Source organism: Etheostoma spectabile, unplaced genomic scaffold, assembly GCF_008692095.1.
Source record: "Etheostoma spectabile isolate EspeVRDwgs_2016 unplaced genomic scaffold, UIUC_Espe_1.0 scaffold00018250, whole genome shotgun sequence".
NCBI lineage: Eukaryota > Metazoa > Chordata > Actinopteri > Perciformes > Percidae > Etheostoma > Etheostoma spectabile.
Window position 1 is genome coordinate 609,699 of NW_022604179.1, and position 51,954 is coordinate 661,652.

The 51,954-nt window shown below is 38.7% G+C and overlaps 2 protein-coding genes and 1 long non-coding RNA gene across 5 annotated transcripts; 1 reads left to right on the forward strand and 2 right to left on the reverse strand.

The window, feature by feature from the left end:
* Nucleotides 1–12,942: 12,942 nt before the first annotated feature.
* On the reverse strand, nucleotides 12,943–39,605 carry LOC116679820 (growth/differentiation factor 11). Of its 2 annotated transcripts, none has more exons than XM_032509282.1 (3): nucleotides 38,566–39,605; nucleotides 23,063–23,436; nucleotides 12,943–16,407 (listed from the first exon to the last, which is right to left on the reverse strand). In XM_032509282.1, the coding sequence occupies exons 1-3, from the start codon at nucleotides 38,978–38,980 to the stop codon at nucleotides 16,027–16,029; spliced, it is 1,170 nt and encodes a 389-aa protein (XP_032365173.1). In that variant the 5' UTR covers nucleotides 38,981–39,605; the 3' UTR covers nucleotides 12,943–16,026. The 2 variants fall into 2 exon arrangements, with proteins under 2 accessions (XP_032365173.1, XP_032365174.1); XM_032509283.1 differs by having other exon boundaries at nucleotides 12,943–16,404; nucleotides 38,566–39,601.
* A 702-nt stretch (nucleotides 39,606–40,307) lies between these two features.
* Nucleotides 40,308–50,377, reverse strand: LOC116679822 (uncharacterized). Its single transcript, XR_004329515.1, has 3 exons — nucleotides 50,295–50,377; nucleotides 42,094–42,099; nucleotides 40,308–40,319 (listed from the first exon to the last, which is right to left on the reverse strand). It is a non-coding gene; the product is annotated as an uncharacterized LOC116679822 (long non-coding RNA).
* Nucleotides 42,182–47,972, forward strand: LOC116679821 (leucine-rich repeat flightless-interacting protein 1). Of its 2 annotated transcripts, none has more exons than XM_032509284.1 (6): nucleotides 42,182–42,434; nucleotides 42,767–42,841; nucleotides 45,426–45,464; nucleotides 45,708–45,869; nucleotides 46,477–46,560; nucleotides 47,431–47,972. In XM_032509284.1, exons 1-6 carry the CDS (start codon nucleotides 42,336–42,338, stop codon nucleotides 47,950–47,952), a joined length of 981 nt encoding a protein of 326 aa, XP_032365175.1. In that variant the 5' UTR covers nucleotides 42,182–42,335; the 3' UTR covers nucleotides 47,953–47,972. The 2 variants fall into 2 exon arrangements, with proteins under 2 accessions (XP_032365175.1, XP_032365176.1); XM_032509285.1 differs by having other exon boundaries at nucleotides 45,429–45,464.
* Nucleotides 50,378–51,954: the final 1,577 nt, after the last annotated feature.

The window sequence follows — 51,954 nt, forward strand, 5'->3', positions numbered from 1 at the left end:
CAAACCAAATGTTGCAATACATTTGAGTAAAACCTTAATGCTCATACCACATGATAAGAGATATACAGGAATACAGGAAGTTGAGAATAAAGATGAATTGTAATTCCTCTAACCCTTTGCACAACCACAAATACTAGCTGTCATGGGCATGAAGCCACACTTATTTTTTAAAAGTGTTTAGGCCACCTTTACCACTGTTAGCAAGCCATATGAAACAATTGATCAATCAGAGAACACTACCTTTTCAGAAAATTATTACTATTGGACAAAACTCAACAGCTTTAAATTTGACCACTGCAAGGTGGTTGAATACATTTTCAAGATGGTATCCTGCCATTGCTACATGGTTATCAAGATGTTGCTAGGTGGTAGCTGCCATGTTACTAAGTTGTTGCCAGGACTTGAGTAGAGGCTGTTACGGTAAATAGTTTCTAGGGTGCTTGTTTTTGGATGATTACTTTCATACGTTCTGGGTGGTTGCTAAGGAGTGTTTTGCGGTTGCTTGGGTGTACCATGTGTTGGCAGTGGTCACAGTACAGTGAGCAGTACCCTGGACACAACCTGTTTCAACTTGTCACCTCGGGCAGGTGCCACAGAACAATGTACGCCATAACAACCAGACACAGGAACAGTGTCTTCCCACAGGCCGTCACTCTGATGAACGGGTAACATCAGTTAAATGATACTATATATTCTATACTTTATTGTTTAGATACACAGTTTTTTCAGTAACATTTCAATATCACTGTTCAATATAAATAAACTGCTGTATATACTGAATATACAATAACCTGACATGTGTAGCCAACATGCATACATTTCCACCTACTCCTGTATATGAAGCAACCTATTACATTAATTATTCAATATTTATTCCAACATATATTCCCTCTACACTTAGCACTCCTGCTTTTTGTTTGCCATCTACTGAAACACTTTGACTTACAAATATTGTATTGTTTATGTAAGCTTTGTATGTATATTTATTTTCTTTCATCTACTTTGTTTACTTTTCATTCAGCTTGGTTGTCATTGTTTCTTGTCTCTTTCAGGTGTAGCCTATACCATTTCTGCACAAGTAAATTGATAGCAAGAAAAAAACGGAGTCAAATTCCTTGCATGTGGCATTATTAGTCTTAGTCAGGTTGCCACTGAGAGAGAGAATTGTGTGAGTATTCGGTGATTCAGCTGTTTGTGTGTATGTGTTATTGAAGTTATTGAATCAGAGTTTAAAAGCAGCTACAACCACTTTAGTCATGAATGCGAGAGTGATAGGTTTAGCTTTAAACAAAATTGTTGGCTCAAAAAGTACAAACTATATTTCATTTGATTTTACACAGCAGAAGCAACAGCAGCAATATACGATGATATAAAAATTACATTTACAATGGTCATATCAAAAAAATATAGTGTACGACCTTTTTGTGAATTAACAGTGAACATTTTAAAAACTTCAACCTACATGCTTCCCTGCATATGCACATTAACATTCCCACATGTTTTCACTTGATGTTTCTATTGTGTTTTCCCTCTTAACATTTTGCCTGCTCTACTGAGGTCCTTTTACAAATAGGCATCAAATGTTGGCAGGACACCTCTTTTTTGCTTGTGCATACCACAGCTTTCTTAGTATAGGTGTTATTTTTTTCATGCTGAATATCACATTTAGGAATAAATTTCATTGTTAAATGTTGCATAATTTAAAAAACCAAAATGCCAAAACAGGATGCCACATTTTCTCAACTTTGAACATAACAAGATCATCATTACAAAACTGAAAGCTTGCATGAAATGCTTGAAGTGTGTTTGATGAGTTTGCTTTTAGGACATCAGAAGATTACGGCACAAAAGTCAGTGGAGCTCAAGGTTTGACTGTCAGTCAGCATCCTACTTTAAACATATTATTCTTTAATTTTTCTATAAATCAAGATGCCTTTATCTTGTGTGTTTTCCTATTTATATCACTTTTTTCATTATGTTTCTGTTTGAATCTGATGCATTCTTTGCCCACGAAAAATGAACCGACATAAACCAGAAGCTTTGAGTCGAGCGGTGTGCCCTGTGTGTCAGAGCATTTAGTAAACACATGGCTTAACTGCTCAGAGAGTGGTCATGTTTCATCTGCTGTTTAGAACTTAATGAGCAGCTTTGAGAGAAGACAGGAGAAGCCTGTTGCCCCTGCGGCTGGATCAGGTTTGTGTTTAGGGAGACTATAATGGCTAAATCATTAGGTAAGAAAATCATTATTGCTGAAGCACTGCTGGCAGCTGGTGGCAGGAGTGTAAAAGACTAGAAAACATAGGCTTATACACGGAAGAATTTAATGAGCTAAAGATGCATCCTAATGAATTATATGTACATAAAACAGCATATATTAAATATACCAAAAAAAGAAATGTTAAAATTGTTATATGGCTTGAAGGATTATGTAGCACCAATAATGTCCTAAGAGATTTCTTTCAAATCTTGTCATGCATTCTGCAGCCCTTATTGAACAGGAACTTGTTGCAGGCCTCTTAAAGGGCGGATACACTGTAACACTACAGTTACTACTGTCAATACAGGTTTTAACAAAGGATGTATTTTGGCCTCCAGTCAACTAATCAAATGTATAGATTCAGTTGTTAAAAACATCAGACATTGTTGGATACTGTGTTTTCATGCATGCTTTTTGCCATTAAATTAATTAGCAACAGTCACCATCATTTGCTCACATAAAACACACATGAACAAAACATACCTCATTGAGGTTTAACCATTCAACTCCAAGTCAACTCTTATTGCATGCAATGTCACTTTCTGTGTTACAAACACCATAACATGAAATAGTGTAATAAATGCTAGATTGGCTTAATTATGATGTCATTACAATTACCTACTTAAATCTAGACACAAATGAGGCACAAAAGACCTTTGCTTTGCTACATTAACATGATGGGTGTTGGGTTGTAACATCTTACAGTTTTATTACTTTCATTAACACTTTGCATGAACTCCATTTTATTACGGTTTGATAAGGTAGGAGATGATCTTATCCTGGGATGATCCCAGGAAGGTGAAAGTCTCAGCTGTGTTCACAATGATGGAGCTAATCTCCAGGGGAAGAAGAGCGGGCAGGTTCTCTCTGAAGTCAGTCCTCATCCTAATACTTTCTGAAATGAAACGAAGGAAAAACTGAGATGGTTGTTTTTGGAGCAAAAGAAGAACAATTAAAAATAAAAATAAAATCTTGGTATAGTCATGGACTCTGACCTGAATTTTAACAGCCACATTAAGACAATTGCAAAGTCAGCCTTTTGTCACCATAAGAATATATCAAGGGTTAAAGGACTTATGTGTCAACAGGATTTGGAAAAACTGGTCCATGCTTTCATCTTCAGTACACTTGACTACTGTAACGGTGTCTTTACAGGTAAAAAAAAAGAAAAGAGACTGAATCACATCACTCCAGTTCTGAAGTCCCTACACTGGCTTCCTGTGCCTCAAAGAATTGATTTCAAAGTACTTTTGCTAGTTTATAAATCACTCAATGGTTTAAGGCCAAAATACATTTCTGATCTGCTACTACACTATGAACCACCCAGACCTCTCAGGTCATCTGGGACAGGTCTACTTTCTGTCCCCAGAGTCAGAACTAAACAGGGTGAAGCAGCTTTCAGTTTCTATGCTCCTCATATCTGGAATAAACTCCCAGAAACCTGCAGATCCGCTGCTACTCTCAGTTCTTTTAAATCAAGGCTGAAGACCTTTCTTTTCGTTGTTGGTTTTCTCTAACGTTTAATTTCTTATACTGCACTGTAACTGTTTATTCTTGTGTTTTATCTGTTTTTTATTTTTTTTAACTGTTTTTTAACTGATTTTGTGTTAAGCACTTTGAATTGCCCTGTTGCTGAAATGTGCTATTCAAATAAAGCTGCCTTGCCTTGCCCTAATAGTTGTATTTGTTTTGAAAAGCAGGATGTGTTTTTCTTGGTTTTTCATGTGGGACTACAGTCCGTCACATTGTAACTTGGGCACGATGAGCTGATGGAACCAACTGCACTTCTAAATGTGAAAATAATGTGTCTCATCTACTGTTATGGGTAAGCATTTTGCCCCTCTCACTCCGTTTTGACTCAGTGAGGCAATTAACAGATTTCATTTTCAGGTTTGTTATTAGCTGTGAGGAATTGTTCACATTAGGAGGGTTTTGGGTCACTAGGTCAGAGGACAGGCTTACCAACACCTGGGGGATACAGAGTTCATCGTTCAGAGACCCATTAGAAGCAGAAGGCTGGACCCCCGACCAATGACAGACAGGCATATCACATAGCTGCAATAGAAGGTCATCAGTGAGAACATGCAATTGTGTGTATGGTGTTTAGGGGTATGATTGTGTGCAAATGTGTACATGCTTTTCGGGAGTCAGAGGAAGGGTTACATGCAAAGCACAAGCAAGGATGTATTGGTGATTTTTGGAGAGGGATTGTTTCTTTTTTGAAAAGAAAGAAAATAGGCAGATTCAGAGTTTGGGTTGATGAATGTGTTGATGGTGGCATTTTGATAGGGGTAATTTTGACCTGACAGGGCCCAGGCTCTTTCATGAATCAAAATGTGTCAGCCAGGCGCAGGAGATGGAGGGCTGCTGCATTGTGGCTCTGACACCCATGTGAGGTGCTGAGGCTGCTGGGGGTCAAGTGTGACACCTCATTAGGACGATGTTAATTTAGTGTGGCTGCAGCGCAACAGACCTCCTCCCATGGGGTATGGAGAGGCGTTTGAGTGAGGGGGTGGGGAGCACTGAGCACCGGACAGAGAATGGGAGCCTGGTGCTCTTGATCCACAAGGCCGTCATCTGACAGCTTGCAAATCATGCACCTACGCCGAACACACCACCCATCCCTTCCCCCTCTTTAAATTTGATCCTGTCTCTAATTTTTAAACGTAAATTTCTTTAACCACAAAGTAGCCACGCTTATTTGTTTTTGGGAGATAAAAATTTACATCTAAATCAGTTGGTTTTTTTTAACCTGGGGGCACTGGTTTGGTCAGTTTTCACCCTCAGTGAACCCGACACCCCTGACAGAATAATTTTGACCCTTCACCTTTGATCTTTCGATTTGAAATAGTTTTCTGTAATGTCAAGATTACTTCTGACAAGCTGCAGTTGTGCTTCACAGCCCAAGTGCAAACTGTCATTTGCTGATTTTAGGAGAGTTTCATGATTTAAAAGCACAACGTTTTATTTTCAAATTGTTGATGGGTGGATAATATATTTACAAATATTAAACTTTAAACTTTATATATTTGTGTAAGCTAAAAAAGAAACTAATTTCGCCCCAAACAATGGCAATAAGTGTATTCCTGCACACAAACGCCAACAGCAATCAATGCTTACATTTAAAAAAAAGTTATTTTTTTCTTCTTTTTTAAAAGTTTAAGCTTTAGAAATTAATGGCAGAGGGATTATGGATGAATCATGTTGAGGGATGGCAGGATAACGCAAAGGAGTTTAGGACTAAATTACACTTTGACCTTTAGTTGGAGTGCCCCCATCTGGCCAACTTGTTATACTGCAGTTAGAGATGTGCAGGCACAATTTCTGCAAGTTCCAAAGTTTAATCTCTGCTTATTTTGTGCAACATTTCAGGAAAAATAGCAATTACCAATGTTTACTTAAAGTGTCATCAATGTTTAATGGATAACCAATATGGAAATTATTTAAATTTCTACATTTAAATAATGGCATGCAAATGGTAACAAATCACTGTGTTATACTGATAATCTCCATTATACTTTGATGCATGCTTTTCATTCAGGTATTGCTTGACTGATCCATTCATGTCAACTGATCTTCTGTCCCCTAATTTCTTCTCTGTTATTACATCTCAGTTTCAATTACAGCACAAAGCCACACACTGCTGGACTGTCACTGTTTCTCATTGGCCTGGAACTCATTGAGAAAATTAATGCCTGTCTTAATGTCTGCGACTGCTTGAATTTGATTACATTGACTCAGAGGCCTCCACCAAATGTCACAGTTTGTCATTGTGCAGTTTCCCCCTCTATCTGCACCACACAAAAGACATTAAGTAACCCTTTATTGCATTACCTCATCATGCATACTTAAATCTAAAATGATGGAAAGCATTGAACTAAATCATGCATCAAAACATCATGCATCAAAATATGCATGAATAATGAATGAATCTTAAGTCACAGAAAGGGTCAGAACTGTATCATTCAAGAAGAAAAAAAAAAAATTTGGGGGTTGGGAAAAATATTCAGGATTGTGTTATATATGTATTTGTAACTTAGGCAAAAAGTAGCATTCAGATGTAAAATATTATTGTCAATAAACCTGACCTTCTTCACTTGGTCACTGAGATGTGCGCGCGCGCACACACACACACACACACACACACACACACACACACACACACACACACACACACACACACACACACACACACACACACACACACACACACACACACACACACACACACACACACAAACAAAGGTGCAGAGGGCCATCTGTCTTTTCTGATGTTACAGATCTGGGAAAACAATTCATTCTTCTTGACATTTCCCAGATTTTCCTCCAAATATTTAACACTTCACACATACAGATATGTGCTGTTTTTGTCGACGCTGTTATGTTTGATGAATTAAAATCTTATAATTTGCAGAAATGATATTTGTCAGCCACGTATTAATACATCCCTCTTTCCAAGAATGAATGATTTATGAATGCTGTTATAGCCAATGTCACAGTCCACTTTTGTTGCCTTTGAGATTTTACTCATTAGTCTGAATAATAACTGTCAATTCAAGCTGTTCTCGAATGGCTTTCTGAATAGAAAGAGAGGGAGAGAGTGCGAGTGAGAGAGAGGCAGCAATAGAGAGGAGAGAGGCCTGAGAGATTAACTCCAGTGAGCTCACTCTGAGAGGCCCAGGAACGGCTGAATATTGTTCTAGTGGTGGGGAGATGGGGAGATTGAGGGGGCTGAGGGGGTGGAGGGCGAAAAGAAAAAAAATCCCTATGCAGCCAGAGAAATGAACTTGATGATCTCAGGGGGGTGGGGGGAGGATCACCATTCCTTGCTCCTGACAATCAAAATTAGATTGGCCAGCACTGTGTCAACACTAGCCCCCCCCCCACCCCCCTGTGGGTGTTTGAAAGTTTGCCATGTGAACTATGGAGACCCCACAGTGCCTTTCACTGACTGCTCAGGCCTCAAAGAAAATCTACAAACCCTTTTTTTCAGCACTGCAACCAACAGCATCTCTGCCCCCAAGTTCTATATTTTGGCAACTCGTTATTGCTGTTTTTGCTGCCATATTGAATTAAACCCAAAATCTGCAATGGTGGGATTCCAACCTGTGAGGCTTGTGGCACAGAACAAAATATAAACTTTATTTGTGAGCAATGGAGCATTGTTTCTTCATCTTTCATTTCTTTGTTTTTTGTTTTTTCTTTTTTTAGTTTTTCCCTCACCCTAACTTCATCCTCAAAACGTCAACATTTAGGGTTTAAAAAAAATTAAAAGGGCAAATTTATTCATACAGCACAATTCATATTCTCATGTTCTCAAAGGCTCATGTTGTAAAAAGTGACATTCACATGTTTTTTTTTTAAATTATAAAGCATCAATATAAATACTGTAAAAGGTTTTTAGCCAGATTCAGAAACTGTGCCTTTAAACAAGCCGTCAGGACTTACGTATTGTTATGATGTCACAACTATACTATATATATATATATATATATATATATATATATATATATATATATATATATATATATATATATATATGCTGTATAGTATTTGTTTTGCTGTTCTTAATTCATGAATTCCCTGTGCGGCATCCTTGACTGCCAAGAAAGGCGTCTTTAAACAAAATGTATTATTATTATCATTATATAAATATATATATATAAATATATATATATATATGTATATATATATATATATATTCATATATATAGTAAGTGCTGCTACAGTGCCGTTACAGTCACTCCCCGGCTGCAATTTCGGTGCCAAGATGCTGAGAGCGCAGATGCAGAAGACCTGGAAAAGCCGACCAATCAGAGCAGATTGGGCTTTTTCGTAAGAGGGCTTGAAGAGACAGATGCTAAAACTGAGCGTTTCAGACAAAGGGTGAATACAGGTATATTCAGACAGACAGTATGAGAAAAATATAGTGATTTGTGAACATTAAAGCAAGTTAACATGTCTAGTAGCAACCCAAAATACAACTATGAACCTGAAAATAAGCATAACATATGAAAATTTCAAAGTGCTGTAGATGTATTTAAACTGTTGTATCTTTAACCAAATAAAAAATTGTAAATATTGGTCTCAATTATGCAAAATAAATGCCTCCTTAAATTTGACAAGCTAGCAACAAAGAGCTTATTTAGTCATATACATGTATATTTGGGAAAAACACGAATAATATGTAAGATCTTCATGGCTAAATTTCTCAAGGTGTGTGTGAGACATGCATTACAAGTGTATTAATCACAAAACACAGAACATTGTTCGTATTTGTGTGTTTTGTCATTTTGTGCACATGGAACACAGATGTGTGTGTGTGTGTGTGTGTGTGTGTGTGTGTGTGTGTGTGTGTGTGTGTGTGTGTGTGTGTGTGTGGAGGGGGGGTCCAGTCCAACCACATTAGAGAGGGAGTGCAGCTGTGTCCTTGTATAACCTTGCCTGTTTTAATTAAATTAACCCAAGGAATTTTATCTGAGACAACTCTAGAGAAGAACTAACACCTTTGTCAATACTTCAAATTATAGCAAAATAAGCATTTTGATTTTTTAATTTTTTTAGTATTGTGTCTTTTCTTTTGTTTTCACCCTCCTTGTAACATCTTTAATGATAATATATAGCACTGCATGTGCTATTCTGTGTTTTAATATGCAGTTACAGTCGTGCTAAAGATCGAAGGTGTTGTTCCAGGACTGCAGGACAAGGTTTTCTGCTTCCAGGCTGATTCCTGTTGTTGCCAAAGAGAGATGTTCAACTGACTTTCAAGTAATCACACACTGCTGTGAGGAGCATTCAAAATAAGTGGATGGAATGTGCAGATTGCTGTGTATTGGCAGAGGAGAAGCACGTTTTCAGTCATCATTAGGATGTTGTACCTTTGTGAACAAAAGTAATGATATTTTTCCACATTTTACACTGCTTCATGAAAGATTTATGTTTTTGTCATTGATGTATCTTCCTCTAAATATAACATGTTTTGATTTCAACTTGATGTCCTTTGACTTCTGTGGGTTATACATCAAATACATAACTGGTAATGTTTTAATTTAATTCAGAATATCTACTTTACATATGGATATAAATAAGGTTATTGTATGCCACTTTTAAATACATTCCTTTCTCTTGAGGCAAAGAAACAGAAATATAAAAGATTGTCAGAAATCCCTGACTTCTTTGTTGCTTTTTAAAACTACTGCAACACTTTTTTTCATTTGCATGTTTGAATTGTGAAATTATTTTTGTCACAGATGTTGATAGAGTCAATATCAAGAGCTTGTTTTTTTTATTTATTTTAAACGTTGTATTGTCATATTAAAACATAACTTAATGTTTTTTGCCAGGTGGAAATATCCAATTAATTTTTTTTTTTATTTTCAGATTCAATTTCAGTCAATCCTTTAATAAATGTGTCTCACCATTACTGTCAGCTCTATTGTCCATCTATCATGATGACTGACACAGAGGTTCAAATACTGTTGAATTTTTAATGTTGTTGCATTCATGAGAATGAAAAGGCCCCACGCCAAAAAAATGGTGAAACACCAAAGGATGTAGAGATGTGAGTACAATTACAACCTTTGCTGCTTCTTTTTTGAGGTGAAACTAATTGAAAATGTATCAACATGAATGCGAATTCTTCAAAGTAGTCGGTTGTCTCAAAGTAAGATTTCCAATTTCTTTTTGAGTTCTCAGGTGTTATATCAATTTTAGAGGAAGACATGTGGCACATTTATTTCTTTACACTATGCTACTGATGTGCTACGTTAATACCAATAGTATGAGCATTTATCACAATACAACTAGCATTTAGTGCTACTACAATTAACAAAAGCCTATATTTTGATGCTAAAGATGCTGTGATGTGACAAGGATATTTTCTGTCAATGCTTTCTGTGACACAAGACAAAAACGCAAAAAGCATACCAACATAACAAATGATCCAAAATGTTTCATGATTCATCATTCATGTTTACACAAATGAGTCAGATTTTCAAAATGTAAGGTTTATGCTGTACTTATAACCCTCAAATATGATTTTATATCTACCTTGAGAAGGTGAAATTAACATGTTATTTGAAGTACAACAGAGCTGTGCATGTATTCAATGAACAGTCCATTATTATTCCCTGTTGATGATTTTGACTCATCAAGGCGCAAATTTTGTTTCCCCATTGTTTATTTTATTGTCATGTGAGATTCTTTCATCCCATAAGAGTGTGTGTGATCGTCTCTGAACAGTTTCCCTCACTAAACAACAGCCAGTCAGTGAGCCAGACAAAAAGGTGTTACTGATGACTGTGTCCAGCAATTTAAGCTATTGAGAGCTGCCCCCAATTCACCTTCTTTCTTAACTTTATGGCTATAATTGCCATAAAGCTCTTCCCAAATCCTCCCAACCCCCATCTGCTTTTCTTGATGGCTTGTAACATGTTCAATATTCCCATTGTTCTGTACTTTTCTTCCACAAGTGCCTCCATGGCATTGTTTAGTCTTCATTTAATGAAGCTGGGTCAGAGTTTGTCATGTTAGTGTTAAAGCTTTGGGCGCAGCATTCAGCCTATAACACTTCACGTCCAACTTGTACAACTACTCCTTATGTGCCAAAACAATAAAACATCCATCAATGTCCTCCCTTGTCTATGTAGGGCGGGTATGAATGATGATGTGTACGGCACATTGATGCACTTGAGGGGCAGGGGACTGTGTGAATGTTTGTTTATGTCAAGTGAGGATTTGTCAAAAGGTTTATGTCATTGCTGGCATCAGTCTCCTCGAGCTTGTACTGGGTGGTCTTTGTCTGTTTGCATCCGTAAAGAGCTTCGTTCTCACTCTCATTTGTCCCCTATTGATTCTCTAAATTAGGTTGATGAGAGGCCCTCCTATCAGGTGGCATATTAATTGGGTCAGGCTGGATCTTATATGACATCCAAATAATGGCAACCCGAACCCCAAGACTAAACCTTTGTCCTCTGAACGCTCTCTTTCACCAATTAGCCTCGTGGTGAATCTGCTTCCTGCCACCTCTGCTGCCCGTTACTGTTTTCCAAGAATCAGGATGCCATCGTTGGCTTAAACAAGTGTGTGTATGCATGTTTTCTTGTGTGCACTTGTCGAGGTGTGAAAGCAACCTGGAGGGAGTTTCCATTTTCCAATTAAAAACTTGATGTGTATTTGATAATTTTGATTGATTCTGATTCCAATGACTCAATCTGTTTAAATTTGACAACTTTAAGGGCAACAAAACAAAATAAATAAAAAAGGTCTCTGCATTTTTTCTGTTAAAAGACACATCATGTTGACAGAATATTATTCACAGCTTGAGGTCACAGATGTAATTGACATAACATTGGAAAATCCTATGGTTTCTGATCAAAATATTTGAGTGGTGGGAGGTGTGTTGGTTGCACTTGTGAGTATTTCTTGAATCCTGGCTGCGACCGCAGAGCTGGTTGCACCAGCTGTTTAAGAGCTAGTAGTAACCGTAGTTCAAACCTACGTGTTTAGATGTATGCATCGCTAAATTAAAATGTATTGTACAACACAAAATATTACTTAAAGAAAAGGTTGTTAACAAAACATTTCCACTTAGTAACTGCCAGATGTATCTCGACTGGGTTGCACTCATACATCTGTTAATTTAAAATATTAGTAACTACTTACTAGTCGCAAACTAATGAATTGTTTAATCAGGTTGAACCATCAAAATGTAAAGCTATGGTGCGTAATTTCTGTCTCCCCTATGAGGAATTCATGATACAATCCTTCCTTGATTGCGCACAGCCCCCACCCCTCCTCTCCGCAGTTGCTTGTAACCAAGGAGGACAGGATTCAAAAACCATGATGGACTCTTCAGAAGATTTGATTGCCTTCACTCAATTTTCTGAAGTTGCCGGACAACACCAGTTGCTGAACATAACCATGCTGAGAAATACAGAAAGAGTTGTGTGGAGCAGATAGTCTTAATTAGCTTTGTACAAAACTCATTTGGCAGAGACTTGAATGTAACAGATGTTCAGCACAACAGCATGTTAGTTATGCGGCACGTACACCTGGTAGTTAGTGGGAACAGATAACTATCAATAAAATTACATTAGAAGTTTGTATGGCTTAATTTAATACTGTAAAATATTCACTCAATCCAAACATATTTATGCACAAGAAGTCATCTAGCGTTACAAAAGATTGTCTGCAAAGTTTAATAAGCTGTATAGTCTCCCCCCATTATTTTTGGTATTTACTGCTTTCATGGTTGATTGTTTCTGACTAGAGAGAACTACAAATGTTTCCTTGCAACCGACGTACACATTACTCAAGTCTTTACCAACTACAAGACATTTCTTAAACCTTCAAAGTGACAGCAAAACAAGCTGTGAACACAACACTGACATCTTCACCTTTTTTATAATGTGTACTTGTTAGCAAACAGTAGCCTGTTTACACATGCAGCAGACACAAAGAAACTCTAGCATACTTTTGGAGTTTTTTTTCCCTTCTGGGCACCTGATGAATGTAAGTAATATTCACTTGCATTCACTCTATATATTCACTCTCTTTCAGCTCTGGTTTTGGTCTCTACCAACTCCAACTCTCTACCAACATGGTCTCTGCCAACATTGTCTGCTGTTTGGTGCTAATCAGGTAGTGAACAGATCAGAGATTTTAGAAATAAATAACAAATCGCATAAGCTAAATAAATGATTTATTGTACAAAAGAAAATGACAGTAAATAAACAACAAACGGCAAAAATAACAATTGAACAGTTATTTATATGCACAAGCATTAAACTACAAAGTTGGGGTGATTCTTTTTAAAAACTACACAAAGAATGGAGGAATGAAGGGGAAAGTGAGAAAAACATTAGAAGCGGTGAACCTGTCCAAAACATCATAAATGTCAACATTTGGGTAGGTATTTACATAGAGATTTCTTACTCTCATATATTTATATGAAAACACTCACACACATACCAGTATACAAACACTTAAATTCAAAATGCAACTTCTCAACAAGCCATAGATGTGGGCACAGCTAATTATTTCTTTTGACCACACATTACCAGAGCCGCTACCATCAGTCACTCTGTCAATAACTCAATCTGAACCTGAGAGCAAGGAGACCCTGTGGTTTTCATCTGCATTTTCTGGGGGGTGGGGCTTCTTATAGGTTAAATGTTTGCAAAAGATTTATCAATGACAAATAAAAAAAAAAGGTATTAGGAGGCTAAAGTGAGGTAGACAGACGTAGAAATGCATTGTAATTAATATTAATAAATATAAAATTGACCAGTTGAATTATTTCCAACCACTGCCCCTAAACCAGCTTTTTCCTCCCTTTGTAATGTTCTAGCATATTCCTGCAATCACAAAAGTTACAGCACACAACATGCCATCCTCTACTTTGGCTAACAATCCCTGGATACTCCTCCCATTCTTACATGGGTGCTTTCACTTAAAATACACACAAAGGCAAACAGATGTCTATGCAAGACAGTCAACACATTTTTTAAGTCAAAAGGACGTAGTCTCTCTAACATGGTAACAGATTAAAGTTGTTGGGTGGGCCATTTCCAGTTAAAGCATTCTATTTCAATGATCCAGACACTTATTATACACATGACTTATCACCCAAAGTGAGCAAGGAGGCCTTTCAGGCCGCTGGTACAGTACGTCCAGGTTCCAGATTGGATAAAAGTGTGTGAGTGTATGGACAGGCCCCCGCTTCAGACAAAAGTCAGGAAAGCGTGATGGTATCAAAAAGAAGTGAAAACCTCTCTATTTCATGGTTTATCACCAGAAGCTTGAATAGTTTTTTTTTTTTTAAATCCTATACTGTACAAGCTCTCTTGTGCATGGTAAAACACAAACAACACTTTACCTCCTTACGCCATGAACGTCCCATAGTGCAAAATTTATTGTTGGTAAGGTAGAGTGCCCCAAAAAAGGTTTTTTACCCCTTTTTTAATATATACATATATCATTTATATATAATGTCAGAAGGCTCTTCCTTTATCCAACAGCATAGTGCTTTCGTTTACAACAAAAGGATATCTTTGCTTTGACATCCAGGAGACAAAGACAGACTTCAAGCTTTACTAATCTACTGTGTGTTCAAGCACTAACAATATTTTATGATAATGACAATACAGTTGAGGTGGATGGGGGCATTTCAAAACACAATCAAATATGTTCTCTAAACTTAAGTCAGTGGTTTAGTTACATTCTCTGATTTGCACGTGTTATGTGGTTGGTTGTGATTCATAAAAACTATTATTTCTGAGTAGGTGACAAAACTGCAGTTAAAGGATTTTGCATTTTCATCTTTTCTGAAACTAGTAAAGTGAATGAACTGGCTCTACTTGAGTAAGCTACTGCTCTTTCTAAATGTACGTGTATTTTTTTTTAACATGGATGCAAACACTGCTGGAAGTATAAGTGTGTAAACCTCTAGTCATTAATGCTGTTTTGTGCTTTTTCAGCTCAATAATTCACAGCAGGGTGAACATCTGAGCATTACTGTCACCCTTGTGTGTTTTATTTCAGGATTTTACTTTCCGTTTGTTATTACATCCTCTGTCCCAGGCCTCTTCAAGTTATGAAACAGTGCATTTACGTCTCAGTTTTAAACATTTCATGCAAAAGTTGAAGGCGTTAAAGTGTATTTTCCTTTTGTCACGTAGAAGAAAGAAAATGTCTCGGGTTCTTGTGATCCTGCAAGATCCTGCTCCTCCTCCTCTCCCAGACAGTGCTGAATGACTTGAGAGATCTACATTACAGTTCTTAGTTTTTAGACTTAGTGTGGAAGTGAATCCTAAATATGTCTTATTTACTTTTGCAGAATGGCAGAAATAGCTATACTGGCTTTTTAAAATCTGATTTAAAAGTTAAAAAAGAAGGAGTTAAAATAATATAACCTTTTCTCTCCCTTTCCGAGTTTTACAAGACTACAAATAAAAAAGATCAAAGTAACTGTGAAAGGTTTTGTAGATACTCGAGAATGTCACACTGGGGTGTTATACAAGAATAGAGGGTATATGTTTAGTTTTGGATCTCCTCAACCCTTTACATCTCTAGAGCACATCTCTAAACATCTGTAAACAAGATTTTAGATGTATACTAAGAGTATTTCTAATGGTGAACCCTCCCCACACTAGCATGGATTTAGTTATTTTTATTAAAGTAATGGACTGCAAAATAATTCTGATCATGCCCCCTTGCAAACATTTTTTGTGGATAAAATATCAACCGTAAGTAAGTGTATTTGTGAAATTAAAATTTTCCAAACTCCCCTTAGGACTGGAATTGCTTTAAAATATTGTAAATGCTGATGTCTCCTGTCATCTCAATCCACTAACCTGGACATTTTGCAAAGATGCTATATAAAAAAACAACAACTTTAAAAACCCACAAAACTTACTCGTAACATAATCTATAACATAGTTTTGTCTCTTTTACCAATTTCCGAAGCTGCTTCACAAAGACAACCTTAACAACAACTTTAAATTATTCATTATGTACTGTATTTCCATAGCTCAGTCTTTTCCGTTTATAACTGTTTTTGTTTTGTTTGTTTTTTTGTTTTGTTTTTACTGTTTGAATCAATTTAATTACTTGAATAAATGGAAACCCAGTGAGATGATTTTTGTGGCTGAGCAAAAGTGAAATCTGGTGCTGAAAAGTGGGTTCTGGTGTCAGGGAAGAGCTCCATAAGGGTTTTGGGTGGTTTGATGCGATGGTGGCTGTGCACAAGCGTGCGTCTTCCCTGCAGCCTAAGAGCAACCACATCTATCCACCACCATCCCTGGGATTTTGCCGTGAATTATCTGCTGCTTGTCATTGAAGTAGAGCATGTTAATGGGAGACATCTTGGTTGGGGTACAGCAGGGCCCCGCGGAGCCTCTGGGGTTGGCATGCTGTACAAGGTGGGTGTGCGGGTATTTCTGCATGAACATGTACTCGCACTGGCCAGAGCAATAGTTGGCTTTGTAGCGTTTGGGGGCAATGATCCAGTCCCAGCCAAACGCCTCAAAATCCACAGTCAGAGGATAGCGACAGCAGCGAGATTCGGTGGAGTGCTCATCGCAGTCGAGGCCGAGGTTTCTCCGAGAGCGTTTGGTCGTCTCAAGAACTTTCACTTCCAGGAACGGCTGCTGGAATCAGGGGGAGGAGCGGCAGGACAAAGAGAAAGAGGTGGTTATAAGAGAACAACAACACGGCGGACATTATCAGATAAGGCAAATACAATTATTTAATAAGAAGCTAATGATTTTATGACAATTCGTCTAAATACATCTACAGCATATGACATCAGTGCTTAATGTAAAGTAGTGTCTTGAAAGGACATATGCTTATTTTTAAGAAGACTGGTACCCATCTCACGTCTGTGCGTTGGCAATGGACCTAGAGCCAGGAGGTTATTAGCTTAGCTTAGCATTGAGACTGCAAGCAGGAGGAAACAGCTAGTCTTGTTCTTTCCAAAAATTAGGAATATGAACACCAACACCTCTAAAACTCACCATGCTGTGTCTAGTTGTTTGAATCTGTTAACAAACTGAAGATTATAACTATAAGTTGTGTTTTACGTACTGTAACTATTTCTTGACGAACAACAGTTTATCCGTCTGCTTAGCCCTTCTGTGTCTCTGCTGGTTGCCTGGCAACCTCACAGCAACAGCAAGAATCTGGGAAGTTACAGGCCCGGCAGTTATTTGCCAAGAAATTGTTACAACATGCAAGTCTCATTAAACCTCAAAGTGTTGTTTTTACATTTATGTCTGTGTACGGATAAAAATGCTTCAAATGTGCGGTTGGCAGAATTTTTTAACAGTTTTCTTCTGTTTTCAGTCTTGATACTAATGCTATACTAAATATTTTCCAGATTTAGTTGCATATGTTACATAAAAAACATGAGTTGTATCAGTCTTTTCATCTCTCGTGTATTTTCTCCAAAATGTATATTAATTAATGTGTAATTAATAACATTACCAATGGCAGCATCCCATTTAGTTTGAACAGTTCTTGTTCTCGGCTATGGACCTTGAATGAAATTAGTTCTACCTGTGCTTTTCCTGCTATTGCAATTCAAAATGTGAACTGTGAAAAAAAGTCTATTGATGCAAAACATCTTCGTCAGGCTGATGAGGACAAGGAGCTTCAAAAAGCTATTATAGACCAAAACATTTATACAAACGAGGACTGCATGTGGAATTTGCTTTTTTTCTTCTTAAAGTAAAGGCACAGACACAAAATCAATTGACAACTGCATGTGTCAATTCATGTCTCAGCTAACCTACAAACTCACAGAAACTGGACTGCAAGCTATAGACTACTTCAGTAGCTCAGCATGAAGTACTCCTAAAACTTAACTAAAGATGCCAAATGTAAACAACAAAGATAAAAAACTGCTGATACATAGATTTAAACTGCTGATACAAAGGGAATTAAAGTGTTCAGTACATGGTATTCTAATTATGTGATTTTAGGATAGATTTAAACTATCCAATAGAGATAACTTTACAAAAGAGAGAAAGTAAATAACAATGGATGTAAAGCTGAAGAAAATGCTATAAAATGTGGTAGTTACACTGTATTAAAAGAAACAAAGTTAATGCTTTTGGTCCTGTGGCTTTTATTTGAAGCCATGCCGATATCTGATATTGACATGATGTTTCGATGCTAGATTTAAGACTTTTTACATTCTGTTGTTTTATTAAATGAGGTAGACACCAGCAAGAAATCCTAAATATGAAAATTAATTGTTGATGTCAACAGAGGTGTTAGTCACCAAACACAGTAAAACAACCCCCTAAATCTTCCCCTTTCAACATGTCAAGTAGCTTTAGAGTGTGACCTTTCCCTCAACATGTCTAGAAATAATTCCTGGTCAATCAAATCTGAAATTCAAATGTAGTCCAGATACAAAATAAATAATTTATGCAAACCTTTAAATATTTATAAACAGTTAAAAAAGCAGCCCAATAAGCCTTTTTCACTAAAAGACTTTTTGACTTAAATATTTAAAATAATGGCTAAATTCCATTTAGCTACTTCAGTTTCATGGTACTGGTATTGTGCATGCTGGCTGACTAGCTTTTTTCACACACCCTGTTCAAAACGGGAATATTAAAAAGGTATAAAAGGTACGGACATAGAATGGGGGGACAGAGTTCCTCCACTGTTAAGCCCGCAGCAGAGGTAGTCACAGAGCTGAATCAATGTCACACACACACACACGCACACTAGATGCGGACACAGGTATTTTCAGTTAATCTGGCTGATTAGGCCTCGTCCCAGGACTGCAGGTGTGTCTGGACTAAGTGACTGACATCTTCCTGGGTCATGGTTAGCTTTGTTGCACCTGTTAGGGCATGACAAATGACAGCTTTATCATTCTTATCGGTGAAAAAGATTTGTGACCAAATAAATTCCCATCTAGGCGCTGGCCCATTTTCAACCTGAGCAGAGGTCTAATCAGCCAAAATAACTGAAATCTCCTGTGTGGGTGTTTAGGCTTTAAGACCAGTTCAGACCAAAGATTTGCGACAAGATTGAACAGTTTTAGAACGTTGCAGGGAGACGTTGTTGATCAAGTTGCCAGTAGCGGGTTGTAGAACTTAAGGGATGTCACCTGTTTCAACAGCCAATTGACTCATAGTGAAGTCAGCTGGTCAAGTCATTTGCAGACTGGCACAATGCAAGTAGTTGCAAGTTTCAACTTCAGCACAATCTGGTGGTCAGGGGGTGGGGGAGGACTCTGGACAGACCTGGTAAGCCCAAACGGGTAGTAAATTGGGAATGTCTGGAGGAGGCCCCTGTCCGACAGACTTTCAACTCACACCTCCGGCGGAGCTTTTTGTGCATCCCTGTGGAGGCTGGGGGCATTGAACCTGAGTGGACAATGTCAAAAGTTTCCATTGCTAAAGCTAGCCATCCAACTGAAGAAGGAGTCTTTCCGGGATATGCTATCCCGGTGGGATCCAGAGGCAGTTGCAAGGTCCCGAAGGGCCGGAACGGGTGCAGCCTCTGCTGTGAAAGAGGCAAAGCAGCGGGTGTGGGAGAAGTTCAGAGAAGAAATGGAGAAGGACTTTCAGTCGGCAGCAAGGGGCTTCTGGAAAACTGTTTGCCACCTCAGAAGGGGGAAGCGAGGAGCCATCCAAGCTGTGTACAGTAAGGATGGGACATTGTTGACCTCAACTGAGGAGGTAATAGAGCGGTGGAAGGAACATTTTGAGGAACTCCTAAATGCCCTCTGTGGTAGAAGCAGAGCTAGAGGATGATGGGGGATTGTCGTCAATATCCCTGGTGGAAGTCACTGAGGTAGTTAAACAACTCCACAGCGGCAAAGCCCCAGGAATTGATGAGATCTGTCCAGAAATGCTGAAAACTCTGGGTGTGGAGGGGCTGTCTTGGTTGACACACCTCTTCAACATTGCGTGCAGGTCTAGGACTGTGCCTAGGAAGTGGTGGTTCCCCTTTTCAAAAAGGGGGACCAGAGTGTGTGTGCCAATTACAGAGGTATCACACTTCTCAGCCTCCCTGGTGAAGTCTACTCCAAGGTGCTGGAAAGGAGGGTTCGGACGATTGTCGAACCTCGGGTTGAAGAGGAACAATGCGGATTCCATTCTTGTTGTGGAACAACGGATCAGATCTTCACACTTGCAAGGATCCTGGAGGGAGCCTGGGAGTATGCCCAACTGGTCTACATGTGTATTGGGGATCTGGAGAAGGCGTATGACCGGGTCCCCCGGGAGATACTTTGGGAGGTGCTGCAGGAGTATGGGGTGAGGGGGGCCCTTCTCAGGGCCATCCAATCTCTGTAGCTATGTCCGGGTTCTCGGCAGTAAGTCAGACTCGTTCCAGGTGAGGGTTGGCCTTCACCATGGCTGCACTTGGTCACCAGTCCTGTTTGTAGATTTATGGACAGAATATTGAGGCGTAGTCAGGGTGGGGAGGGGTAGCAGTTTGGCTGGCTGGGGATCTCCTGGAGTTCCTGATGGCATCAGCGGTCTGTGAATTTCAGCACTCACTGGATCGGTTCGCAGCCAAGTATGAAGTGGCTGGGATGAGGATCAGCATCTCTAAATCTGAGGCCATGGTTCTCAGCAGGAAACTGATGGAGTGCCCTCTTCAGGTAGGGAATGAGTCATTACCCTAAGTGAAGGAGTTTAAATACCTTGGGGTCTTGTTCACGAGTGAAGGGACAATGGAGTGGGAGATTGGTCAGAGAATCAGGCGCAGCGGGTGCGGTATTACATTCAATTTATCACACTGTTGTGACAAAAAGAGAGCTGAGCCAATTGAGCCAAGGCAAAGCTCCGATCTACTGGTCAGTTTGTTCCTACCCTCACCTATGGTGATGAAGGCTGTGTCATGACCAAAAGAACGAGATCCAAGGTACAAGAGGCTGAAATGGGTTTCCTCAGGTGGATGGCTGGCGTCTCACTTAGAGATAAGGTGAGCCGCTGCTCCTTCGCATCAAAAGGAGCCAGTTGAGGTGGTTTGGGCATCTGGTAAGGATGCCTCCTGGGCGCCTCCCTAGGGAGGTGTTCCAGGCATGTCCAGCTTGGAGGAGGCCTCGGGGAAGACCCGGGACTAGGTGGAGAGATTATAACTCCAACCTGGCCTGGGAACGCCTCGGGATCCCCCAGTCAGAGTTGGTTAATGTGGCTTGGGAAAGGGAAGTTTTGGGGTCCCCTGCTGGAGCTGCAGCCCCCACGACGGGACGAGCAGACGAAGATGGATGGATGGATGGTTGAAATAAAACAAACCTGATTACAGTTAAAGGACATCTGGTCATCTCCACAGCGCAATAGTTTGTAAAGCGTGAATCTGATCTGATTAGTAAACATGACAACAGAATAGACCTTATTTCACAGCAGATATTTGGTTTTAATTTTTGCGTGTACTGTACATTGTTTTAAACACTGTGTTGCTGCACGGCCTCCCTTGAAAAACAGATTTTGTAATCTCATGGGATTTGCCTGTAAAGGTTTAAGTATGTTTTCTTTGGTTACCAGTTTTTTCTCTAAACTAAAATCCTGACACTTGGACTACCGGAAGGGCCGAAAGTGACAAAGAACCCTTTCACAAAAGTATATGAATTGATTTGTCAATTAGTAGAAACACAACGTGCCATTAATATATGACTCTGTATACTGGGTTTGATCCATGACCCATGAGGTAATCTGAAGGTTACCATAACCTTGAACTTTGGCTAAAGCAAATGGATCAAATATTTTACTCTATCATGTTTGTTTTACAAAGCTTTCCTCCCCCCACAGGGAATCCAGCTGGGCTTGAACACCGTTTTTTTGTGACACATTCAAAAGAGGAAATAAGCTGAAAGGCCTTTGGGGTAAGACCATGTCAGCTTGGCCTTTAGGGCTTTTGTTGTAGAAAAAAAGACCCAGAGAATCAAGGAGAAGCAGAGTTCTTTGCTTGTTGTGTTTTGTTTTATTTGGTACGCTCGCCTGTGTTTTGGATCTTTTCCTTTTTTTGTTAAGAATAATATTGCCCACTGCTGTGTGCTCAGCGATGTATTGGCCAAGACACCGGAGCTGACCTCTGATTTGTGTTGGGAAGATCTTATGACCACTTGGTAAATATTTGGTGTTGCCTAACTGGAGTGAGTGGCCTACATAATTCAATGTAGATGTTGTATGTAACTGTCAGTCATAACTCTGGGGTAACTCTGGGATTTCTAACTGGATTAATGATTTACGGATAGTTTTGTTTTAAGTTTGGACTAATCCGTGCAAGCCCATAAGTTAGACTAGACATAAACCCAGAACATTTAAATAAAAACATAAACAAATAAACATAAAAATCCTGTTTTCATGGTTTGAGGGAACATGAGGCTAAATGGTTCACAGTGTGAAAAAAAGAAACTATTCAGAGCAACATTATTCACATTATTCACATTTTACAAAGAGTAAAGTATTAATTAACTTAACTGTCTATTTAGGAATAATTTCACCACCACATTAAAAAAGAAAATTGGTCAATTTAGGTTTCTAAAAGGCGAATATGTGAATGGTGAAGTTTGGTCCAAACAAAGCAGCTGTTTTCTCTGGACTAAACTAAATATAGAGTGGTCATGAATGACATGTTCAAATAGTGTGCAGTGGTCTTTAGTGTTGAAAATACATGATGTATCAATAAACTACCCATTTTAAGTAGTATGTAGTCTTTTTTGTCAGATCCACAATTTGGTAATATTAGTGCAGTGCCCATCAAAACATGCCTGTTTGGAACTTGCTGATTACTTGGCCTTCAGTGTTGCTGCTTGCAGCTTTCTTGAGGACCATTGTACCCTTTAATAACATAACAGAACATAATAAAAGGCCCCCAAAGCAGTTAATATGCAACCCAACTTTTATACTACTTACTTATATCGTAGGGCAACATCAAATTTGATAACAAAAAAGGTTTTGCACATCAGATGCAGCCTGTATTGCATCCTCACTAGATTGCGACTGCTAGCGATTTTGTGTAAATATTTAACTTACTATTTTACATTAACACATGTCAGTGGAGACTAACAGAAAAGATGTGGAAAGTGAGAAAGGGAGATGACATGCATGACATGGCATACATCCTTTTTCTCAATGAATATGTGTTTAAGTAAATTTTAGTTCTGTCCAGTTATCAATACACATCCACATTTCTCTTTGAATTAAGTTTTTTTTTTCTTCCACTTACTAGATTTAGCTGCCCTCCTTTGATTTCAGTATGAATTTAAATTTGCATTATAAAGCTAGAGAAGTGATTTTCCCCTGTCCCAGGGACAGGTCTGATGGTCCTTACCAGCCCCTCCTCCCCTGGTCGCAGCGAGGTAACTGCCAGGTCATTGCCGCTCTCATCAAAGGCGTTGATGTCGATTCCCCAGTTGGTGTGGGGCTGTTTGAACCAGTTCTGCAGCACATGCTTAAAGTCAATACTCTGCCAGTGGCCAACCCTGGAGTTGAGTTCTATCTTGAGGGAGCGGATGCGGATGTGGCGGCTGCCCTGCTCTGTGACAGGCTTTAGCCGCAGGATCTGCAGGTAGACGGTGGAGGTCTGCTGCAGCGGTCGCAGGTACACCCACAGCTGGGCCTTAATCACCTTGGTAAACATCAGTTTGGGGCTGAACTTGAAGAAGCAGCAGCTCGGCTTGCCGTTGAACTGCACCAGGGGCTCCGCTGTGGAAAAGAGGATAGTCACCATAATTGAAATAGCACTGAACACTGACCCCAGTATGTGTCAACGGGACCTTTGTTTAGTGTCATTCCCCATGTCTATTTCCCCTCATTTCCTGTCATCATCCTAATCTTGATTATCAAAAAAGCATATAATGCCCCCAACAAAAAAATTTTAAGTCATTTTTTCATAACCTTTAGTTGTGTGTGTGCCCAAATAACTTTGTTTACATAATTTACATAGTTTACATAATTCACATAGTTATATTGCAACCCTCTCCCTCTTTCTGTTAATTAAGTTTGGGTGGGATTGGAATTCTGCAGATGTGCTCTTTCTGTCTTGTGTTTCTCTCAAAAACATCACTTCCTGTGCATCAGCAGCTTTTTTACTAGAAAAGCCCAGTCCAAAAACACAGTATTTACTCAATGTAGGTTCCCAAGTCAGAAAACATGGACAGAAAAATATTACAACCCTTGGCTTGCTCGAGGGGTTCAGAAATATATATTTAAGCGGACCAGCACAAATAAAAAGCTTCACAGCTTCATCCATACTCGGTCATTCAACAAAGGAACAAACCATGACTCTCTTCATTCATGTATTGTTAATAACTTCAACAATAATCGGCCACATAACTGAGAGAGATCCTCTCTGATGGAGTCAATCGGGGACTTAAAGATAAAAGAGAATTTACTCCCAAAGGGGCACACATAATCCACAACATCTTTCAGCAGTTTTATGAGTAATTTAGCTCATACTGTACTTTTTAGGACAGCTTCCATAAATTTCACGCAGCAAATAGAACGGTTTAATTATTGAACTGCAAACCTTTTCCTCTATAAGCCTAACAAATAATTGCCTAGAAATCTTGACCCAAATCCAAAAGATTAAGGCGCTGGCATTGAGTAGTGAAAGTAATGAAAGTCGCCCATCTCAAGGGGCGGCATCAAGCGTGAAAAAATCTTACTGCACACAAATGGATAACACTACGACCAATCACAACAACACACGGGGTGATGTATCCAGAGCCCCATTCGCTTGGCTACCAGCGGAGCTAACTGGTAGATTAAACTGTCGCCATCTGTTTAGCTCGCCTCTGGGCCGCCTATACCAGATACACCGATGTGATTGGTGTAGCTCGGCTACAAGGGTATAGTAATTCCAGAGTAACTCTCTGAACAAACTCAAATTGTGCTCTTGCAAAAACTCTGCATTTCCATTGTAAACAAATAGCATATTCTAAATGAAACGATGAAGTGGTCAAGGCAGGTATTGTAATTGCAAGGTAGAACACTTTAACCCAACTCCTCTGTTTACTTTTTGCTTAAGTCCATCACCAAACATTTTAAGCTACATGGCTCTCACCGCAGTGATGAAAAGCTGCTGATTATGTTATTTATTATAATGCTTTTTTACTTAATTTATTATAATATTTATTAGGAAAAGTACAATGCTCAGTATCTGACAAAGATACAAAAACACTTTCCCAAACAAAGAAGACATTTTTAAGGGAGCCGGCAGAAATCACAGTTGCAGTTTTTGGGACTAAGCACTTTGAAAATAAAGATGTGCACGTGTTTTGCACACTGGTCTTAAAGCCAGAAACTCCAACTTTTTTGTTTTGTGATCAAATTTGAAAAAGAGTACAATCCTACCCCAAAAAAGATAATCAGTAACATGTAAAACAGGAGTACCTGAACTGAACTGAGCACTTTTTTTGGTAAACTGCCATTCTCTGTCCGTCATGAAGGCTGTCCGTTATCACATGTGCACATGGTCCTGTTGTTTGGTCCATTCAGTCAGGTTACATTTGTGATTACATCAAGGTTGGAAACAGATCTATTTGCATATTAAAACAAGGATCAGTAATGGTGGCCAATGGCCAGATGGTAACCTTAGATTCCCCTGGGTCAATTGTAATGAAATGATCTACATGGTCAACTAGCAAAATTAAAACATCTCAAGTTTTTTAGTGGCTCACCCTTGCTGAAATATATTTGGGGTGTGGATTAAGGGTTATGTCAAAGAACACAAGCTGTCCCTTAAAATAGGCAAATATATTCCTGTCATGATCCTCGTCTGGTGTTTCTGTGATTTGCACCACATGTCAAATCAGCTCATGGTTCATTTACATAGACCTTCATCTGATATACTGACATCCATCCGTTGCATCTACACATTCATTTCCATTTAAAGTGTTCATTTATTAAGGGAAATTTATTCTGCATCTATCTGACATAATAATGTGCTGAGTACAATAGAATATCTAATCGGTCCATTTTCTCTGAGTATACTTGACATAATACAAGATTTTTGCAAATAAACTGTTTCTGTCATTTATCTTACAGACAAGTGTTGGTTCTCCTTTTAAAAAAGAACTGTTCGGACCTGTCACTCATTGCTAAATCTGAGGTTGCTCAGGCAACCTGCAAATGCTTCCTGGGTCAAAAGGTTATTTGGCACCTCAGCCTAGTTAAGAAATGGGATCAGGGGTCAAACCCGTGAGCCTCTTTACATCTCAGGGGTTCTGGGGAGGGGCAGCCCTAATAACCAGATTGAGTTTGAAGGTCAAGGTCGACCCCATGGCAATGGTAATATGTCTTTCTTCACAAAACGGCATGTTTTTAACCAGAGAATAATCTAAAATCTCAGAGTCACAACAGCACTGAATCAGTCACAGTTTGTTTTTGTTTTGATAAGGGTGGAGATTCTCCAGCCAATAGTGAATTGTTTATCAAACCTCAACTGACCAGGGAAGAATACTGCATCGGGCTGTTGTTGTTTTTTTTTACACTAAACAAGTGTTGTAATTGAATTATGGGCATGCATTGAGGGATAAACTCACTGAGGTACAGATGGACTATCCATTAGAAGAGTCCAGGGCGAACATTGAATAAGGGCCAAGTCAGGGACAGACGTGGTCCTTCAGCCTGTATTTCCGGGGACAGTCATTAGCGAGTGTAAATTATATAGTGTCTCACGCTGGACAAACAATATGTCAATGTTCCTTTTGGTGGGTTGCTGGGGTCACAGCAATTAACGTGGGTAGTGTTGTGTTTGCTCATCAGCACAAAACTGGGAATTAATGATTCTGCAGTTTGCTTGGTGTTTACATGGGATTACTACTTTTTGTTGTTTGAAATTGCTTTAGATAGGGACAGACAAACTCTTCCTTTGCTACCAGTTTGTAATGCTTTTGTTGAGTGTTTGGTAGAAACAAAAAGAAACAAACCACCAAACACAGCAGAGCTTAAATGGTTCAGCTTCTCAAGCAGAGACCCTTTTCTTGAGAAAGAGTAATCTGAGAAGCAGGGCCCATACACCATGATCCAGTTAGGACCCCAGTTATTAAACCCACATGCACAACATATGAGCTAAGTCATGTTAAACAATGACTGCATTGATAGGTAAAATCAATTTGTGCCTTTATAGATCCTGTAAGTGCACAAGTGAGAGGCAAACCCCTGAGGATGAATGTCTGCAGCTTAATTACACCCCACGTCTTGGCAGAGTATTCCACTTGTGCAAAACGATTAAAGCTTGCTTGTAAAGAACAGAACACCAGTGGGACATTTACTGCTCCTTCCTGAACTAACTTTGCTCCTGCTGCCATAACATGTTATTGTTAAAAGAGCTTATAATTTTACTGCAGGACTGTTTTTATGGCTTAATTTCCTGAACAATTTGCTCAGTTGTACTTCAGTATTTAACACTCTGATTTCAATCCTGAAGCAAGGATATGAATTCTGATTTGGCATTCAGCACCACCTACTGCAGCAACGACATCGCTCTCCTTTGCCAAAGAGAAAATGAAGATAGAAACTAGTACCTATACAGTAATAACACTTATTTTACTTAAAAGGTAAAAAACAAGTAATATGAAGTATGGACAGAGGCTGTATTTTTCCGAAGGAAACAGGCTTGTTTGCTTTTCCTCCTCATGTCCCCAGCCTACCTCATTATTACGGCAGCTTATTTCCCTGTGGTATAATTGCAGCATATGCAGTGCATGAATTTTACTGCCAGCACGCAGCAGGCCCGCAGGTGAGCCTATCAAACATCTGGTGGACTCCCTGGGTACCTGTGTCCCATAGTTAGCCCATAGCCTCCTATATGTGTCTGTTAGGGGGAGACATATAGTATATAAGGGTTTATTCAACATGCCATCTGTCCATTTTAATATGACCGTACCCTGTTTCATAGTTAAATGCTTTTAATAATCAAATGTAGTAATGCTGAGCCAGTTAAACAGTTGAAAACAGATGGGAGATGAGAATTTAAGGAGTAGTTATACAATAAATAGTTAACACATGTTACAAATGAGGGGGGTTTACTTTTGGCAGTCTAGTAAAAATGGTAGACTCTTAATAAGTCAAATTGATATTTATCTCTCTATGACTTCCAAAGATTTCCACTTTCTTGACTGATTTCTGTGCTTCCCCATGCAATTAACTTAAGAAATGAAGAGCCAACGTCAGTATATCAACTGCAATAGCACAACCCCCACCTAATAATCACAAGATGCTCATGATACACGAACATAATAAAACACCCAAGAAAGCCTAATATGTTAGTTTAAGAGTTGAAAACTAAGACACGTCATAGCTTTATATGAAAATTTTAAGTTAAAATCTTTGTGCTTGCTTGTTTGGACATTTCTTAAATTTCCACTATGTTTAAGGTGCTGCTGGTGCAATAGGATTCTTGTCCTGGAAAAACTCAACAAATCAATAAATAAAGTGAATAAGTAAGAATTCGTTTTACAGTGAATGTTGTTGGTCTGACAAGATTTTATTACAAAATGGTTCTGAATTTAAAAAATACCTTCACACTTCTATCTCACATTAAAAGCTAAATTTGGTAGAGTTTACTTCTTTATCCAAACTCCTGAAAGGCAGTTGAGTGCATGTTATGAACACGTGCCGTAACATGTGCCAGTAAGGGGAAAATCTGCGGCAAAAATGAAAAAGGGAGAGAAATGGTCATTTAATGTCCGAATGGATAATGCTAAATAGTATAAACCAACATAGTAGTTTAATTTGCATATCAATATTTTCTTTTCTTAATGGGAAATGCAAATGTGCCATTTTGTGGTGCGTGTGTGTTTGGGAGCCCTCGTGTTGAATAAATGCGACTCTAGGGTATCCCTACGCACCTCGGCATATTAATCATCATGACACGTTCACGACCCTTCTAATAAGACAGGGGCCACAGTGCACCCCCTCAAACATCCCATCCCACCCCGGCCTCACTCCCTCTTTGTCTCTTGGTCAGTCCCAAGGGAAGGTAAAGGGTGGTGGGGGAGGCCTGGCTTGAGCTGAGCTGGGGTTGGAAAGGAGGGTGTGTGTGTGTGTGTGTGAAGTTAGACCCCCTCATTCAGAAGCCCTCCCCTGGGACAACGGCAGGCACAAGACTCCTATTAGGACTGAGCACAGTAGCCCCCCAGGAGCAACAAAAGACACCTACTAAAGCTCCCTGTTCTAGCTCAGTGAACACACACACACACACACACACACACACACGCACATGCACGCACAATCGCACGCGCGCACACACGCACACACACACACACACACACACACACACACACACACACACTCACACACACACACACACACACACACACATACACACAAGCTCCAAACTGACTGTCTTCAGCAAACAGACTCATTGTTTTGTGTGTTGGGGTTATATGTGTTTGTATTAATAGGGGGACGTCTGTGGGACAGCTCCAGCAGGTCGGGACAGAGAATGAAAAGAGCGGGCGTGCAGTGAACTGCAATAAGGTGGACAGCTGGACAGCAGGAAGCATGCTGGCGTCTCATCGCATGTGTCTGTGTGCATCCATACATGCACGTTAGCAGAACGCTGTCCTCTGACGTTAAACGTTCTGCTCTGATTTTTAAGAGTTAAATCCAAACTTGCGGAAAAAAGTTAAGTCTGAATCAACTTTTGGATAAAAGCGACCCAATGTCAATTTGTTGTGGACAATCATTTTGTCTTCAAGTGCGGTCGGAAATGTTGGTGTCCCCCAGCTTTAAACAAACATGACAAGGCTAAATCTAAAATAAGTAAGCTGAGCACAGTTTTGTTAACTTATATCAAGCAGAAGTAGCAGTTCTGGTCTCGTTATTATGAAGCTCTTAACTGGAAATTCTCTTCAATGTTTTTATATCTTGGTTATTATTGTAGATTTCACATTTCTTTGGCTTCACTTATTCTTCACCGAGTTGACAGACATCATTCAAACAGCAAAAACATACAGTACAATAAACCAAAATTGAGTTTGTGTAAATAGATTCCCTAGTCTTGGACTCTTAATGTTATTCCATCTTGAGAGTTTATCATTTCAGAATTGGCTGAAGCCCCGAGGCAAGGGTTTCAGCCAGGATGTAACTTAGAGGTGACTGATGGAAAACAGAAGGAATAAAATAAACACTTGAGAGATGGTTAGAGTTTCATCTATTATTATTGAGATGATAGAAACTTAAAGCTATACATAGATTTCTTGATTTGCAGGCTGACCACATGTTACTGAATATGGTGACAATGTGCTTTACATTTCTTCAATTTTTATCGTTATTATTAGTAGTAGTATTTTTTCCTGGTTAACGTGATGCATCTGTTGATTAAATTTAAATAACCAAAAGACAAAATGTACACCCATTATCAACTTGATTTGCACCGCTGGTCATCAAATCCCTGTACTGCAATATTGCCAAGGAAAGCTTTTACTACTTATTTAATTACTATTGCTCAATGTAACAAGAACAGCTAACCAAATAACAACATTGCAAAACAATGAAAGAATATATGTTTACTCTGTAACATAAACTAAAGCAGTTCAGTCAAGTTCAGTTCATGCTATTGCTAACATCACTATAAGACAAATTACCAGTTGTTCACTTTGTTTTTTCATTTCAACCCTTATGCAAAACCCTGCAGCAGAGGCATTATAATTTAAGCTGCATGATCTTTTGTTGTTGGTTGATTTAGTTTGTTGTTTGTTGCCTAAGTCTTTACCTAAAAATCCTAAAGCCTGTTCCACATTATCACATGGTACAAGTGACCTACTACAACACATACTGAATAAACACTCAAGTTGGACCTCGGAGGTCATGTTTCTTTTTAGTGAGACATGGTACCAAGTCCAACTCTCCACGGACCGTCAGAGAAAAGCTCCATTTATTTATATTACAGTACATCTGTGTGGTAAATAATTCAAGGACAGCATTTAGCTGCTGTAACAATGCATTGCATTAGACACATTACCTGCACTAATATCCTAATCCATATGTTAACCCATAGATTGGTAGTTAAGTGTAAGTTTTTGACATTTTATGACAAAATCACCCTAACCATGTGTTTAATTTACTATGGAGTCGTAAAATCTGTTCTCCCTATTCTTTTACATTTAAAATGTTTAATATTGTCTATTTTACGTCTAAGATTATTTGTCTGTAATAAAATGTTGTGAGGACCAATAGTCAGCTTCCCTCTATACTTTACTTGCAAAACACTTGCACACTCCTAATTATGCCAATGACACCCACATTTATCTCTCAAGTGATAATGCCGCATTAGGCCATGATCACACTTATTTGAAAAGAAAAGTTGACTAGCGCGCTTTTGTAGTGCTTTGTGGAGCAGTGTTAGATATAACAAAGCGGTTGAGCGGTCTAGAGAATGAACAGAGAGAGGGAGTGGTGCTATTCACAATGTTAGATAAAACAAAGCAAGTTCCCCCAACCTACATTTTCTCAACAGGGAACATCCGGTCATATCACACAACTTGCTGTGCTCCGACACTAGCACAAGTCTATCGGCACCGTCTCCATTTTTTGTTGTTGTTATGGAAATGACGGGTCTCACTATTCCGCTTGTTATTGGTCACCTGACGTGGGGCGTTTTTTTTTCCAGACTTTTTTCAACTTCTAAAATACACTCTGAGCTGCAGAAGAAGAAAAAATGTTGGCTGTGGTGTTTAAAAAGCGCTCAGGACATTTTTAAAAAACATGATTTACTCCATAGGATTATAATGTAAAACAGACACTGGCAGCTTCAAAAAAGACATCAAGTGTGAACAATGCCTTAGAGTCACCATAAAACCAATCAATAACTAGATGATACAGATACAGACACAACTTCCAAACATAATACGCCTCTCTGGTAGCAGTCTGAAAAATATTTCCAGAGGAGCACCATTTGGTTTCTTTACTCCACGTAGCCGGAACAATTTTCAGACTATAAAAGAATGAAGTTCACCTCTAAAAGCAGATTAAAACTAGTTTACCCAACTTTTATCCTGTATTCATCTGTTGTCATTCTATTTGTCTGTGTTTTCATTTTTCTAATTTAATTGCTGTTAATGTCTTTTTGTCTCTTTTTTAATGTCTTTTCGTGTATAAAATGAGGTTTAATACACTTTTCTAAAGTGCTCTTTTTTGTCCAATCTTTCAAAAATAAATCATAAACATGCATGTCATGACATGGGGGAACCAATCAGTACTAACACCTAACATGAGCTTATTCTCAAACTGAGGGACCAGCAGGTCAGAATTGTTTCTTATTTTTGTCCTTTAATTTCTTTCCTACACTAGTGCTGTTCAGAATAGGCCCATTGCTTGAACTGCTGTATTGCTGTTTGATGCTTTCTCGAGAACTCCTCATCCAAACTACTTCACACTCAACACTGCGCCTTTTTGGGTCCTGAGCAATACACCTGCCGAGACATAGTTGCGTCTCCAAGCAATGCTAGTGAATACTGGTAATTTTGGGCCCAGGCTATTTTACTGGAACAAAGCGTTAATTACCAAAGTTACACCACCGAATGTAATATCGCTAGTCTCCCTTCCTTCATCTGTTCTTGAATGTGCAGTAGTGAATGCTGTACATGCAAATCAGCAGTTTAACAATTAATAGAGGTCCACCCTCAATATACAACAGTGTACATAAAACAGTACTTATAAATATGCCCTGTAGATCTCAAGAGCTTGCATTTGACACTGCACTTCATAAACAGTTGTCGAGAAAATTGAAATACAGCTAGACAAGACCCCCCAAGCACAAAATATACAGTTCAACTGTATATTAATACAAACATAAGTTATATGTACGTAAATGGAAGCACATTCTACTGATAATGCCTCTCTTTTCACTTTAAGTAAACATTTGAATGCAGAAGGCTACATGTACTGTGCGTTATTAATAGTTTTACTATCAATAGAAAATAATTTCAGTTCTGAAAAAAAGGTTTTAAGTTCTTCTTCTACCACTGACAATACCAACATTTTCAGTTAGAGAAAGGATGAAAAGTAAAGCAAGATGAAGTTTGCTGCGTCCCTCAAATCACTCAATATGCCCCTGAAAAACACACCAAAGTTGTGGCTGCTACTGATTTGTTTTTGATAATCTTAAACGCTCAAAGGATGTGCCATGTTTTTTCCCTGGAAGTATTTCTTTTTGAGCACACTCAGTTGCTGAAAAAAATCCCTAAAGCAATCAGAGTCTCTAAACACGACATTAGTGTCTAACCCTCCCTTTAGGAAGCATTTTTTTCTACACTGTTTCCTCAAGATTTCTTAGCAACGATAAAATATTATTCCCTTTATGAGCTGTGTTTTACATTATATAAATCAAACTTGTCTCTTGTCCCCAAAGAAATCAATTTGAATCTGCATTTTCCATAATTAACTCCCTCGGGTGATCTGTGTACGGCAGGCGGAAATACAACCACAGGTGATAAATACAGCGAGAAGCTGTTCTCCTTTGCCGCAGAAAAGAGGCTAATTAAATTTTCATGTAGATAATCATGAGCTAATCCACTGTTAATTGTGCTTCTATCCGAAACAGTGGCTCCCTCATGGGATCAAGCATTATGCCAATGCAGCATTTCCTTTGCTTAAATGCCTCTTAGATTTAATGGACTCTTCTATAAATTGATCCTCAGCAGCTCCTTGCACACAACCACACAGTTTGAACATCATCCATCAACAATAATCCCATCTCAATGATCTCCATTTTATCTCTTCGCTCCCCTCCTCCTGCTCCTCCTCCTCCTCCTCCTCCTCCTCCTCCTCCTCCTCACTCATGTCCCTACATAGGGCTTAATTACTGGTGTGAAGTAATTATTTCCTTTATTAGTGAAACGTAACATCTGTTTCAGGTCTTTTTAATTGTACCTATAAAACCATTGCATGATTTCTGTCCCTTTAGGATAGGACTGGGCTGCTTGCTGCTCCCTGCGGACTCCCTCCCTTCTTCTTTCAACCCCCCTCCCCCCTTCATACCCGCAGCGTGAGCCATGGTGAACCTAACTCGATCACACTCTTTGAAATCCTTTAAAGAGGCAACGAGGAGCTCACCAGTGCTTACAAGCAGTGAAAGCAGACTGTCTTTTTTAAATTTATTTATAAGGAGACAAAAAAATATTTACATAACCATAACCTCCAAACTGACATTAATGCTATGTTACATCCATTCTCCCATCTTCTGAAGAGAAAAGATCAGCTCCAAGGACTGGTACACTTGAGCGTGGGAATAGGGGAAGGAGTGAGATTCCTGAGGTCCTGGGGAAATTTTGTCCCTGTATTAATAGACGTTGTCCCTTTGAAATTTTATTACCCATAAAGTTGACAGTATGCTGTGCAATTTCTACAGACCTTTCTTTCTTATGTTTTTACTTCTTTTTAAACAAACCAGTCATGCCCCCCAGTGTCCAAACAATTCAACACCAAAGTTTATCTTTCCCTCAACTGATGCCAGCAACTACACAGAGAGAACAGGTGTCATCGTCAAACTGAGACCTCAATGGAATAAATAAATCTATAAAAACCTCACATAGTCATCAACTTCCAGCAAACACTGGCAAGTGAGTTGAAGACAGTCCGACTTCTGCTGCTCTGTCCTTTTAGCGCTCTCCCTCTTAATTTTTATGGTTCCTGCACCTTCAGGAAATGACCCTTTTATAGGGTCAACACTATAAAGACTTGTTTTTTGTGGGAGTGGTTAGTGTTTGTGTGTGTTTGTGTGTGTGTGTGTGTGCGTGTGTGTGTGTGTGGTGGGGGATAAGTGTTTAAGTTACTACCGGTTCGTCTTAGCTGCCAAGGAAAGAGACCCGATGAGGTTAATAGTCTCCTCTTCCAATATATCACATAGCTGTGAACTCTGTGACCCTTTTTGTCAATAGGATAACTTTTCTCTGGAGGGTGTGTGTGACTGTGTGTGTGTGTGTGTGTGTGTGTTAGTGTGTGTGTGTGTGTGTGTGTGTGTGTGTGCATCATTGTGTGTCTATGCAAGTGTGCACATGTGGAAATGGGTACATTCGTACCTTTACACGTGTGTAAATGTTCATTTTTCAACTTAAGAGTTGTGTAAGCCTGTGCTCGAACTGAATGTACCTCATCTTAACAGGATTACATAATAATACCAGTATAGCACTTACTAATGTTAGTTTACACACAATCATAATGGACAAGATAAAATGTGGGTATAAAATAGTTCAACAAAGTCAAACGTTTCAAGAATAACTGAGTGATCAAGAAAAATGTTTCAAATGTGTTCTTCTTTATGTCTAAACCTCAGTTTTCATCCCTTTCAAAAGGTAAAGTTTTTCCTTGCTGATGGTCACTGGTTTCCTATGTTTTGGACAAACTGCAATGAAAAAAATGTAAACATGGAATAAAAGCTCAGAGGGAGGGTAAGCGAGTGCTGCTCTCTGCTGGATTCTCTCTTACTGGACAATCTCAAAATTACTCAAAACCTCTCAAAATGTCAGAGCACAGAAAATAAGTTTACTTAAAGGGCAAAGATGATAAAGACTACATTGAGCATTTAAGAAACAACCTAAACTAAGTTATACCCATAAGTAGTCTATTGTTGTTCATTGTTTTCCTGATTGTTTTCCTGCTTTGGGAGAAAAATTAGATTTTTAGTATTTAATATTGCTGGAACATTTCATGAACAGTTGAATAGTGTGGGGTTAATCAGCATCAAAACATACATACAGAGACAGAGTGAAATAAAGAAAGAAGGAGAAGGTGACTGATGCGAGAGGAAGGTCTGGTCCTAATGCCTTAGACAGGTGACAAATGGGAGACTAGTGAGGTCAAATTCTCACCCCACCTCAGGCAAAACTCAGCTCTGGAATACAAACTTCAAGCACACAATTACACATATAAATCAAATACAAACAGCTCATATGTCAATGCAAGTAGATTTGTTAATCAAAATCATCACTTGTTCACAATGCTGCGCAGATGACCCTGATAAACGGCACAAGACTGACTCATTTTTAATTCAGGAACAGCGAGTGCAGCGGTTTCCTATACACAACACACTATAAGGAGGTTTTAGTGCCGCACTATGATATAAATAGCTGTACATCTCCATGAAATTTCATAGTAATTAGAGACCAAGAAGCATGGACCCTCTCAACTCCCACTGGGGCACCCACGTACCTTGAGTGAATACTAAGAAGCAACTCTGGCACAGGTCCAGTTCAGTATGTACTGTGTGACTGAACTCACATGGCCTATCAAAGGCAGTGTGCACGACTGTGAAAGGGTGATTGGGTTCGAGGTGCGCAGGGAATAGTGTTTGAAGCCTTATTTCTATCAGAGAGACAGAAAAGGCACTTTTAATCCTGTTGGATCACTAAGGCGCCACAGGCAAAAGAGATGCACTCGTTCTCTCAACTCTTCCATCAGTACCGGAGAAAGAGAAGAAGGAGAGAAGGGGCTATGGGGAGAAAGATGGGAGGTAGAGGGAGGGGTGAAGAGAGGGAGAGAGAGAGAAATGGAGAGAAGGAGCAGATGATAAAAACTGCAGCTGACGTAAAGAGATGAGGCAAACAGAAAAGAACAGGAAGTGCTGTAATATGACAGATACAGCAGTAATGTCAGTCATCAGCTCCTCTGGCTGGCATGAGGTTGTTAGAAGTATGCAATTAGCTGGCGTCGTGCATAATGCCTTTTCTGGCTTGAGAAGGTATCAAAATCAAATCACTTAGCATAGTGCGTTGTGTGCGAGTGTGGCTGTGCAGAGGATAGAAAAGAAAGTCAAAAAACACTGAGGATATTGTTGATTTCACTTGAATCAATTACTGTGCAGATGAGTGTGGTAAGCATGCAGTTTCATTTTGTCTGCATTTTCAGCACAAGAGAGAGATAACTGCAAGTTATTATATAAGAGCTTCATTGTCAGCAAGCATCCCATACACCCTATACATGTGTTTGAGATAAAGTTATAAAAATAGAGACAGAGATAGATAGCTGATCTAACATTACCACATATAAATATATATATATATATATATATATATATGGTAATATTAGTAGATTATATATATATATATATATATATATTTATATGTGGTAACGTTAGTTGATTATATATATATATATATAAATATATCTACTAACATTACCATATATATACCGTATATAAAACATATAAAACATAAAACATTAAAGACAATTTCTTCTTTTGTAGAAATGTCCTAAAAATAGCTGACACATAAAGCAAACGGTTGACAAATGACAAATCAAATTCTTCACGGTGCCTCCTCAATTCTCCTGTAAGACCTAAGACATCAGCTGTGCACCGTTCTCCTGGGATGAACTGAACTGCATCGCTCACTTCCGTCCCGAGCAAACAACTCAGAGAAAACAATTATATGGTTCAATATAATTCCAGAGTTTAAAGCTCAAATAAAGAGTGTTGGAATAGAAAATATGTAGATAAAATACAGAGGACATTTGAACCTGCAGCTACAACATGTGAAATGACGGTTGATTTGGTATCATGACAGAGCCAGGAGGGACTGTCAGAGCAGGTGTAGATGTAAAAGTGTTATTAAATTACAAGGTGTTTTATAGCTACTACTACTAACGAAAGATAGATAGATGGATGGATAGATAGATAGATAGATAGATAGATAGATAGATAGATAGATAGATAGATAGATAGATAGATAGATAGATAGATAGATAGATGGATAGATGAAATAATGAGGATTTAATAATGTCAGAAAACACATAAAGTCAAAGTATCCTGCCCAAAAGCATATATTTGTTAAATCGTAGAGTGAAAAAAACTGATTATTCTGAGTGTGTTTTATCTGCCTTGTGCAGAATATATTATGTGTGTAAATGTTGTTGAACCCCACAATTTGGCAGGAAAAGGTCACACACTCCCCTCGACCCTAAGTGATTTTCTGTCTTTGTGTACTCGTGGTGGAAAAAAAAAAAGAGCTGCGCCCATAAACTTCGCATTTAAAAGGCAAGTGCGGCCAAAGGGGGCTGCTGCAGGAGGGGAACAATAGCAGCTTTTTGGACACACTTTTTCTCACTGCGAGGAACAGCAGGGAAACCGGTAGAGCCTCCTATAAAAGACCGATAGAGCACAGCTGCCAGGGTTCAGCAGTAATTTTATAAAACGTCTCCAAGGGGCCTGCCTGCGGTTTATCTGGGGAATTATGGGAAATTATAAGAGGGCGAGCAAATTGTTAGACGGGCAATAATCAAAGGGCCTCATAACTCCAGAATTTAGGGCCTTTATGTAAAAGAACACAAAGGATAAAGTGATGCAACTGCCAGCCAAATGCTGCATTATCATTAATGATGCACTTGGCATTCACATGGGTCTGTCATGAGTTTACTCTCCATCAAGCACACAATATTATCTGAAAGGGGGAACGTTTAAACATGACAGCAGGTGTTCTGAGGAGATACATATTAGCAGGACTTTGCCCTTCATCATCATCATAATCATCATTGTTAGCACCACCATGAAAACAAAAGTTCATCAAGCCATGTTGGAGCTGTCTGTTTAAGAGTGATGCGGCTCTTTATGCTGCTGATTATTGATTGATCAGCTTCAAGCATAATCCCTATTTTGACAGCAGTGGCCAGCAGCTGACCACAGCTCTTTTTCTAATATTATTATCAGTGTGTTTCAGACACACGGAGTGGACCCCCAATCTTAATCTCAAAAAGTACGTTTGGTTGTTGACTTAAGACCCAGCAGCTCCACTATCCACGCAGCATGCCTGAATCACTTGAACCTATCTGCTCCGCAATTACGCGCATGACGCATTTGGAGACAATATTGTTGGGTTGTAAACTATAACTCACGCTCAGAGGCCATGGTGATCACGGACTCCGTGGTGGCGTGGTACTCATCCTCCTCCATGAACTCATCCTGGGACGACGCGTCTCCCTGGAAGTCGTGATGGTCCAGGAGCTGCTGGAGCGGAGGCGCCTTGGGCAGCAGCTGATTGACCACCTCTCGGCTGATGTTGGGCGCCTGTTTCAGACGCAGCTTGCTCAGGATCTGGGACTTAATGGTCTCAAGTCTCAGCACTTTGCTCTGCTCCCTCCAAACACAGGCGGAGCACTCGTGAGAACCGGCGTCCTCGTCCAGCAGGGACAGCCCGGCATCCGTGGGCGTCTCGCTGGCAGAAGGCAGCAGTAGATTGGGCTCATCGCTCCCCGACTGTCCCAGGGAGATGAGCACCATCAAGCACAGTAAGAAGTTGTACCTCGGCATGACGATGCGCGGATACCGGGCAGTGTAACTTTTTCCTGTTTTTTCTTGTCCTTTCACTCGCTTTATCCCGTTATATCCCCCGTCTCGGATGTGCGCCGCTCCTTGCCTTATCCTACAAAAGGCAGGGAATCAGTGACATGCATCTAATCCAATACGATCACCCCGAAGTTGCTTTTTGCAGATTTTGCAATAAATTTTCAAAAAAAAAAAAAGGAAAAAAAGTACGTTCCAGTGTGTCTCGGTACAGGCTGATTGGGTTGAAGGTAAACTAATTATCTGTTTGATGAATGCATCGCCCGCTCACGTGTAGTATAATGGTTGTTTGGGGGTCTTCTGTACAATTTAGTCCATTTAGGTATGTGAATGTTCAGAAGTGTCACTGAAAAATGTGCAAGTGCGGTCAAAAAGGGGCTCTTTATATATCTCAGCTGCCCGGTGTCGTAATCCGTCTCCATTGGCTAAGATTGCAACAAAAGGCTTTTAGGTCTGTCACCAAGTCAAGAGGGACAGAGAGAAGGGAGGGTGCACGCACTGTTATGAGAGTAGCCTATAAATGTTTTTACAGTGCAGAAACAATGTATCACATTAAAGATATTGCCCAATTAGGTTATTATGATGATGACATAAACTATGGCTCATTGCGCCTGTTGTTATAAATGGTAACTTAATAAGGGTAAAATAAAAAAATAAAAAGCTCCATGTTTGCACCCGAATTCCCCACATCATCTCGGAAATCACATACATAAGTATTTACGGTGCAGTAAAAAATAACTCACTATTAAGGAATCTTCATGTAGACCTACCAGATGGTTAGATGCAGATTATTTAGAAATTGCACGCGCTTGTCCGATGCAGAGCTTTCTGAACTAAACTGAGCGTCAAAGTGTGTGGGTGTATATGTACACCCACACACACACACACATATATATATAAATATCAATATGTTATTATTAGCATATATATATATATATATGCTAATAATAACATATTGATGAACATATTGATGTGTTTTAGCCTTTATTAATAGATCAATTAAAGTCATGCAGCAGCAGTAGATCAAAATGCCATTGGGAGATCTTGTATTCATTAATAAAAGTTGTGATTTTTCTGGAACTGATTTCTTTATACAAATTGTACTTCACAGAGCAAATGAGTCGCCTGCTCGAAGAAAGCCATCACTGACCCACTAGTGTCCTCTGCTGGAGAGAAACACAATTGCAGCTGCATAACATCACGTTTCAGTTCTTATTTTTCATGTGTGCTGCAAGCTGCCTCTTTTATTGCTTGTTGCGGTCAGATTGTGGTACTTCATTGAAAAACATGGCACTCGAGTCATTAGCTCATTTAGTTTGGGAATATAAGACTAGAAGTTAGTGAGGATCAAGCATTAGTGCATTATTGCTGGGTGGAGCTTCCTAGACATGAATACATGGGAAACACTTTTGCTGTGGTTTGCTCACATTTCCCTTATGTGCAAAAAAGTCTTAAATTGGCAGCTTCACACCACATCTCTTAACCACAGGAAGCAGTGTTATTAAGGAAAAATTAAACATTAATTCTCTGCCAATCTGAAATTTCTTCAAGAATCTAATATGGTTTGAGTGACAATGTTAACCAGCCTCATCTAAATTAAATAAATCAAAACCATAAACTTGTGATTCCATAAAGGATATGACACACATGTTCACTTTTGTAATTTGAGCACAAACAGCTGCTGCATGTCCCTGCTTGGTGCATTTGTAGGTTTTTATGTTAATCAATGCAGATGGAATGTGAATCATTCTTATTAAATTTCCCAACGCAACATTCACTGACCAACACAACAGCTCAGATTAGGGTAACAACAACCTCCTTGTTGCACACCAAACCTAAACCTAGTGTACTACAACCTTTTCAGCAGTGGGGGAAAGTTAGTTGAGTTCACTCTAGTACTCTACTTAAGTACAATTTTGAAATGCACATTGCTAGATACATTGAGTAAATAGAAAGGGACGCTGGTAAGAGAGCTGCAGGCAGAAAATCTAAGGGTTGGCAATGCAGACAAGGTTTGGGCTTCACTAGTGTCATCCAGCACAGTCACATCCAAGAACACCTTGTCCATACCATGATGCGTATTAAATGTATTAAATGTATGATTTTATGAAAAGAAATGTTGCCAAATTAGTCTTGATTTGCATTGTACAGTAGTGGTTAGCATCAATTAGTGCATGTATGTCGAAGAGATGTGAAAAGGGATCTGTTGTTTGCATGTGCCTTTAGAAATGTATGAATATGGGACAAATACTCACCACAGTCCCATCAGCAGTCAAAATATCTGCTGTGATAAAAGGTCTATGAGCAACTGGTCAGAGTGGATAGATAAAATAGACTTACATTGCTTACAATTATTATATCATGTTTAAGAAAGTTCATAGTATGTTATGTATATGTTGATGATAGAATTATAGGTGCTTTCAAATTTCAAATTCATTGCTCAATGAATGAATGTTTAGAAGTTAAAAAAATTGTCCCACACTGACAGTATCCAATAGTCTGTGTTGTATATTTTGTCAGGTTGTCTCAACTCTTCTTGGAAACTATATGATGCTGAAACTGCATGAAATACAAACTCCAGAGGTCTCATGCTCATCACATCTCTATCAACCTAATTTTACACCTTAGTGATAGAAAACGTTTTTGCACTCTTTCCTACTGTACTGCAAAACAATATGAATGAATAAAGTTCTATATTATCTTATATTCAGTCTTCAGTATCTTTGGGTTTGTGGCAAAAAATAATGATTATTTTGTGGGTTGAGCAGTTGGCTACTTAGCTGTCCAACTTGCTTTTGTGATGATGATACTAATTTGACATGGGGATTGGCAGAGCCAATGTATATTGTAATTAAGTGTGGTGAGTATAGATTTTTATTGTAGCCTACGTTCACTAAATTTCCCTTATCACTTCACGTTTTCACAAAATACACATAAGCCATAAAGCTCACATGAACATACTTGATAGGCCTTGTTGTCATCGATGAGCTTCAGGTCTTGACATGCGCCCGCCATGGTGCTATCTGAATTTTAAAGCAAACAATCTATTTTTTGTAACTGCCCACAGCTTCTAAATGAACTCGTTTCTCCTGCGAGAGGATGATCTTTGACTTCTCCGTGGCATGCTCTGAGGGCGAAGTGAAGGCGGAGTGAAGGCGGTGTTAAAGACAGTTTGGTCCCCTTGGCTCTCCGTAGATCACAGCCTGGGCGTCGACAGTACTTGATTGCTGCTGCTGCTGCGTAGGAAAAACACCTCTTCACCAAGAGAGCTCGGAGGTGTCTATTACATAAACGAAAACGTAGCAAATATCAAACGTACAAAATGCATTCAGTGACGCTGGAAATCAGTGGTTCGCCACGGAAACGGACGTTATCTCGGGGACTTAGCGAGGATGAGTCGCTCCGCTGCATAATAAAAGAGGTGAACAGCGAGAAAAGAAAAAGTTTGTTTAGAGCTAGCTGTAACGTACATCTGCAAACTGCTAACGTTACCGCGTAGTGTTGGATTCTTTAAAAAACAACAACACACATTTAACGTTAGTAATGTAGCTAGCTAGTCAGTGTGAATGTCAGTCTTTTTGTTAACTGTTTAATACCGACCAACGGTTGAACTCGTTTGGTATCAGGCCTGTAACGTTAGCGTCAGTTCACTTCCTCATTATAAGCTAGCTCACGTTAGCTTGTTGTGTTTCTGACTGTATGCGTTGCTTGGCTGTTTCACCTACCCGAGGTGTGGTTTTGTCTCCATATCAGACCGAGAGTTCATCCAGGCGTCTGACACGAAGCGACAGCCGAGCAGGATTCCTGAAGAAGAGGAGTGACAGTCAGGTAGGACTGAGCCAGATAATATGAACATGAGCCAGGAGTGGACAGAAAAATCGAAACACCTGGACGTTGAATTGTTAAAGTAGCTAACTATATTGACATACTCAATGCTTACTTAAGCATTATGCTTACAGTGGTGTTACTTGTGGTTGAGTATTTCCGTTGTATGATACTTTATACTAGTTCTATTCAACTAACGTTACATTTTATTTCATACATTTCCAAAGCAGTGTCTAGTTGTGGTCCCTTGTTACGGTTTAGATGTCTATGAGTTGTTAGCAGTTCCATCAAAAGTGATTTTATATCATAGTTTTGTTTGAATAACTGTTTGAGGCCAAAGAGATCAAAATTATACAATATTTCACACTAAAAGAAAAGATTAGGAACAAGTAAAAAAAACACAACAAATGTGTGTATCAGAACATTGTTTCTTTGTTTGTTTTTTTCCCTTCTACTTCAGTAAGCATTTCCTGGCCCCTCAGATTTATCTTGTGGCTCTTTAGAGTGACCCCATAGGTCAGGAACCACTTGACTTAACTAGCTCATGGCTTCAATAGTAAAATGCTGCTTGCATATTAATGTTATTGACAATCTAATGTCAAATATTATGCATAATGATATATCAGTGTGAGTATTTTTTACTTTTGATTACGTACAGTACATTTTGGTGATAATGCTTATGTACTTTTACATGAGTTCATTTTTAATGAAGAACCTGTCTTGTTATGGAGTGTTTTTAAATTTTTTGTATTAGTACTTTTGGTAAAAGATCTGAATACATTTTTTTGCACTTAAAACAGACATAAACTGGAGCTAAGTTCTGATATAGTCAAATCAAGACGGTTTTAAAAAATTATTTACAGAAAATCCAAACTTACATTCAGTCAACTTGTCGGGACAGTGTGTTCCTGTCAGGACATTGGATCCAAAGCTTAAATTGATTTTTATCCTTGTGTATCTTTGAGATGTAATTGCCACTGAAAATGTTTTTTGTTATTATACTTATTAATTACATGCTATGTTTTGAGAGCTGTTATCAAGCATGGTGCTGTACAGTATTTAGATGAGATCACAAACTTTGATAGCTATTATTTCAGTGTACCAAAGTGTGTGACTTGTCAGACACTGTAGCGATAGAGAATGAACTACAGGAGAATAAAATAATATCAAAGGGTCGACCAGTTACAGTCTACAAGGGTTGGTGCTTTTTAGATAGACCGATACACTACAGTTTCTGTTATCACGGCTATTAAAAGTAAATACCATGGAGGCACCATTTTTGGTAACAGCTGCTATCAAAACAAAGTATGTGATTAGGTTTGGTTAATGATTCTCTTATGGTCCTTGTTAAAAAGCTTTTCTTTTCTATCTCCTAGAACTAATAGGCCTTTTTTACAGCAAACATTTAACTTTCACTAGTGAGAAAAGCATAGGTGTTTTTAGGTCCAAGTAAGTCATGGCATTGTGACAACAACTGAAGCTGTTCATCGTATTCAGTCATCATTTATTATTTACACCTGTTTTTCCTACTGTGACATGTCAAAATGTCTTCAGTGGAAAAAGGCCTGCCAACTGAAACTAGGAGCTGTTGTACACAGCATTGTCAACAGTAGTGAAGAAGCTAACAGAAACAAACTACTAAAATTAATTGAAGCAGCAAAAAATATTCAATACTCCTTATTTACACAACAATCTCAACAATAGTAAAGATTTTGAACATTGCTTTTCTTAATTTGACCAGAGGCGGCACCAGAGATTTTATTTTGCTGGTGATATGTGGTTGCTCGACGTTTCCGTGCAGGTGCTCTGAAATTTAGAGTTTGCCTTGACACACGTAGCTTACACACATGTGCAAAGATACGCACCCACCTCCGCAGTGGTTTACTGATACAACAGCACCATGAAATTCTAATTAGCCCACCAAACATATTTCAAATATCAGCCAACTAGCCCGGTTTCATTACAGAATCATTACCGCGGCTTTCATACAGTATCTTGCGTTTGCAAAAGAGTAATGCAGCAGACAAAGTACACCACACACAGCCAACTACACACAAAAACATACACGTGTGCATGCTCACACAGCATTCATACTTGCATACATAGTAGCAAAAGTGTAATGTGTGCTGCACCCATTGGCTAAATAGTTTCACCTGTGTTTGCTTCATGTTTTTATTCTAATTTTAAATCTAATTTTATTTTTATTCTTGTTTTATTAATGTATTTATTCATTTTTAAATATAAATTATAGTATTAACACATTAACAAAAATATTTTTTTATAAATAAACCACAGCAATTTCTTGGGGGTGCTATGGGAATCCTAGGGGTAACTACCGCACCCCCAAGCCCCTCCTCTAATGATCAGACTCTTACACAAGCCAACACCACAGTCTTGCAGCATCTGGTACTTTATGAAGCTTACAGTCATTTAATTTGTGAATTCATTCTTTGGTCCATGCTATTATTAGCTTGTAATTTGTTGTACAAGTCATGTTGTTATTATTTTGTGCAGACAAGAGGAGCAAAGAAGGAAAAAAAAAAATCCTATGGCCTTTTAGAACACGCTTGTCTGTTTTTGTTTTCAGCAGTCTGACCAGGACATCTTAATGGGACTCCCAGAAATGGTGAGTACTTCTTACTGTTATTATAATTAAGACGATTGTCACTATTTAAAGACTTTTTCACCTCCTAGTTCTACTAGATCACCGAAGTGATGCATAGTCCTTTACATATGGAGGAATCGTTGTGCTTCCAGAAGATGCCTCCCACCAATGCCTATGAGAGCATATTAAACACTTCCACCCACTAACTGGCATGCTCTCCTCTTAAGTTGCCCACACTGATTTGTCAATGTGTTTGTGTTGAAGCTGGAGCTGCAGGCCAACTATGATGAGGTGGTGCAGGAGCTGCGTGGGCTGGAGGTTGAGCGAGAGACTCTGTTGTTCCAGGTGGACTTCCTGCAGGACACTCTGGAGGGTGTGGAGGAGCTGCTGGCCGAAGCCCAGAGGGAGGCTGGACATGCAAGATTGGTATGTCGAGGCCTCACCCACACTGGAAACTTAGTTTTATGTCTCTTGTTGTGCTTAGAGCTGTAACAATTCAAAATTTTGCCGTACAAATAATTGTCTTGGAAGTAATTGCAATTAACGATATAATTGTCTCTTTCTGTGAAATTTAAAAATATTTATTTATGTATTTACTTTCAAACTAAGTTTGGAATGACTCCCAGAATACATCTTTTGGTTATATCATTATTTGTCCCAGATGATGTTATAACATAAGTAGACAGCTTAAGAAGTAAACCACGCCTCTTTATTAAAATATAAATACCTCTTAGCACCTTAGCTAAAGTTAGCAATTAATTGCAGTTAAACAAAGAAATGGCGATTACTTCAAAAATATTGCAATTAGACAATTATTGAATAATTGTTACAGGCCTAATTGTGCTGTGTGTTTATTGTAGTTTTGTATGTGTGTGTCGGTGTGTTATAAATAAAGCTTTAGGTAGTTATTTTACTTCCGCGATATATAGATGTCTTTTAGTCTTTGTCCTCTCTAATGAGAAGTTTGTTTTTGTTCCTTGTTGTAATAAAGTATGACACTAACAAGTTGATTTTTATTTTTTTGCATTTTTAGGAGTTGGAACAAGAGAGAGAGGCCAAGAGTAAACTGGAGAGCACGGTCTGCTCTCTAATGCAAGAGGTGGAGAAATTAAAAGAGGTAATGTGACAATTAACAGTACAGACATTCAAGAGGCACAGGGTTTTTGAATTCATTGATGGATCTAAAGTCTTATGCAACCTGTAACATAATTAATAATAATAATAATAATTTAAGGAGCGTGATCACTTCCTATTCAAATCAATCCCTTATGGTGTCTGTTCACTGGAAATATCATACACAGGGTTTTTCCTGCATAGAGGAAATTTTGACCCACGTGACACATTTTTCCAGTCAGCTGCCATCAGCAGTCGGCATTGCTTCGATGTGTTCTGAGGTACTTTTTTTGGCCAACTAGGGGTAGGATGTTTCCACCATATATACATTTAATTTGATCAGAATGCAGGAAATGAAATGTTTGATGTTCAAAAATGAATACTTAAAATTTAAATCACTGCATTTATAGCATTGAAATTGTAACATTTACCTGACTTTATATGGTTTGTGGAAACTTCCAGAAGCTGATTTCGAGTAGTGTAATTTTAAAGATTTTTAGATTTTAAAAAGCAAGGATCCAATAAAAAAAAAACCTGCATTCAGGTTGTTCAAATTTAACTGGTCACTTGAAGTTAAATCTAAAAGTGATGTAAAGTCAAAAACATCTGCCCTTCGGGAAGTTCCAATGAAGGGAACTACTCAAATACATATCTAAATGAACTGATGTTTGTTATTTAACAGTAGCGATTTCATTTCACAATCATGTATTGGGTTACTTATAAAAATATTTTTTCATAGCTTTTCTTTGCTTCAATATTGGTCGGGATGGCATTAAATTGACAAGCAAATTTAAATAAAATAGTGACAAAATAGCAAATGCAACTACATCTGAAAGGGCACTTAATTTACTTTACGGACAATTTCTCTTGGCAGGAGCGGTATAACAAACCATCTGCTCCAGCGAACGAGCATTCAGGGTTTGACGAGGTAACAAGACTGGAACGCCAAATGAAAAATGATGCAAAGGAATTGATGGAAGACTCCTCGTTGTATGAACCTCATGGCAGTGAAAGCAGAGGTAAAGCGTCGGAGGATGAGGGACAGAGTGAAGGGACAGACCTGATAAAGCTGCGGAAGTTGGGAAATAAGCCCCTGGGCCACATGCCCTCTCTTGCAGTGGACAACCCATTTTCTGTAGATGGGGTCCTGCAGAGGCCTTATGAAAATGACGTCAAGGACGGACAAGATCCTTCTTCTGACAGGGCCGACTCGGACAGCATCAGTGCCTACGAGGATGCGTCTGCTGAGACTCCAGAGCAGGACCGGCTGTTTCCGGGTAACGCAAACACTTGTGAGCTGCCTTATGATTCAGAGAAAAGCTCTACTAACAACTCCATGGTCAATGACGGGGACAATCAAAACCCCAAAAACCCTGACGCTTGTCTTGTGTCGTAATCTGTTTTATTTTCTACTGGGCAAGAAGTCAAATTATTGATCATTGATGATTTGGTGGTAATTCAAGAGCTCTTTGATTTGCAGCGTACCCCCATCTGATATTTGTGTTCTTAGAGAAAAATTCAGAGTTGTAATTCATGCTCCAGCTTCTCAAATGTGAGGATTTGCTGCTTTTCTTTGACAATAGATAGATAGATAGATAGATAGATAGATAGATAGATAGATAGATAGATAGATAGATAGATAGATTTGGAATGCTGGTGGGAATTTGAAGACACTGTAATAATTTTCCACTAGTTTTCGACATTTTATAACTAAATGATTAATCAGTTAATCTGCAGCTTGATTGATAATGAAAATAATGGTTTATTGCAGCCCTGTTTGTACAACACTGTAGCAGAATTGTAAGTTTCAGTTATTAATTCAGAACAAAGAAACTCAGGATCCAGGTTGTTGACTAGCTAGGAATTCCACTAATGACTACGTAATATTTGCCATTAATTTCTTTTTAATATCTATCTTAACTTCTTTTTGTAACACATCGCTAGACATGGAAAATAGTCTGTGCAGCTTTGACCTTTTACCTCTTTTAATAAGGTGTATCTGCATACCAACAGCTGCCAGTAAACACAGTGAGCTCTGTAAGTATATAGACAGGGACTATTGATGTTTTGGCTCCAGTCACAGTAGAAGGTTGGGAATTTCGAGAGGTAGTCAATCACAGTTGTTAACTGCATTTAAAGTGCATATTTGACGTGGCTGTCCTCACCGTACAGAAAGTGTAAGACTTGTGACTTATCCCTTTTGGAAGCTTAGAGCAGGTACACATAATCCAAAGCAGTTGTTTGTAAACTTTATAAGATACAGATTTTTCAATGAAGGGAAAATGCCATCTATTTGCTGATCTTAACCAGAATATTTATTTTTTTATCTTTCATATACATCCCTTTTTCCTGTTTTTATGTTCAATTTAAGGGAATTGATTTGGCTGCATTTGCACTTTCTAAAGTTCTTGTATTGTGGCATAAATTTGTCCGGTTCAATCAGAAACCACATTCCCTTAACGACCAAACACGCCAGCGAGAAGTTATCAGCTATCCTGCTGCAAGCTGTGTTCTCTGCCTGCACGGTAATGCTGTATGTTTGCACATTTGCAGAGAAACTTGCTGAAATGAGTCTCTTTGGGTGTCTATGATTGCTGTAAACCTTTTATATTTAATCGTGATTGTTTACGTTTTTTGTTTTTTTTACAAGGTTACATTTCTTTCATGCTTGATGCTAGAACAGACCCTTTCACCTCATTTGTGATAGTTTGCATGAGCACCTAAGAATGTATATTGATTTCTGAACTCCACATGAATTGATCAGTGTCATTTATTAGAACATTTGCACACAGTACACCTATATAAAATAGTACTTTGATCTAAGGTATTTACTGCAATGATTGGTGTTTTGAAGGGGTTTGCAAATAATGTATTGTTCTGTCATTTCCTGGTCTTAAAGGTGGTTCTTCAGCAAAGTTCCCTAATAACTTCAGTTTTAATGGAACATATAGGACACTAAATGAAAATCACAATTTGATATCTGATTCACAAAAGTGGAACAATATTAACACATTTGTGGGAATTTGAAACTGAGGTAGAATGTTTGCAGTGCCTCATTTAGCTGCTTATTTTATGTGTTTAAGGCAGTGGGTTAATTAGAGCCCGACCGACATATCAGCGGGCCGATAGGCTATCTGTATCGGCATTTATAGTGGCTTATTAAAAAAAAAGTATACATATATTTTTAAATATTCATCAGAATCATTTATAATGACATGATTCTGGTAAATGAATATTTAAAAAAAAATACGATGGTCAACCATGTTATGAGTTTTGCTGTTGCATAGTTTGTCCACCAGAGGGCACTCTACAACGTCTCTTTTGGCAACTCTGATTATTTTTTAAATTTGGTTAATGTTTTTGTTCAAAGGACTTGAGTTTCATATCTTAAGTTTGTATTTTTATACATTTTGTTTTTGTTCTGTTGTGCCAATTATTCAAATTATTATATTTTAGTGAGAACTCATAAATAACTAATATTAGGCTAATCTGTTTATGTGTTATGCATTTCTGTATTCCTTTTTTTAAAATATATCAGATTTTTAAATAATCAAATATTTGAATTAGTATCGGCCTTAAAAGTCATTTATCGGTCGGGCTCTAGTGTTAATGTTTGTATTGCCTCTTTTGTATTATCTTTAACACACTGAGTCCTTACTTTTTTTCACAAAAGGAGCTGAAAGGAGGTTTCTGTTACTGTAGCGCTGTGTAGTGCCACAGTGGCCAGTTCTTAAAAACTTGCTGCCATCAATTCATTTTAGGTTCCAGATTTCCTTTCAGGTCAAAGGATTTGGTTTGTTGTATTGAACCAGTAAAGTTACTGACTTCAAATGTTCCTCATCATTTTAAACTCACCGGAGCTGTAAGCATTTTAAGCAAACAGCAGTGACTTTGACAATTTATCAAGTAATCCAATTGGATTGGGTTTATTTTCCTCAACAATGCAAACAATATGTTCTTACTGTAATTTGATGTTTTATGGGTCTAGATATTTTTTCTTGTCTTGAGCTGTGTATAAAATGTTGAGATGTAATGGTAAATTACATACATTTATACTTGTATTGAGAAATACATTCCTGACTTATCAAAATAAAAAGCGTGAATAATGCTGATATCATTTATTTTTACCTATATTTATGACGTGATAAGGAAATCACCATCAGCCGCAGCTTTAAAACTAAACCCCTGTAAGCATACAATGAAACCAATGGTAAAAAAACTGTTAAATGTCAGGGTCTAATTTCTTATGGTTATGGGTAGATACTGTAAATGTCATAGCATGCTTTATGTAAACTTAAAGGGGACATATGAAAAACATTCTTTTTCATAATACAAAACAAAACATTGGATTCAGCAATTTCAGATGCTCCCTTTTCTATTTCACATGCAGGCTCATTAGTCTGGCAGACACACATCAAGATGTTGGGTCTGGGAACTCTCCATTGGCAGGGCTCAATCTGAGGGACAGTATAAACAATTGTCTTTCAAATTCCTTCTGCACGCAATAGGATAGCGCTACACCCATCCAGAGCAACGCTAGTTGATAGATTAAACTTTTGCCGTATCCGGTTGGCATACACATCTTCCTTTTTTAAGAATGACTTCAGTGCTGTTCTTTGTCTTTCTCTCAAAGAAGAGATTAACTCCAAGTCTTCCAGAGTCACAGCCAAAGACAATTCAGAAGACTGCTGTTCGCCAGCAGCCATCTCCTTTGTTTTCAAGTAGCAGGGAATTCACACTGAACCGTTGCAACTCTGCAGTCATTATGTTAAAGGTCCCATGACATGGTTCTCTTTGGATGCATTTATACAGGCTTTAGTGGTCCCCTAATACTGTATCTGAAGTCTCTTTCCCAAAATTCTGCCGTGGTGCAGAATTACAGCCACTAGACCCAGTCCCACAATGAGCTTTCCTTAAGCTGTGCCATTTCTGAGTCTGTCAGCCTGGGGAAATTAATGTTAAAAACCCTCAAAGTGAAATTATCATGCCATGGGACCTGTAAGCCCACCCACTGACTCTCTACACGATGTGATTGGCCTGCCTACAGTTTGGTCGCAAGCCACAGAAAGTTGTTAGACTGACTCTAGCTGCAAATTAAATTTGCTAGGGTGCGTCTAGATTTTTAGGCTAGTCTACAGGTAAATTCAGAAAAACAACAAGCAAGTTAACATGTTCTAGTAGAAACCCAAAAATTCAAGTGTGAACCCTAATTATGAGCACAATATGTCTCCTTTAAATGCAGAGATGGAGATAGTTGTGAAGCTAAGGACAATGCCTTAAGAGATATTGATTATTATTGATAAATTGGATTGGTAATCTGTTTTGATGATTCTTAAAATACCATTACATCATAACACAACTCCACCAGAAATAGCACTGAACTCTGTACTCTTGCAGA

Bases quoted from the DNA above. Each gene is read 5' to 3' on its own strand.
- LOC116679820 (XM_032509282.1), bottom strand. From the start codon at position 38,980: ATGCCGAGGTACAACTTCTTACTGTGCTTGATGGTGCTCATCTCCCTG. The intron at 23,437-38,565 runs GTGAGTTATAGT...TCTTTTCCACAG, and splicing joins GATCACCATGGCCTCTGAGC to CGGAGCCCCTGGTGCAGTTC. The intron at 16,408-23,062 runs GTAAGGACCATC...CCCTGATTCCAG, and splicing joins GACCAGGGGAGGAGGGGCTG to CAGCCGTTCCTGGAAGTGAA.
- LOC116679821 (XM_032509284.1), top strand. From the start codon at position 42,336: ATGCATTCAGTGACGCTGGAAATCAGTGGTTCGCCACGGAAACGGACG. The intron at 45,870-46,476 runs GTATGTCGAGGC...TTGCATTTTTAG, and splicing joins AGGCTGGACATGCAAGATTG to GAGTTGGAACAAGAGAGAGA. The intron at 46,561-47,430 runs GTAATGTGACAA...TTCTCTTGGCAG, and splicing joins AGGTGGAGAAATTAAAAGAG to GAGCGGTATAACAAACCATC.